Source organism: Malus domestica, chromosome 05, assembly GCF_042453785.1.
Source record: "Malus domestica chromosome 05, GDT2T_hap1".
NCBI classification, from domain to species: domain Eukaryota; kingdom Viridiplantae; phylum Streptophyta; class Magnoliopsida; order Rosales; family Rosaceae; genus Malus; species Malus domestica.
In genome coordinates, this window is record NC_091665.1 from 38920411 (window position 1) to 38992499 (window position 72089).

Sequence of the window (72089 nt, forward strand, 5' to 3'; positions counted from 1 at the left end):
GATTTCCCATTTTATCTTTTTAGTCGATGGAGGTTTTTTTTAGGTGCCAAAATTTATGCCCTTTTTTAAGGGATATATTAACTATTAAATGGATATTAACTATTAAATCATCAAAATTATCTGTCCATTTTAAGGGATTATTAATGGATATTAACTATTAAATCATCAATATTATCTCTTGAATTTTGAATTTTGAACAATTTTTTTATTTTTTATTATTTTTTCTATTGCAGCTCACTTTCGCTTGTATATTATATGTACCTCATGCTGTTTATCTCCAGTAGAGATTTGCAGAACTTGAGGTACGTTTCATGGTTCAACAAGTATACCTAATAATTAGTTATGCTACTTTAAGGAATAGTGTAACCATAAAAATATTGGTTCAAGTAGAGCATTAAGGATTTTTTGATGGAGAAGAATCCATCATTGTTTCATTTTAGTGCTGAAAGAAGAACTCTTACTTTGTATGTTGTGATCTTTACGATTACTATGTCATTTGAACACTACAAACATCTTGATTTCTTTCCCAAATAAGGAGTCTCTCAAAACGGATTCATGAAGAACAAAGAGGAGGTTCCATTAAAGAAGAGGATTGCATATATGGTTAATGTGTGTTTCTCCGTCTATCCATATGCGTAATTTGAATTGTACTCATGTCATGTTGAAACGTAATAATATTGGCTTGAGACATACCAATGCCAAATTGAAACGAACCGATACTGATATAAATGTACATGTGCCAATTTGAAACGTACCAATATTGGCCTAAAACATACCAATGCCAAATTGAAATGTACCGCTACATAAAAATGTACCCATGCTAAATTGACACGTACCAACATATCAGCTAGAAATGTACCAATGCTAAATTAAAACATACCTTTTAACACCTACCACTAGACTCTATTTTCCAAATGTACCATGGTACGGATACTCAAATCAAGAGGTGCATAAAATGAAAATACAAAGGAAATGAATATACCTGACAAGGGAGAATGGAAGAGTGTACAATGACCTGAGCAATGGCACGAAAAGATTGTTGAATGGTTGTGGAACAAAATGACAGAAGTATATATCACATTAGAAGTAGAAATAGATCAAATTTGAATAGTTCTTAGATTTTTAAAACATAGGTCTACTAGATTCTAGGAGATTTGGAATATTAATATAATAATTATTAATTAATTGGTACATTATATATAATGGAAAATTGTGTAATTTTGAATTAACAAAATGCTACTTATAATACATGTGGCACCTAAAATGTAGGAAAATGTTTTATAAAAAATCTAAAAGCTATAGATGTTTAATCTAACAAATATCACAATGAGGCATCTAATTCTAAATGCCCCAAAAATTAAGTGACAAAAATAAGGGAAGATGATCCTTTATGGATCCTCTTTGTGGGGATTCGGAAGATCAATCAATTGTGTCCGTTCATCGTATATCGTACGATCAATTTTTGTTAGGTACTGTCTATATTTAATTTTAAATAAAAAATTTAAAATAATTTTTAACCATCTAATGGACGATGAATAGATCATTTGAAATAAGCAGTGTATACCTTTATTTAATTTTAACCATTGAATTAAATAAATAAAAAAGTCACATCTTTTGAAAATTCTTCATGTATATATATCAACAAGGAAATATATCCGCATCTCAGTTTGCCTATCATATATCAACAAGGAAATATATCCGCGTCTCAGTTTGCCTATCATTGAAAGTCGGAGCGGAGTTATTCGCAGGCCTTAAAAGCCATTTACAAATGAAAAACAAAACATAATTTTGTCCAAAATTATAGTTTTATAAAAAATTATTTTAAAATCAAGTCATACTCATATATCATCTTCATCAAACCGAAGGGGCTAAATATATCCGTTTAATAATTTATTAGTTTTAAGATTGTACTTTAAATTTATTAGTTAATTTAATTCAACTATTGTTATATGTTTTCAAATATAGCCATTGTATTTGAATCAATTATTGCAACATTGATACTTCTTTGGCTAAATAATGACTTAGTGGATTCTATAGAATTATAACCTAGTCATCGGTTAGTGATGAGTTTTTCAATAAATCAGACCAATTTTTTACTTTTAAACCTTTAACCCTCTATTAGAGATTGCCTAAGTGACCTTTGGCTCCCTCCTTTTTTTTTTCTTTTTTTTTTTGAACCCTTTCCATAGATTGAGCCATTAATAATTTTAAGCTTGTGGCCCCAAACCCTTTCCATAGATTGAACCTCAATTATTTGACGCTGAGTTCAATCACATGAACTTGTGACCCAAGTGGGGGCATTAAGGATGGTAGAGGTGGGTCGAACCTCAATTATTTGACTCCCAACTACTTTAATAATTTTAAGCTTGTGGTCCTAAACATTGAGGATATGTACCTCCACGGACTCCTCTCCATGGTGCATGAACAGGGGTTTACTGTTGAAAATTAAAATAGGGCAGATACAACACCAAATCAGATTACTTTCGAAAATATACACAGAAAAATAAAATAAAATAAAATACTGATTAGCAAAGAGTAGTCTCTAAATTGTTTTCGAAATTGAGCATGGACAATGTTTATCCATTAATCAGAGGACTTAGGGGTGGTTTGGGAGTGAGGTGCTTAAACAAAAGCACCCATAAAAAAAAGCTGTGAGGGTTTTATGTCACAGCCCGTCCCGGAATTTTAATTCCGAGGACGTGAAAAGACGAAAATGCCCTTAAACGGGAGTAAGGGGCGAAAATTTAACAATTGGGATTGAGTTGGACACGTGGGATCCCCACATCCCTCAAAACCTTCCCCAATTCCCGTACCTTGTCACTCTCTCTCTCCTCCCTCACGAAACTCTCAGTTTTCTCTCCCTCTCCTTCGAACTCACACGGACAAGCTCCAAAACCACCCTAAACTTCTACCAACGACAGAGTTAAGACCACCATCAAACTCCTGGAACCTCCACGATGGTATCCATTTCAGGTAAGTTTTGCTTCGGAAAACCCTAGTTTCAAAGTTCCCGTGAAATGGTACTGTTCATGATCTTCTAAATGACTACGTTTTAGGCTAAAACAAGATCACAGCGAGCTTAGTGAGGTCCCAAGGAAGCTCGGAGTGCTTCGTTGGAAGTTTTTGGACGTAAGAACACGGAGATCGACAAGTTCAAAGTTTGGCCGGAGCTTTCGAGGCTTTTTCCGGCGAATCCCCGGCGAGTTAGGAGTCAAGGTAGGTATCAATCTCTTCGTCTCGTCAAGTACTACAACTTTCCTTTTTGTTTCACTCAATTTCGTTGAGTATTGAAGAAGTTATACTCATTTGAAAAATACCCAGTTTCCGACGACCTCCGAGGCTTTCGAGGCAGTTTCCGGCCAAACCACGGCGAACTAGGTGTTGTACAAGGTACCATTATCTTTGTCTCTTCAAGGGCTACAACTTTCATTTTTGAATCACTTGATTTCGTTGAGAAATGACAAAGTTATGGCAATTTGAAAAACGGCCGCCGGAAAAACCAGTCCGGCGACCCAAGGAAGAAGAAGGTGCGCGTGGGGGCGCGTGCTACAGTAACAAAATATTTTAAAAATATGTCGACGTCCGTGACGTCGAGTAGATCTCTGTGGTATATTCATATACCCAATTTGAGCACCGTATGAGAAAGTTATTAAGGATTGTTGGTTAGGTGTTCGAATAACGTTTTATAGTTTTGGTGAAAATGTGAATTGATGATCCGACCGTTGGATCGTCACCAAAATTTGATACGTTGTAATACGTAATATTTGAGGATTATAGGAACTTACAGATTGGGAATCCGATTTGCGGATCTTCCGAAATTGGAGTTGTAAGTCCATAATATAGAATGTTAACTGTCACTTAGTTTTGGAAATTGACGGAGATCCAACCGTTGGATGGTAATGAAATTTTAGGATGTTATCCTAGAGATATATTGTGGACCTCTGGAAGTTATGGATTTAAAATCTGAGTGGCAGATCTTCCGGATCGAACTACGTAGTGACGTATTTTATATAAGTTATATATTCTATCGATATGAATTCTGAGGTTGGATTTGATTACTATTCTAGGCGGCGATCGTCGTGACGCCTTGATGTGTGGTGCTAGGGAGTTGTTGGACGAACTCCAGGTGAGTGGGCAGTTTTGTTTTCCGTATACATATATACTTGCCGTTTTCCCAGAAATTGAAAATGCATGAAATTATGCTTTTAATGAAAATGTATAAAAGTATATGAGATATATTAGTTGAAATGCCATGCATGAAAGTATATGAAAAGTAGATAGAAATGTGAATCGAATTGCCATGCATGAAATGATATGGAAAGTATGAATTGATATATGATGCATATGTATGAATTGGTGCGGCGGACGCACAGGTGAGTATCAGGTGAGTATTTAAATATTGTTATGATGATGTTGATATATATTGAGCTTAAATCCTGCACCATGGTTTAGTGCTTATAGTATTCACCGCATCGCACGCTCGCCTTGGATCCAAGTAGATGCTGGTCGCACAGTCCACGCGGAGTGGGTGCGACGGGCCAGTCGAAGAGTGTTAGTGAGATTTCGACTGGTGGGTGACCTTAGATTATGTGCACAGATGATTGATGAGAAAGCACTAGAGCGTAACTTGTGTGCAGAAGGCCGGACGGGTCACAGAGGTGACTCCGGTAGAGTGATAGTGATAGATTTTGAGCTCTAGGTTCAACCGTACAGGGCTATTAGAGGGCCTCCGGTTGATTACTTTCTTGCACCTGATATGATTATTGTTGATGCATCCATACTTAACTGTTGAATTAGACATGGCATGGCATGATTGATAAAGAAAAAATGTTGAGTTAATGAATCGAAGTATTGAGAATATATATGTATATTTATATTTTACATTTCTGGGAAAGTATACAGGTTTTACGGAGAGAGGTTACAACGTTTTGAGAAATGTTTGGATTTGGAAAAGAATTGTTTTACTGACCCACTCAATTTTGGTTTTGCGCCCCTCCAGGTTAAAGAATAGCTGAGGTGTGGTGGCTACGAGGAATTCAACGGGGTTCTGACAGAATGGATCAAATTAGGACTCACCTTCGGGTGTATCAACTTATAAATTGTATAATTAAAGCTTCCGTACTGTGCAAATGGTTACGTCACTCTCACGTGACGGCCAGCATGCCCTCCTTCGGGACGGGGTGTGTCAGTTGGTATCAGAGCATGGTTGCAATCTTGGACATCTTGAGAAGTTCTAGTGAATTCTGTCAGAACTACACCGCCTCGTAGCAAGCCACTTAGTTAGAGGAATTTAGTCTCCCTAATATAGCGGTTTAGGGAAAACTATTATTATGGTGATTCAGTCTATTATAAAAAGGGACATTTTAAGACGGGTTATGAGTTGAATTTGAATCACCTTATGAAATGATGAACCTGAGGGAGCGAAGTAACGGTTTAACCATTTGGAAAAGATGTTTCAGATTATGCAAGTCAAAGGAATCTTCCTTCTGACAGGGGGTCGAGACGATTACCTGGTTTTGGGTATGAATTTGTATCCTGGTGGAAACAGGAGTATGATTTGTTGTCACCGGAGGAACAGCCGATTTAAAATTGTTTAAGGACTTGTTTAAGGAAAAGTTTATCCCTCCGGCATTTATCGATGATAGTAAGCAAGAGTTTGCAAATGTGAATCAAGGAAGTTGACGATAAATGGATATTATAGAAAGTTTTCAGACTTGCCTCGTTCCATCCAGATATTGTTGTTAATTTGGTAGAGGTGTTATGTTGTTTTAAGCTGGGTGGCAAAAGGGAAGTGGTATTTTGGGTGACCATTATCCATTGTAGTTCTTATCAGGAGTATGCGAGATGCTGTTGAGCCTTGAGGACTCTAAGAACATGAGCAACGAGAATAAAGAAGAATAAGAAATGAATGGGAATCAAAAGAAGACGATAAAGTTTATGATTCGTCATATCAAGGATATAGAAAGATTCAGAGCTTCGAAAGAAGTGAAGCTAGAGTTAATTCTTCCAGCTGAGGTTTTAATGTCGCTGGTCAGAATAAAAGTGATGGATATACTGGTAATCCCAGATATTTGAGACAAGGTGTCTCGAGTAAAGGAAATGTACCTTGTGCAGCAGGTACAAAAAATTAACACTTTGGGAAGTGTGAAATTAATGAATGTGTTTATGTGAACAGAGGGGACACAGAATTGTGAATCGTCCCTAGAATCAGTTGTACTCAACAATTTTCCATGATATCATAGTGTCGATTCAGCAGAGTTATGGACTTAGTAGTTTGGTCGGATTGACCGTGAGTACAGAGAGATTTGATGAGTTATATGTTCAGCCGTACAGACCATGAGAAGTGGATTCGATTGACACATGAGAAATTTGTGAGTTATAGGCTCAGCCGTACCGACCACGCGGAGTGGATCCGGCCGACGTATTATTGAGATAAGAGTTGAATCAACCGTATTGGTCATTCTAGTTGACTTCGGCTGATATATTTCTTATTATGTATGATATTACCTAGAGAGTGGTAAATAAATGTAGTTGAGACGAGTGTATGTATTTTGCATTGAGTGACAAAATAGTAATGTTATATCTTTTTTAGTGGTTGCCTACTTATCGAGACAACGATGATTTATCAGTATTGCGGGCTGCAGACCGTAATATTAATAACTCATTCGTGGATTCGTTAAGCAAGCAAACCGGTAGGTTATTTTATGTTAGTGTTGTACTTATTTAGAATGTTCAGTATTAATAAAGTATGTATTGTGTCGGTTAAATTATTTCCATTAGATTGGTTGGTTATAATTGTGACTAAATGGACTGTTATGGGAAACCAGTCACTTTCCATCGATCTGGATGACCAGAGATTACTTTTGTAAGTATGCAAAGTGGATTGAGTCAGGCCGTTATTTATGCTGTGAGAGCAAAGAGATTGTTTTCGAAAGGCTGTCAAAAAAATACTTAGCTCATGTGGTGCTAAATGATGTTGTTTGGAGTAGTGTGAATAATGTCGAAAGAGTTAGACTTTTCTTGATGTCTTCCCTGAAAGTATACCTGGATTGTCTTCAAGCAGAGATATGAGGTTCATTATTGATTTGTTGCCAGGTATAAATTTATATTGGAGATCAGTTCATGATGAGTTAAGAAAATTGGAAATTTAGTTGAAAGAATTGGTTGACAAAAGTTTCATTCAACCTAGTACAACACTTTTGAGGAGCCCCAGTTTGTTGGTGAGGAAGAAAATGGATCTTGAGACTGTTCATTGATTATAGACAATGGAGTCGGGTAACGATTGAGAACCGTTATCCATGGTGATGTATTGATGTTTATTTAACCAGCTCAGAAGTAATGGCGAAGATTCAAAGATTGAATTGAGATCTGGTTACTACCAATTGAATATTATAAGTGACGTTGATCATAAGATGGTTTTCTGGACTCGTTATAGTCTTTATGAAGTTTGGTGATGCTATATGGATACTCATGCTGTTTTATGAGTTGATGGATGAAGTATTCCAATAATGCCTTGATAAATTGATATCATTTTCATTGAAGATATTCTGGCATATTCTGAGCCAGAGCAGAGCATGTAAACGTATTAAGTCGGTGAAACAAAGATTGGAAGAATGTCGATTGTATGCTAAGTTTAGCAAATGCTAAAGTTAGATGAATCAGGTGGCATTCTGAGATTTGTTATATATTCTTAAGGTATTCAAGTGAATCCTTAAAAGATAGCAGAAATTGAGGAATTGGAACAACCACGAACTGTAATTGAGATTCAGAATTTCTTAGCTTACCAGGCTATCTTGGATGGTTGTGAAAGATTTTTCAGTCATTGCTTTGTCATTGACGAGACTGTTGAGAAAAGAGGTTATGTATGAGTGGGAAGGAAATTGTGAGCAAATGATTCAACAACTGAAGTATTTCCTCACTCATGCACGTATTTTAGTAATCCCAGAGAATAGTGGTAATCATAAATTTTTAGTGCTGTTTCTTGAATGGTATTGGATGCATGTTGATGCAAATGTTAGGGTGATTGCATACGTTTCACGACAAATGGAATCTCATGAGATGAATTACCCTACTGGTGATTTGGAAGTCACGATTACCATCCTTGCTGTGAAGTTATGGAGACATTATATTTTAGTGAGAATGCAAGATTTTTTTTACGAATCCAAAAAGTCTTCAATATCCATTACTTGGAAGGATTTTGATATGAGGCAGCGAAAGTGAATTGTATTGCTTAATGAACATGATTGAACGATCAGAGTGATCATAAAGTTTGTTCTAGCTGAAGCATTTGGTGAGAAGACTACAGTAAGATTAATGTCTGGCACGTTTGCCAAGAGTATCATCTTGTGGATTGAAAACCAACGGAAGAAAAATTAAGAATGGAAGATCGAGAAGAAGTTATACTTGTTAAATTTCAAGTTAGGCCTTTTGGTAAGGTCGTACTCGAGACTCAAATGGTATGTGAATACAAGCAAACGAAAAGTATGTGCCTAATGCTGTGGGTTTAAAGCAAACAATTTTGGACGAAGTACACTGTTCAGCTTCTGCAATATTCCGAAGGTAATAAGGTTTATCATACCATTCGACATTTTTATTGGTCAGCAGATTGAGGCAGAAAGAAATAAACCTTTGGATTGAGACAGCTATTTTCTGTTTCGAAACGGAAATGGAAAGAGAATTGGATTACGGAACTGCTGAGTTTCTTAAGTATGTTGGGTGTGCAGTTTCCGAAATAACGCCATAGGGTCCCTGAAGCGTGTCGTGTGAATGAAATGCTTCTGAATAGAGAAAGATTCGATCAAGAAAGAGTTTTAGTAGACCCTGAGACTATGGATGAGTCTCCTCAAAGTATTCAGGTGATTAAGTTTAACCTGAAGGTAGCCAGGAATGGCAAAAGAGACTAACAGATGGATATGCCATTAATCGAGTGTGTAAGGTAAATGGTTTGATATTTTTGGAAATTTCACCATGAACATAAATAGTAAGATTCAGAAAGGGAGACAAGATAAGTCTTGAACACATCAGTCCGTTTTGATCATTAAAGGAATCGACGAAGTTGCATACAAGTTTGTGATGCCTTCAGAATTGGCTAAGGCACATAATGTATTTTGTGTTCGATGCGTTGTCACTAAGTGGCAGAGTCGTTACATGGGACTTTGGTGCAACTATTGAGAATTAAGCCGGATCTGATTGGTGAGGAACCAATGACGACTTTGGATTGGAAAAAGAAGGTCCTGAGAATTAAGACAGAGTAAGTAGTAAAAGCTTTGTGAAGGAATCATTCAGTAGAAAATTATGTGGGAGAAAGAGAATCGGATGAGACAGATTTACCCGTAGCTATTGTTGGAGTATGGTTGATTTAGTTGGTTGCTGGAATTTCGGGGACGAAATTCTATAAGGAGGGAAGATTGTCACAGCCCGTCCCGGAATTTTAATTCTGAGAACGTGAAAAGACGAAAATGCCCTTAAACGGGAGTAAGGGGCGAAAATTTAACAATTGGGATTGAGTTGGACACGTGGGATCCCCACATCCCTCAAAACCTTCCCCAATTCCCGTACCTTGTCACTCTTTCTCTCCTCCCTCACGAAACTCTCAGTTTTCTCTCCCTCTCCTTCGAACTCACACGGACAAGCTCCAAAACCACCCTAAACTTCTACCAACGACAGAGTTAAGACCACCATCAAACTCCTGGAACCTCCACGATCACGATGGTATCCATTTCAGGTAAGTTTTGCTTCGGAAAACCCTAGTTTCAAAGTTCCCGTGAAATGGTACCGTTCATGATCTTCTAAATGACTACGTTTTAGGCTAAAACAAGATCACAGCGAGCTTAGTGAGGTCCCAAGGAAGCTCGGAGTGCTTCGTTGGAAGTTTTTGGACGTAAGAACACGGAGATCGACAAGTTCAAAGTTTGGCCGGAGCTTTCGAGGCTTTTTCCGGCGAATCCCCGGCGAGTTAGGAGTCGAGGTAGGTATCAATTTCTTCGTCTCGTCAAGTACTACAACTTTCCTTTTTGTTTCACTCAATTTCGTTGAGTATTGAAGAAGTTATACTCATTTGAAAAATACCCAGTTTCCGGCGACCTCCGAGGCTTTCGAGGCAGTTTCCGGCCAAACCACGGCGAACTAGGTGTTGTGCAAGGTACCATTTGAAGAAGTTATACTTTTCAAGGGCTACAACTTTCGTTTTTGAATCACTTGATTTCGTTGAGAAATGACAAAGTTATGGCAATTTGAAAAACGGCCGCCGGAAAAACCAGTCCGGCGACCCAAGGAAGAAGAAGGTGCGCGTGGGGGCGCGTAGGTCCGTGCCTTCCTTGGCGCATGGGGGCGCGTGCTACAGTAAAAAAATATTTTAAAAATATGTCGACGTCCGTGACGTCGAGTAGACCTCTGTGGTATATTCATATACCCAATTTGAGCACCGTATGAGAAAGTTATTAAGGATTGTTGGTTAGGTGTTCGAATAACGTTTTATAGTTTTGGTGAAAATGTGAATTGATGATCCGACCGTTGGATCGTCACCAAAATTTGATACGTTGTAATACGTAATATTTGAGGATTATAGGAACTTACAGATTGGGAATCCGATTTGCGGATCTTCCGAAATTGGAGTTGTAAGTCCATAATATAGAATGTTAACTGTCACTTAGTTTTGGAAATTGACGGAGATCCAACCGTTGGATGGTAATGAAATTTTAGGATGTTATCCTAGAGATATATTGTGGACCTCTGGAAGTTATGGATTTAAAATCTGAGTGGCAGATCTTCCGGATCGAACTACGTAGTGACGTATTTTATATAAGTTATATATTCTATCGATATGAATTCTGAGGTTGGATTTGATTACTATTCTAGGCGGCGATCGTCGTGACGCCTTGATGTGTGGTGCTAGGGAGTTGTTGGACGAACTCCAGGTGAGTGGGCAGTTTTGTTTTCCGTATACATATATACTTGCCGTTTTCCCAGAAATTGAAAATGCATGAAATTATGCTTTTAATGAAAATGTATAAAAGTATATGAGATATATTAGTTGAAATGCCATGCATGAAAGTATATGAAAAGTAGATAGAAATGTGAATCGAATTGCCATGCATGAAATGATATGGAAAGTATGAATTGATATATGATGCATATGTATGAATTGGTGCGGCGGACGCACAGGTGAGTATCAGGTGAGTATTTAAATATTGTTATGATGATGTTGATATATATTGAGCTCAAATCCTGCACCATGGTTTAGTGCTTATAGTATTCACCGCATCGCACGCTCGCCTTGGATCCAAGTAGATGCTGGTCGCACAGTCCACGCGGAGTGGGTGCGACGGGCCAGTCGAAGAGTGTTAGTGAGATTTCGACTGGTGGGTGACCTTAGATTATGTGCACAGATGATTGATGAGAAAGCACTAGAGCGTAACTTGTGTGCAGAAGGCCGGACGGGTCACAGAGGTGACTCCGGTAGAGTGATAGTGATAGATTTTGAGCTCTAGGTTCAACCGTACAGGGCTATTAGAGGGCCTCCGGTTGATTACTTTCTTGCACCTGATATGATTATTGTTGATGCATCCATACTTAACTGTTGAATTAGACATGGCATGGCATGATTGATAAAGAAAAAATGTTAAGTTAATGAATCGAAGTATTGAGAATATATATGTATATTTATATTTTACATTTCTGGGAAAGTATACAGGTTTTACGGAGAGGGGTTACAACGTTTTGAGAAATGTTTGGATTTGGAAAAGAATTGTTTTACTGACCCACTCAATTTTGGTTTTGCGCCCCTCCAGGTTAAAGAATAGCTGAGGTGTGGTGGCTACGAGGAATTCAACGGGGTTCTGACAGAATGGATCAAATTAGGACTCACCTTCGGGTGTATCAATTTATAAATTGTATAATTAAAGCTTCCGTACTGTGCAAATGGTTACGTCACTCTCACGTGACGGCCAGCATGCCCTCCTTCGGGACGGGGTGTGTCATTTTAGGTGTTTGGTGAACTAAAAAAAAAAAGCTTATTTTGGAAGCTGTTGTGAGAATAAGCTGAAATCAAAGGAAAAGCTGAAATTGCTATTTGCAGCTTTGGAAAACTGGCTTTTTTTTAAAGCACACGGAGCTACAATGCTCCTTTAATGAAAAGACTCACTATCAGACTGTTTTTTTTTCAAAAGCACTTTTACAAAAAAATTTACCAAACACTCTGTTGATTTATTTTACAGCCGTTTATTCTCACAGCAGTTTTTTTTCAAAGCATAACAATACCAAACTAGCCCTTAATTTTTTAATTCAATGGAATATTGGGATTGAATTATTTACAAATAATTAACATTATATATTGTTTAGAGAATGGTTATTTAGCAATTAAGCATGATTTTATTTGATTTTGCATGATGCGGGCTTTGAGTTTTAAGCAACGTGTTTCACGGGCTTTGAGCTTTAAAGAAAACCTCAGTTAGTTCACTATCTTGAGGACTCTCCCAGACTCAGACTGAATCTTCTCTCCTCAATCCTCCCTCTCGTATCTCGATCTCTCTCTTCCAGAGTCCAGGCTGACTCTCATCCCTTTCGATTCTTGGTTTTTCTGTCGAACTCGAAGGGACGAACGACAAAGTCAATCTCTCTCTCTGTTGAACTTGAGGGGACGAACGATGAAGTCGAACAACTTGAAACGATGAATCAGTCATGTCCTCCATCTGACTCAGACTCATATTTGCAGGGAATCCGAGCTCTGTTGACGGTCATTTTCAGTTTCGAGGTATTATGTTTTAGGGATTTTGTTGGTTTCTTGAATCTTGACCTCTGTTCTGTTTCAATTTCAGATCTTTTGTTGAATTGAATTTGAATCTTCTGTTGGGTATTATTGAGATTATATTTGGTTGATTAGTGGAATGTGTTGGTATATGGTCCAGCCCATGATGAATGTTCTAGATTATTCTAGTAAGCAAGTGAGGTGGCTGGAGCATGCTAGACAATTCTAGCATGTTATTAAGTTGATGGAAGAAGTTAGAGAGTACTAGCTTCCTTAGTTGCAAATGGAAAGATCTAGAAGCTACAATTTTGTTGCTAGTCTATAATTATCTATGCTAGAGGATTGAAGAATACAATAGAAACTAGTAGAATGCCAAACCCTCACCTATAAATATGGGTGTGATGTTGTAGTGAAGTAACCAATTAAGAACCAAGTGTGAGTAGCAAAGGATCAAGTCCAAAGCTAGAGTTCCACTCCAAGAGTGAGAGTAAAAGTGTTCCACTACACATTGTGAGTGAAGTTTAGAGTGATAGAAAGTGTGTGTCATACTTTCTTGTATCCATCAAGCCTTGTCTTTGGCTTGGTAAGACTACTCTTGTTGTACTCATATTTTTCATATAGTGAAGATTGATCATTTGTTTAGTGGACGTAGGCATAAATTGCCGAACCACATAAATTCTTGGTGTCCATTTTCTACTTTACCTTGTGTTGATGCACAAAACCGGAGGTCTTGGAACAACGTAAATCCGACCGTGAATTCTGCACAAACGCTCAAGAACACGAAGAACACAAAGAACACAAGGATTTTATCGTGGTTCACCCCAATGTTTGGGCTACGTCCACACTGTAGTTGATTCTGTTTCTCTGTAATTGTATGGATACAAGTGTTTGGGGGAAGTCCCCCGGAGGAGAAAGAAGAGAAGGGAGAGGAGAGCCTCGGTAGTGTGAGGTCTCTCCTGAATGTAATGATAGCTTCTCTTAGCCTTCTTAGGCTTGGCTCTTTTGCCTCCCTTAGAATGAGGGGAGGAGTCCCCTTTTATAGAATAAGGGGCTCCTCCTCTTTTACAAAGTATGGGCTTTAGTGTGAGGCCCAAATACAAGGCCCAAGGCCCAAATATACGAGGCCCAATATATGGTACCAACAGGAGTCCCCCAAGTCTTCAGTCAAGAGAGTCTTTTGGCTGGAGACTTCAAATTCAGTCCATGTGTGGGCCGAAGTGACTAGATGTTGTCCAGAACCAGTGCTCAACATGAAGCAACGCTTAACATAAAGTAATACTCAGCTAGAGGTAGCACACGTTACGAGGTTGCCCGGCCGGAGGTGATGCCCGTTGCGAGGCTGCTTGGTTAGAGGCTTACGCTCGCGGTGAGAACTTGCTTGGTTAGAGGCTTATGCTCGCAGCGAGAGGTTGCTCGGCTGGAGTCGATGCTCATTGCAAGGTTGCTTGGCTAGAGGCTTATGCTCGCGGCGAAAGGTTGCTCGGCCGGAGTTGATGCCCATTGCCAGGTTGCTCAGTAAGAGGCTACGCTCGCAGCAAGGCGGCTCGACTCGTGGCATTCCTGGTTGCAAGTACGTACTTTATGTCAATGTGCACTCAGTATGAGTTGATTCTCGACCTGACTAGGGTCTGTAAGTTGGGTCTGATTTTGTAAGTGCCCAAAATGAATGGTGTCTGAGCCCATGGGTGTCCAAGCAAATGGATGTCCTGGTTGGGTAAGAGATCAATGTTGATCAGTAGAGCTGGTTGCTCGATAATTCCTGACAATAAATGACAGCATAAGTCTGATTGTATAAATCAATAACGTGGTATTAATCATGTAATATAAAAAATAATAATCATATTATTTAATCATGAGTCATCATGATATAGAAATAATATAATCATTATTTTATAATAATTATAATCATCATGCGTAAAAATAATAAAATATTTAAAGGAAAAGAATATTATCCCTGTTTTCGGTGGAGGCATGGTGGAGACATAGTGATGATAGCGGGACTATCCCACTAAATTTCTGTTCCCCACTTTCTTTTTTATTCTTTTCTTTTTCTTTTTTTTTTCTTTTCTTTTCTTTTTCTTTTTCTTTCTTTTTCTTTTTTCTTTTTTTTTTCTTTTTCTTTTTCTTCTTTCTTTTCCTGGTGCTATGGCCGACACCAGTGGGATTTTTCCCACCAAACCTGTTCCACTTTCTCTTTTTACAGGTTTAGTGGATGATTGCTGCCTTCTAGTGGATGACTCCAATTGAGTTGATTCTTTCTGTTTCCCACTCTCTCTGAGAAAAAAAATCACAGTGCCTCTCTCTCTGACCGTCCCCCTACGGCCCTCCGGTTCGCCGCGCGAGTCACTCTTTAACTCGCTGACCCAGTCACTGAGCTCAGCTTCATCCTCAATCAGACTCTTCGAAGCTCCACCAACTCTTCGTAGGCACGTGGCAACTCGGACCCCGACCTAGTCCTGGAGCCCCGGAACGCCTCGTCGACGTCCTTGCTGTTGAGCAGGTTGATCGCCAGCTTCAGTCCATGCGCCACCAGCGACGAGAACAGGAAGAAGCTGAAGGAAACGGCCTCCCCTCCGCAGCCATCTCCGCCATTTCGGCCACCGCCTCCGCTGATACTATCTTCATTCTAGAACAGTCCTGATCCTCTGTACTCAGCCTCGTCGAGTACGTCACCCCGCCTCCTATCTGAGAGCTCAACCTAGCGCGGTCGGAGCTGGCAGTGGACCTAATGGTGCGGCGAACCTTGCCGTGCGCGTAGCGGCACTCGCTTCCGTGGCCACAGGTTTTGGCCTCACGCCTGAAAAAGGAGCAGAGGCTGGTCTTCCATACTTCATGCAGTTTTGGTGCTCATGGATTGCCCAACATGTTGTGTTTGTGTAGTAGGGAGCCTCTGGATTTGGAACCCATCAGAACAGAAGAATTGGAAAGCTGATTTCCCTGAAAAGAGCCCAGAAAACCCAGTGTCGCAGCCCAGGTCGAAGCTGCTGTGGCGGCTGTGGAGGGTCGAGAGAGAAGAGGGTGGAGGTGGCGAGTTGGGCCTGGAGCTCCGGGAGCTTGGCCTGGTATTAAGGCCCATTTTGGAGCAACGGTACACAATCTGCCCCTTTTTGTTCAGTCAGATTTTGAAGTTTTGGATGAGTGGGTTAGTGATCTGAGCATATCTACGGCAAAGATCTGATGAATTCCGAGGATGAGAGAAAGGTAGAGTGTTTGTGGGTTTTTTTTCTGCGAGTGGTGCAGATTCACGGTGGTGAAAATGAAAAATTGAGGAAGAGAACCGACATAGCTTTTTGTGTCGTTTCCCACAGACGGCGCCAAATGTTGATGCACAAAACCGGAGGTCTTGGAACAACGTAAATCCGACCTTGAATTCTGCACAAACGCTCAAGAACACGAAGAACACAAGGATTTTATCGTGGTTCACCCCAATGTTTGGGCTACGTCCACACTGTAGTTGATTCTGTTTCTCTGTAATTGTATGGATACAAGTGTTTGGGGGAAGTCCCCCGGAGGAGAAAGAAGAGAAGGGAGAGGAGAGCCTCGGTGGTGTGAGGTCTCTCCTGAATGTAATGATAGCTTCTCTTAGCCTTCTTAGGCTTGGCTCTTTTGCCTCCCTTAGAATGAGGGGAGGAGTCCCCTTTTATAGAATAAGGGGCTCCTCCTCTTTTACAAAGTATGGGCTTTAGTGTGAGGCCTAAATACAAGGCCCAAGGCCCAAATATACGAGGCCCAATATATGGTACCAACACCTTGAGTATTCTCTATCTTGTAGTACCGAGATTCCTAACAAGTGGTATCAGAGCCCGGTTGGCTCGTACTACGAGATGGAAGGAAGTGGCATTATAATCAAACTCACCAACTCCAATTGGGTAACATGGAAGCCAAGGATGGAGGACATTCTCTATTGCAAGGATCTGCATGAGCCAATTGAAGGAGATGCCGCTAAGCCCGAGAGCATGTCCGATGCCGAGTGGAAGAAGATGAATCACAAGGCTATTGGCACAATTAGACAATGGGTGGACGATAGTGTTTTTCACCATGTATCTAATGAAACCAATGCCCGCGAGTTTTGGACAAAGCTTGAGTCCTTGTTCGAGAAGAAGACCCCAGCCAAGAAAGCATTCTTGATCAAAGAGCTCATCAATGTGAAGTACAAGGATGGTTTAAGTGTAGCAGAACACTTGAACAAATTCCAAAATGTCATCAACCAGTTGGCTACTATGAAAATGACGATTGAAGACGAGCTACAAGCGCTCTTGTTACTTGGATCCTTGCCAGACAGTTGGGAGACCTTTGTGGTAAGTATAAGTAACTCTGCTTCTAATGGTGTTCTTACTCTTGATAATTTTAAAAATAGCTTGCTCAATGAAGAAACAAGGAGAAAGACTTTAGGCACATATAGCAGCTAAATATTTGTCACAGAGAACCGCGGAAGAAGCAAGAGTAGAGGGCCTAGAGGCCATGGCAGGAGTACTAGCCGATCCAAGTCAAGGTTCAGGGGTGCATGCCACCATTGTGGCAAAGAATGCCATATGAAGAAAAATTGTCGAGTTTGGAAGAGAGAGCAAAGGAAAGGAAACAATCAGAAGAAAGATGATACTGGTAATACCATCGCTGTCATATGTGGTGATGTACCAGAAATATTATCTGTTGGTGAATGTCTGCATACGGGCAACTCTGATAGAGACACTGAATGGATCTTTGACAATGGAGCTTCCTTCCATGCTACGTCCAAACGGGAGTTCTTTAGTACATACAAAGAATGTGACTTTGGCATAGTGAGGATGGGGAATGAAAGTTATTCCAAAATACTTGGAATTGGTGATATTTGCCTAAGAACTAATCTCGGTTGCCAGTTGATGTTGAAATATGTGAGACATATTCCTGATATACGTCTCAATCTGATATCCATCGGTACCCTTGATCGACAAGGTTATTATCATCATATTGGCGAAGGAAAATTGAAGCTTACTAAAGGTTTAATGGTGGTAGCAAGAGCACGACTTTGTTGTACATTGTACCGGTCAAATGCCAAAGTTTTAAAAGGTGAGTTGAATGCTGTGGAGGACTTATTTCTAGACTTGTGGTATAAGAGGCTAGGCCACATGAGTGAGAAAGGCCTACAAGTTTTGGCAAAGAAGTCTCACATTCCATTTACCAAAGGTACGTCATTAAACTCTTGTGAGCATTATTTATTCGGAAAGCAAATAAGAATTATCTAAGTCCTTTGACATGAAGGACTTAGGGCCAGCCAAGCAGATTTTGGGCATGGAGATAATTCGTGACAGAAAATCCAAGAAGTTGTGGCTGTCACAAGAAAAGTATGTTGAACGGGTGCTTGAAAGGTTCAACATGAAAGCAGCCAAATCGATAAGCTCACCTTTAGCCAATCATATCAAGTTGAGCAAAGAGTCGTGTCCAAAAACATATGAAGAAAAGGAGAAAATGGCAGTTGTTCCCTATTCTTCAGTAGTAGGAAGTATCATGTATGCAATGGTGTGCACACGACCAGATATTGCTCATGCAGTAAGTGTGGTGAGCAGGTTTCTCTCTAATCCAGGGAAGGACCACTAGGAAGCTGTTAAATGGATTCTTAGATATTTGAAGGGGACTTCTAAGATGTGCTTGTGCTTTGGCGGTTCCAAACCAATCTTGGAAGGATTTACAGATGCTGACATGGGAGGTGACCTGGATGGTAGAAAATCTACGTCTAGGTACTTGTTTACTTTTGTAGGGGGAGCCGTGTCTTGGCAATCCAAGTTACAAAAGTGTGTTGCTTTGTCCACAACCGAGGCTGAATACATAGCCGCTACAAAAGCATGCAAGGAGTTGTTGTGGCTGAAGCGGTTTCTCCAAAAGTTGGGTTTGAAGCAAAGTGATTATGGCGTTTATTGTGATAGTCAGAGTGCTCTGGATTTGAGCAAGAACACTACATATAATTCACGCACTAAGCATATTGATATTCGTTATCACTGGATTAGAGATGCTATCGAGAACAAGTTACTACAGCTGAAGAATATTCATACCGATAATAATTCTTCAGACATGTTGACAAAGGTAGTCACAAAATCAAAGTTGGAATTCTGCATTAAGGCTGTTGGGATGGACTCCAGGTAACTTGGAGTCATGATTGGAATTCCTCCCTCATGGACTGGAGGGGGAGATTGTTGGTATATGGTCCAGCCCATGATGAATGTTCTAGATTATTTTAGTAAGCAAGTGAGGTGGCTAGAGCATGCTAGACAATTCTAGCATGTTATTAAGTTGATGGAAGAAGTTAAAGAGTACTAGCTTCCTTAGTTGCAAATGGAAAGATTTAGAAGCTACAATTTTGTGGCTAGTCTATAATTATCTATGCTAGAGGTTTGAAGAATACAATAGAAACTAGTAGAATGCCAAACCCTCACCTATAAATATGGGTGTGATGTTGTAGTGAAGTAACCAATTAAGAACCAAGATTGAGTAGCAAAGGATCAAGTCCAAAGCTAGAGTTCCACTCCAAGAGTGAGAGTGAGAGTGTTCCACTACACATTGTGAGTGAAGTTTAGAGTGATAGAAAGTGTGTGTTATACTTTCTTGTATCCATCAAGCCTTGTCTTTGGCTTGGTAAGACTAATCTTGTTGTACTCATATTTTTCATATAGTGAAGATTGATCCTTGTTTAGTGGACGTAGGAATAAATTGCCGAACCACATAAATTTTTGGTGTCCATAGTGAAGATTGATCCTTGTTTAGTGGACGTAGGCATAAATTGCCGAACCACATAAATTCTTGGTGTCCATTTTCTACTTTACCTTGAGCATTCTCTATCTTGTAGTACAGACATTCCTAACAGAATGTTTCATGCAAATTGGATTTGAATCTTCTGTTGGCAATTTATGAAACATGTATTCTCCTCTCTGAGAACTGGGAGAAGGCTGCGATTCCTACAAACGCCTTGTACTGACTTACAGTGGTAATTGGACTTGTGAAAAATAGGCCAAGTTAAGTCCAGTTCCAAATCTCAGAATTCATATACCTGCCCCAGCCTGCCTCGTTGCATTTTAAAACGGGTCCGGTGTGGTCTCTATAAATTCAGGCATGGACCGGTAGGAAAAACCAAGATGGACATTCATCCAAGACAAAGGAAAAGCAACAAGAAAATAAAGACAGTTAAGCTTGGAGTTTCCATCAAAATATGCCAAAGGAAAGCGCGCAAATCTGCACAGCCCTAGCTATTTCCTTACCATGAAATCTAACCCTTCCACATGCCACTTATTTTCCTCCAAAATAACAAAAGCATGTGCAAACATATAATATTTTGCATATATGTAGATGTAGCTGCAAGTTATACCGCCATAGATGTAGATGTACCCATATTATCATAGAAATAAATAAATATTTATTTTTTGCTTTGAATTTTCTACAGGTCAAAAGGGGGAGGTGACTTGTGCATAATTCCTGCCTAATGTATTCTTAATTTGGAAATTGTCTCGCTCAAACCCATATCCTTTATAAAACCCACATTTAGAGATAGATCATATATACATACAAACCAAGAACAATTTCCAATCAAAATATATGCTACAAATGGCAATTCCAAGGCTTCCCCATATCTTACAACTTTCAGTTCTTGTGCTTGATAACATATGTATCTCTAGCTATTCATAGCTATGAAAAGGAAGAAAAGGATTTGGAAGAAGAAAAGAAGAAAAGTATTTGAGAAATAGAAAGTAATCTACTGATTGCATTGAATGAATGAAATGTATATTGTTTACAATGCTTTTATAACCATCCCACACTTTTACTTACGAAACTACCCTTTCTTATCTCTAAGATTCTAACTAACCACAACCAATTACACCCATCTCCAACCATACAATTCTGACATGTCAGCTACCATTGAAATATTGCCATGTGTCACTTATCATCCCCCCTCAATCTTGGCTAGGGTTCTAAGCCTAAGATTGCAACAATGTTTGAAAAACACTGGACTATGTAAACCTTTGGTTAAAATATCAGCTGTCTGCTCCTCAGTGGGTACATACTGAACCAGGATGTTCTTCTGCTGAACTTTTTCCCGAACAAAGTAGAAATCAGTATCAAGGTGTTTGATTCTGGTGTGAAATACAAGATTGGAACAGAGAGCAATGGCAAACAAGTTATCATAGTGTATAAAAGGAGGGTCAGGCAAAAACTTATGCAAATCCTTCAATAGATTCCGAATCCATGTAATATCAGCAGCACAATGAGCAAGAGACTTATACTCGGCTTCAATTGAACTTCAGGAAACAGAAGCTTGCTTCTTAGACTGCCATGAGATTGGATTAGAACCAAGATAAACAACAAAACCAGTAACGGATCTCTTGGTATTAGGATCAGCTGCCCAATCAGAATCTGAGAAGGCAACAAGAGACGGATCACTGGATGATGAATAAGTGAGTCCATATTCAAGCGAACTTTGCACATAGCGTAAAATCCTTTTGACCAGATCATAGTGCACTTCAGTGGGAGTATGCATATATTAACACGCAATATTAACAGCATATGCCAAATCGGGTCGTGTGAATGTAAGATATTGTAAGGCTCCGACTATACTGTGATAGAGTGTTGGATCAGGTAAGGGAATGCCCTCTGAATCAAGAAACTGAGAATGAGGTCGACATGGTGTATTCACAGATTTGCAATTATCCATGCTGGCCTTGTGAAGTAAATCTTTGGCATATTTAGTTTGACTGAGAAAAATATCTCCATTTGATTTATATGTAATCTGCAGTCCCAAAAAATACGATAATCTGCCCATATCTTTGAGATCAAACACATCCCCCAATTCTATAACAACTGCTTGAATCTTTGTTGTATTAGAACCGGTTAGAATGATATCATCAACATAAAGTAATAAAGCAATAACATCCACACCATCATATTTCACAAATAGACTAGTATTAGATTGTGACATGGTGAACCCCATAGCAGGTAGATAGCCAATGAACTCGGCATTCCATGCTCGAGGTGCCTGTTTAAGGCCATAGAGAGACTTAACCAACTTGCAAACGTGATTAGGATACTGAGGATCAATAAATCCTTATGGTTGGTGCATATAGACCTCTTCTTCCAAGTCACCATGCAAAAATGCATTTTTAATATCAAGTTGTCTCAATTCCCACTTGTGTTGGGCTGCAAAAGAAAGAATGAGTCTCACCGTAGTATGGTGAACTACAGGACTAAAAGTTTCAAAATAATCCAAACCATGTTCCTGAGAATACCTATGAGCCACCAAACGCGCCTTATATCTTGAAATCGAACCATCTGGATTCTTCTTTAGTTTGTACACCCACTTACTTCCAATAACTGCCCTGTGAATAGGTGGAGGCACTAAATGCCAAGTTCCTTGACTTTGAAGGGCATCATACTCCTCTTGCATTGCATTTTGCAGGTGTGTGTTTGTTCCAGCAGTTCGAAAGGATGTTGGTTCAGCACTATCAGTAATATGAGCCATAAGAGAAAAACCATTGTGACATGTATCCATATCATCCAGTCTCAAAGTGGACAATTCAGGCAAAGATGCAATATAACTAGAGTAGTCTTTTCTAGAAATGGCACCAGTTTGCAACTTGGTTTGCATCCTGTGAGGAGGAGGATCACAGTGTGAGATATTATCAAGAGTAGATGGATCAAAGGGAAGAATTACCTCCAATTGTGCAGGATGAATGACAGGTAACACAGAGGCTGTTTGTGGAGCTAGGAGAGTTGTTTCAGATTGTGTAGATGATGTAGAGCTATCAAATGTAGTGCTGGAACCCTGAAAGTGTGACGGTACCACTGGAACAGGAAACTCAGAACCAGACAATTGCACCTCAGTACTAGGAGACATAGGCACAATATCAGATATGGTGATAGCAGGTGAAGAAAGTACTGGAAGAACAAATGGGGCAGATGATCTACGACTATGAGCTTCCTGAGTAAAAGACAAACCCTGAGATTGATATGTGAACATTGCAAAATTGATCTTGCAAGGAAACACATCCTCATTGTGAATAACATGTCTAGAAATAATCAACTTTCTAGACTGTGGATGATAGCATATAACCCCTTTGTATCCATGTGTGTAGCCAAGAAAAACACATAACACTGCTCTTGGTTGTAACTTGTTTTCATTGTATGGTTTAATATATGGATAGACTGCACTGCCAAAGACTTTCAACTCTTGCAGCCTAGGAGCATCACCAAATAATATCTGATATGGAGAATTCAAATGTAAAATCTTACATGGCATCCTGTTGATTAAAAAAACAGAATGAGCACATGCATGAAACCACAACTCTTGAGACAAACCAGCAACTGTCATGAGTGTTATGGCTGTTTCTACAATATATCTATGTTTCCTCTCAGCAACTCCATTTTGCTGAGGGGTATATGGACAAGAAACTTGATGAATAATACCCTTTTGAGACAAAAAAATTCTGAAATCTCTTACTTATATACTCTTCTCCTTCATCAGTTTGAATGCACTTAATACCAACATTAAACTGAGTATACAACACTATAAAACTTGAGAAAGACATCAAAGACTTCTGATTTATTAACTAATGGGAATATCCAAACATATCTAGAAAAGTCATGTACAAAACTGACATAATATCGGAAACCTTCAATGGATTTTGTAGGTGAAGGCCCCCAAAGGTCATAATGAATCTTTTGAAAGGGAAATACAGATTTTTTTTCTTATCTACAAAAGGTAATCGAGTCATCTTTCCTGAAATACAAAAAGAACACATATGTTATGTATCATCTACACTACTAGTTATCTGAGAGAGCTTCAACATTGTAGACAACACTTCATTGCTCGGATGTCCACACCGTTGATGCCAACTCACATGCTTGACTTTCTGACCAAGTAATCCAGTGAGCTTATTCTGAGACTCCACTATAGCATCTGTAATCAACCTGGTAAGAATCTTAAACAACTTTCCATCATTGCTCCTTCCTTGGTACAGCACAGCCTTGGTTACCTTGTCATGCACAAAGAAATCATTTTCATCACATATGAACCAACAGGAATTATCTTTACAAAGTTGTTTAACTGATAACAGATTTACTTCAATAGTAGGCACATGTAACACATTTCGCAGAATTAAAGATTGAGGTAATGTGTGCAATTTTGTAGATCCAATGTGACGAATAGGCAAACCCCCTATTGCCAATTGTAATTCGATCAGTACCCTCGTATGCATTGACTTGCTGAAGAGCATTCACATCTGCAGTCATGTGATGTGATGCACCTGTGTCCACAATCCAAGAATCACTGGGCAAGTAAGTTGGTTGGACTTATGCTTGCATGGCAGTGAGTGACTCTGATGGTACACTGCCTTGATAAGAAAAATTGTTCCGATGATAGCAGTCCAAAGCATTGTGACCCTTCTTCCCACAGATCTGACATTCAACTACTGTACCACTCGAGTTAGGAGTTGTAGACCTTTTCCAGCAATTTGGAGTGGTATGACCTCTTTTGAAGAAAATCTGACACTCGGGGACAATATGTGACCTTGTTTCAGTGTTACCTGACCAAGAATTCCAGTTGCCATTATTCTGCCTGTTACCAAAAGATTGGCATCTGCCATGACTTGTATGATTCCCACCTTGTGAGGATCAAAAATTACCATTCCCATTACCATTATTATTAGGCCTGAAAGACCGCGGACCACCATTGGTATTAGAAAACTGCCTTGGTGCAGCAACATTTCCCACAAAACCATATGCATTCGGAAACTCAGAATAGCTCGAGAAAGAAGCTGATGAGGAAGGAAACTGATGGCCAGGAACTTGAGGATACAGTAGTGGCATAGTAGAAGAAGCCGGTATTGAAACCGGTGTAAATGGCAAAGAACCACTATTTGAAACAGTTCCTTGGGAAAAACCAGAAGCTTGCATTCCAAATGATGAAGACCCACTTGGCATTTGAGTTAAAACACCGCCAGTTGTACATGGAATCCCACCAGAGTTACTAGAAGACCCCTGAGATGAACCTTGTGATGATCCTTGCATATACAAACCCGTGAAATTATGAGGCATAGTAGTCAAAAGAGACTCAGCTTCTCTTTCAGCACATAACAACTGCTCACGAAATTCTCTTAGTGTGATAGAAGTATCCCAAGTAAGAATCATTGTCCTGATGGTAAAGTATTCTCTAGGCAACCCAGATAAAGCAGCCAAGACAAAGTCATTATCCGAAACAATCTCTCCAGCATTAAGTAATTGTTCTTTAATGACCTTAAGCTTTGACAAGAATTGATCTATGGAATCACCTCCTTTCTGCACAGTGTGAAACTCAGTCTTAAGAGTATTAACTCTAGCCTTGGAAACTGATGCATACCTATCTTGTAAGTTAAACCAAGCATCATGTGCAGTTCTGCATCCAATAACATGCTCAATTGCTTCATCAGACAAGGTAGCAAGAAGTAAACTTAACAATGCCATATCAACAGATTCCCACTCCAAGAAAGCTTCATTAATTGTTGTAGTAACCCCATTTTCCGGATGAACAACATATTTTGAATGACACACAGCAGAACCGTCAAAGTGATCAAACAACTTATACCCTTTCAAAACGGATTTAAACTGAAAAGCCCATTTAGAAAAATTTCGATCATTCAATTTAATCATCAACATCCCCAAAAATCCCTCAATTTTCACACCAGGAACAGTCATGATTTACAGATCAAAGGATTGCACAGAGATAACACCAATTGAAAACCTAAGAATTGCAGAACACCAGAGAATGGCTTCGTATTCAAGAACAACCAAAAATAGCTTCGTGCCTCAAAACAAATTTAACAAGATTCACGACTTCAGCAAGAAAAATGGCTTTGTGCCCTAACAATCCAACAAGAAAAATGGCTTTGTGCCTCAACAATTCATCAATTCAACAAGAAAATGGCTTCGTGCCCCAACAATCCATCAATTCAACAAGAAAATGTCTTCGTGCCCTAAAACTTCAACCAGAAATTCACCAAATGAAACATATCACCTGAGATTGACATGTATTCAGATCCAAAACTACAGAATCTTCAGCTTTTCATGCCCACAGCAGATCGACGACTCTGATACATATGTATCTCCAGCTATTCATAGCTATGAAAAGGAAGAAAAGGATTCGGAAGAAGAAAAGAAGAAAAGTATTTGAGAAATAGAGAGTAATCTACTGATTGTATTGAATGAATGAAATGTATATTGTTTACAATGCTTTTATAACCATCCCACACTTTTACTTACGAAACTATCCTTTCTTATCTCTAAGATTCTAACTAACCACAACCAATTACACCCATCTCCAACCATATAATTCTGACATGTCAGCTACCATTGAAATACTGCCATGTGTCACTTATCAGTGCTCCTATCTATTTCATGGGCAGTTTCAGCTGATCATGAGACCTTTGTTCATTGCCTTCTAAACCATTCCCAACCCTCTCACCCAATTGCCCCAGCAATTCACACTTCCAACAATGCTTCCTACTCATCCGTTTTGGAATCTTACATCTGAAACCTCCGATTCAACACATCTACAACCCAAAAACCCTTCCTCATCCTCACTGCATTGCATGAGTCCCACGTGTAAATATCCGTTGTTTGTGCCCAAATCCATAACTTTCAAATGAAGATTAGAAGTGGAGGCCATGATTTTGAGGGTTTATCATACGTGGCTGAATTTCCATTCTTCATCCTTTACATGTTTAATCTTCGATCCATCCACGTAGACATCAAATCCGAGACTGCATGGGTCCAGGCTGGGGCTACTCTTGGTGAACTTTACTACAGAATTGCTGAGAAAAGCAAAATCCATGGCTTTCCTGCTGGTGTTTGCCCTACAGTTGGTGTTGGAGGCCACTTCAGTGGCGGTGGATATGGTAATATGATGGGAAAGTACGGCTTGTCAGTTGACAACATAGTTGATGCACAACTTGTAAATGTGAATGGTGAACTTCTCGACCGAAAATCAATGGGAGAAGACCTTTTTTGGGCCATTACAGGAGGCGGAGGAGCCAGCTTTGGAGTTGTGATCGCGTACAAACTTAATCATGTACGTGTTCCAGAAACAGTTACTGTTTTAAAGGTTCCGAGAACCCTAGAACAAAATGCAACGGACATTGTCTATCGTTGGCAATATATCGCGGATAAGCTTGACAATGACTTGTTCATCAGGCTTATCATGGATATTGTAAATGGTACTACTTCAAATAGTAGTGGAGAAAACAATAAGACTCTTAGGGCTTCATTTATTGCCATGTTTCTCGGAGACTCTGAGAGGCTCCTCTCAATCATGGACAAGAGCTTCCCTGAATTGGGTATGAAGCAATCTGATTGCAATGAAATGAGCTGGGCTCAATCTGTGCTTTTCTGGACGAGCTTCCCAACCGGGACAGCAACTGAAGCTTTGCTTTCAAGAACACCTCAAGTGCTTACACACTTCAAGAGAAAGTCAGACTATGTCAAAAAACCAATTCCAAAAACTGGTTTGAAGTGGATTTTTTAGAAAATGATTGAGCTTGAGACACCATTGTTGACCTTCAACCCCCCACGAAGGAAAAATGAGTGAGATATCGGCGTCGGCAACTCCATATCCTCATAGAGCTGGGAATCTCTGGATGGTTCAGTATGCAACAAACTGGAACATACAAGGGCCTGAGGCATCAGATCATTATATTGATCTGACAAGAAAACTCTACATGTACTTGACTCCTTTTGTTTCCAAGAATCCAAGGAAATCCTTTTACAGCTACAAGGATCTTGACATTGGGATCAACCATAATGCTAATGGCATTGCAAGCTATTTGGAGGGGAGAGTTTTTGGCATTAAGTACTTCAAGCATAACTTTGATAGGTTGGTGAATGTGAAGACCAAGGTCGATCCTGGTAATTTCTTTAGAGCAATTCCACCCATGGAGCCCTTCCCCCTGGCAATCCACTATTCAATCCACCCTATTAAACAGTAACTGCCTTAAATGAATAGTAACTACTATTAATGAACAGTAATTGCCATTTACATCTCCACCCTTGCAACCCTCCCCCTGGCAATAAGCAATTAAAATAATAGTTTTTTTTGTTTGTTTAAATAATAAAAAACCCCTCTCTCTCTCTGACACAAAAAAAAAAAACAATTACAAAGCCCTCGGGCCACAGGCCCGTCGACTTCCCCCCCCCCTTCGCTCGGCCTCCCACCCTCACTCGGGCCCTTCCCCGCTGGAGCTGCTCCCACCGGCCCTCAGGCCCTTTCTCCTCCCCTATCGCCCGAGCAACCAACATCCGCTGGAGTTGCTCTTAGGAATGAACAAAGTATCCCACCACTTCCATACAGTCATTATTTAGCTTCTTGTTGTGCATGTTTTTTTTCTATTGCTTTGGGGTTAGTTATGTACATCTTTAATCAGCCAAAGAAATAAAAAAAGAAGAAAGATATTGCTTACAAGATTGCAATTTGTTAGTACTTAATTATTACAAGTTTCAAGAAAAATCTCTCCAAAAATTGACAAATTAGTAGGCTTTCTGGGATTTCACTTTTCTAACTCTTGTTAAAAAATTTACTTGTTTATTTAAAGACATTCCGTCATTGAAAATTTAGTAGGGACTAATTGGCTTTTTCTACTTGCTTTGATCAACATGTTGTAGCATGTCTCACATTGGTATCTTGATTAATTATACATACAACTTATATTGAACGATTCTATTACTAATTACATCATGCCCCTTTGCATAAAATTTCACACATAGTGAATGACACATGTGGTTAAGTTTGAGACAATAGAGTTATCTTCGTGTGCGTGGCCCACTAAAGAGGACATGTTAAAGCATGTCTAACATCGTAAACATGAGGGGGGGGGCACAATGTCGTTGCATGGGGATGCGATTCGCCAAGCTGAGCCAAACAAAACAGTCTGCCCACCCCCCCCCCCCCAAAAAAAAAACCACCGGATTAGGAATGCGAAGGCCTCCCCTTTTCTATCACTTTGTTTGAGAATTACATACAACTGATATTGATTAAATTACATACAATTTATATTGAATGATTCCACTATTAATTATATTGACCTTTTTTATGAGACTCATACCTTTTAAATTGCACATTTTGTTAAGAAGACAATATTAATATATGGATCATTTCTATTTTCTTCTGTCTCTTGATCTTGGGATAAATAGTATACATAGAGTAGTTTGGTTCAACTGAAGTGACACCGTGATCAATATCGATATCTAATCTACAAGGAAATATATACGCATCTAAATTGGATTCCTTTTTTTTTTTTTTTTTTTTTTAGTTTGGTTCAACTGAAGTGACACCGTGATCAATATCGATATCTAATCTACAAGGAAATATATACGCATCTAAATTGGATCCTTTTTTTTTTTTTTTTTTTGGGGGGGTGAAAAAGAAAAATCCCAGTTGGTTGGTATGGCCTATGGTCTTTTACTCCTAAAATTTTGAATTCTCCTTGTGCCAAAAAATTTAAAAGTTGTCAGCGATGCGGGAACTGTGGCCACTTACTTATTCCCCATCCATCTCAACCCTTGCCATAGATTGAACCTCAATTATTTAACTCCCAACTCCTTTAATAATTTCGAGCCTGTGGCCCCAAACATTTACCTCTACCTGGTGAACGGGTTCACCGTTCACGTGCTAAGCCACTAATACAATGTATATGCATATTTGTTTGAAAATAATTTGTATTAGTGGTTTAAGACGTCATGACGATGATAAACTTGTTTTATGAAAGTTTCTCTCATCAATTATCTCATGTGAACCTCATTTTTTTATCAGATTTTGTCAGTGGAGACCTTGCAATTCACGTGTGTTGCTTTTATTTGTATATATTTATATGTAAATTATACAAAACTACTTCAAATATGTGTCGAACCACAATCTCATACTTAATGTTTTAAACATTACAATGTCATACCTTATCTTACGAATTCATTGCCATATCATACTTCCGTAAAATTTTATGTTAACTTTGATTGTTAAATGATGAGATGACACGTGCGGGACCTACATACTCACCCAATTGAATTAAAAAATTGATTAAATATTAATAACCATTTAAAAAAAAGAAAATTAATTAAAATAGTTTGAAAACTTTAATTTTAACGATAAAAACAAAATAAATGGTAAAATGAATAGTATCAAGATTGACTTTTTACTGTAAAAATATAATTTTTCGTTAAAATAAACTGTACTGAGAACTTTAGGTTAAAGTTTATTTAAAAAAATTATTAAACAAATTGCGGGACCCACCTCCACCACCTACTTTATCCCCACTCCATACGTCCCCCTCCCTTTTTCCCTCTTTCTGTTCCAGAAACCCTCCCCCACCATTTTTCCTCTGCAATTCTCCCCCGCAGCCCCAACAACAAAACCCACCGCCATTGTCTCTTCCTTGTCCTCGGGGAAACTCTCTTCCTCACTCACTCACTCATTTCTTCTCTTCCACTCCTGCAACTCCCAATTCACTCATTACCATTCCCGTCTTCGCCACTCTCTCTTCCCCTTTAGAAAACCCGCCTCTGGCCCAAGATGGGCCCAACGGTTCTACTCGGAAGCCTATTAGCCTTTCTTCGGGAATGTACCAGTCGCCGGTGACAATTGCGTTGTGGGAAGCGAGGTTGAAGATCTTCGAGAGGTTCTTTCTGGACCCGCCCAAAGACGCGCCGTCACATAACAGGACGAAGATTCTCTACAGTGCATTTGTTGGTGTTTCAAAAACGTCGTTGATGGTGAGGAGGGAGCCTCAGCAAACTCCGGTTGGTGTTGCGAGAAATTCCTCTGATTCGGGCCGGGTTAGGTCGTTTGTTGTACCTTCTGCATGCTCAGGTCTGCAAACTCCAGTTGGTGTTGCAGATTCGGCAGATCAGACCTGAAATCGAACCGAAAAAATGGTTCGCCTCGAGCCAGGTGCACGGGTCAATGGAGGTGGAGTTCCAGGTGGTGATCTTGTTGGATGGTTAGATGGCTTTGTTTCTCTGCAAGTGAGAAACAAAGCTAGGAGGTGTGCTGAGCAATGGCGTGGTCAGAAATTATTCGACTGGTGGGCTAACCTAATATTATTAGTCCGAAATCAAAATTTAATCCTATTTTTTCTACATAAAGTTATATAATAGTAAAAACTTGAATGTAGTAATTTGAAGCAAGAAATTTATGCTATGTTTTATAGGTTTCTAGCCTTCAAACTTTCCATTGAATAAAATAAGGAACTATTTGTGGTATGAAAGTTTTAATTTATTACTATTAAATATAATATTAGTTAAAGTGATGAGTTTATTTAACATTTATTAGTTCTTATTATTCTTAAAAACAACCTTATTAATAATAAAATTTCATTTCCTAAATGAAATATGACAAATAAAAATTATAAACTAACTCAAAAATTAATATTTTTAAGCTTGAAGAACCAATTGTACTTGACTCCGCCCTTGGTGCTGAGGTTCGGCCATGGCTGCCTTTTTTCAAGTGAGAGCAGAGAGAGAGTGAGGGAGACAAGTGAGAGGGGAGAGAATAATTGAGGAACAGAGTTCTTTTATTTAATTGTTAAATAAAAATAATAATTTATTATTAATTAATTGTTTTTTTTTTCTAGTTGGAAAAGGATGGGTCCGTTCCTACTACATCATCATTTAACAGTCAATTGATAGAAAATTTAACAGAAGTTTGACATTGTAACAAATTTATAAGTTGAGGTATGACATTGCAATGTTTAAAACATGAAGTATGAAATTGTGTAGTTCGACTCATAATTGATGTAGTTTTGTGTAATTTACCTTATATTTATTTATTTATTAATTTTACCATTATTGATCCAACAGTTGTGATTTAAACCATAGAACATGAAGTACAATTCCAACTGTGATTAGCACCTAATTAAAATATCGTATAAAAAATTTAAAATATATATATAAATTGAAGGAAAAAAAGAAAAAAACCCAAAAGTCCCCTTCGTCCCCATCCCTTCTTCGCACCTGAACCCATCCCCCATCAGCCATCAGCCATCCCCTTCTCCCATCCCCCATCCCCCTCTCTCTTCCTATACCCTCTCTTCCTGTACCCTCTCTTCTTACTCCCGTATTCTCTCCCCCTTTCTCCTTTTCAATTCACGATGCAACAGCAGCCAATTCTTTCTCTCTTCCTCTTTTCCTCTCTTCCTCTCTTTATACCCAGTTGTGAAGGTGCTTGTAATTTAAAGGATGTTAAGTTGCTGACTCTTTTTTTGTAGAAGCTGCTGCTTTGAGATTTGGCCTTTTCCAAGCCAAGCGTGCATGTTACTCAGGGTTGGAGCCGCAGCTAATCCACAACAATGTGAAGTCGAGTAATGTGCTGCTGGACCGCGGAGGCTAACTGAAATCAAAGAATCAGGTAGTAGTGATTGTGATTGATGACGTGCCCAAGTAGGAGGAGCCGGAGAGCTACGGATTTGCCTCTTTTGCTATCGACCTCGATGGTCACGACGGCTCCGATGGCCTCTTCGATTCGTCCCCAACGTTGGCGTCGTGGTCAACGACTACCTCTCGTTCTTTAATTTGTTCAAACATTAGAAACCACAATTTCAGGGACATCTGCAACACTATCTTCAGTTAACAAACCCCTCGGGTGGAGAAGAAAACTTGGGATGGGGTGGGTTTTTGGATGGGAGGGGAGATGAAGAGAGTGGAGGAGATGGACGTGGGTCAGGGGAATGGATTTATGGGTTCCATTTTTTTTTTTTTTAATTTTAAATAGGATAAATTATTGTAATTTTTAAATGCATAAAAAAATTCTTTTTTTACCACGTGACACACATTTAGCAATCACGTCAGCTCTTAACGGGCCAATGGATGGAAAATGTAACGGTAACGGTTGTATTATATTGAAATAAAATAGTATTTGAGGTACGAAAGTGAAATTTTTAAAGATGTTGTATAAGGTTGCAATAGATTTAAAACCGAAGGTGGTAAAGTGTAATTTACCCTTTTTTTTCCAGTTCCTTTTCACTTCATTTTCTCTGTCCGTTCAACACTATCTCGCTTGCCGCCGTCAATACAATGGCGTCCTAAGTGGGAACCTACGTCGGGTGCCTTATCGACAACCTGAGGTGGTAATATGATTTCCGGAGCACAGTTGCCGTGTTAGCCTTCTATTTGGATCGCGAGAATTTGGTATCCATTTTCTGGGAATCTAAGAGAAGGCTTCAGTGGTGAGACTTTCAAACATGAATATCTCAGTACGCTGATACTGATGGACCAATCATTTAATTGAAAAGTCGAACAAGTGGTGTGATAATGTCGGCTCATCAGGCGGTGGGTCGTCGTCGATTTTTGTCAGTAAAACAGCTAATAGAATGTCCTCTCTCTCTTTCTCAGTCTCTCTAGCTATTTCTCATTCTCTCCGTCTAAGCTTCAACTTTCTAGATTCGACGGGCGACATATTGTTGAAGGGTAGTAGCAAACCTTCCATAAATGCAGCAGCATACCCGGTTTCGCAAGTTCGAAAGATTTGAGGGGCATAATCCGGACTTTCAGTGGCGATTTCAGACGAATGAAGGGGCGGTCCCTCTGTAGCTTCGCCAATGGGTGATAGGTCTTGGCAGTCTGGAAGGTGGTGTGGTGGTTTGCGTTGGTTAAGGGTGGGGATGGGTGTGTGCTTTGGATGGTTGAATCATGGGAGGCAGATGGGAAAAGCAGGGCAATTTCGGTAGAGAAGTTTGATTCCAGATGTTGGCTTTCTTTCAGAATTCAATTACCACCTTCAAGTCAGTATTTGGATTCTGGGGATATTAGGAATCCGATTATTGATTTTGGATGGAGCCTACTAATTTTTTCATTCCCAAAATTTGGTCAATGCCAGAATCACTTGGAGAAAAATTTCATTCCCTTTCTTCTACCTCCATTCCGATTTGATAAACGCGTGGTGAAGACCATGTCATCCATTGGAGATGCCCTAACAAAATTATTTTGTTAGATGGACTATGAAACTCATGTTAAAAAAAAAAGGAAAAGAAAAAGACCAATGCTAAACAATCATGGAATCCATTTTATTTTTTCTTGAGACAAAACGAGGTCTCCAAGTCAAAGTAGACCATGCCCCAATAGGCTACAGAATTTAGATAAATTAAGCAAATCCACTCCTAGCTAATTGTACACCAGGGGCTTCCTTTACAATACATCAAATCAATAATATTACAAACATCAATGTAATTATCGAGCATGACGTGATAGACCATACTGCATGTAATTCATTGTCAAACCTTCCGTTCTCTCTCGTAGCTAAACAGGTGGGATACTTTGTTCATGCTTGAAAAAATTATGAGGATCAACCATGGTTTTCACACGTACCAGTCTATCAAAATTACCTTTAAAATACTTGCTCCCATAAATCTTCGCAATCTGAAAGTTAGTCTGATTATCCAGATTAGCCCCAATTTCTAGATCCCGGTAGTTTTGGAAGGCCTCTCTTGGGTTCTTGGAGACATATGGAGTCATCAGGTCAAACAACTTTCTTGATAATTGAAGGTACTTGCTGGCTGCCTCAACACCTTCCTCTACCCATACCGCATAGTATTGAATCAAAAATAGGTTTCCAGCTCTGTGAGGGGACGGAGTTGCCGACTCAGGAATCTCGCCCATTCTTCCACCGTAAGGGTTCCAGTCCATCCAAAAATTGTCTATCTTAATCATCTCCTTCCATAAGGATTCTATAACTCGTTTCGGAATCGGTTTCGTCACATAGTCAGACTTGGCTTTGAAGAAGCTTGGTTGTCCATTTGTCCTGTTGAGAAGAGTAGTTATCGGAGTTCCAAATGGGAAATCAGCAAAGAACACTATGTTTTCAATCCAGCTCATTTCGAAACAATCTCTTCGTTGCAAACCTAATTCGGGCAAGCGCTCCTTTACCAACGGAAGAAGCTTGTTAGTTCGTCCCAAAAAAAGACCAATGAATGATACTTTCACAGTCTTCTTTCTCCCGGTGCTGTTCACTTGTAGTGGCCTTACTCTGAGGAAGAGGTCTTTAGGCAGCAGGGGTGCTGCGTATTGCCATTTATAAACGACATCTGTAGCCCCTTGCTCTAAGGTTATTGAGACGTTGAACACAGTCACTTTAGCTGGAACCGAAACCAACTTGAGCTTCCACGAGAGAATGACCCCGAAACTAGCTCCACCGCCTCCTCTAATAGCCCAGAAAAGATCTTCTCCCATTGATTTTCTATCAAGGACTCTACCATCTGCAACAACTATCTTAGCATCAATAATATTATCGATGCTAAGGCCATATTTACGCATCAAAGAGCCATACCCGCCGCCACTAAAGTGACCACCAGCACCAACAGTTGGACCAACCCCAGCAGGAAACCCTAGAACGTTGCTTTTCTCAGCAATTTTGTAATAAACTTGGCCAAGGGTAGCTCCGGACTGAACCCAAGCGGTCTTCTCCGCAACATTAACATTAATGGATTGGAGTTGAAACATGTCAAGAATGATAAAGGGTACATGGGACACGTACGATAGACCCTCGTAATCATGGCCACCACTTCGGATTCTGATTTGCAATCCTTGCTGTTTTGCACATAGAACAGTTGCTTGAACATGGTACTCGTGCTTGGCTGCTACAATGGCCAAAGGTTTTGGAGTTGTGGATGTAGAAAATCTGCGGTTTTTAATACGGTCCGACAGAACAGATTGAAACGAGGTGTTTTGAGGGGTGTAAATGCCTGCATGGATTGAGCTGGTAGACTGAGATTGTTTAGAAAGGCATTGCAGAAAGTCATCAATATTGACAAGTGGATCTGAAGTTGCCCATGAAACTGTGACGACTGAAAGGATTGAGAGAATGGCGAGTTGAAATGGAGAGCTTGGGAACTTCATTATTGTTGATTTCTGGCAGTGTGACAAAACAAACGACTTCGGAGTATTTATAAAGAAGCCAAAGCACCAAACTTTGACTCCGTTTGTGCATGGTAATTAAAATATGGGTGCTTTAGATTTAGCCCCTTACAACTGTTGAACTCTAGACATAAACCCACCTGTATTAAAACATCTAAATCAAAATCAAAATTTGAATTTGATGTCATGTAAGATAAAAGATGTCCATACATTTAAATTTATTTACAACACCATGCCACCTAGGGGTGGGTTCAAAAAACCGAAAACCAAACCGAACCGAAACCGAAAAAACCGAACCGAACGAAAAAATCGAACCGAATTGAAAAAACCGAACCGAAACGAATTCTTTTGGTTCGGTTAGGTTTTAGTGATCTAGAAACCGAACCGAACCGAATTAATTAAATTAATTTTTTTATTTAATTATTTGTTTTGGGTATTATTTTCTAAACCCAATTTGTAAGTTAAAATGTGCTAAACCCAATGTATTGCCAAACTTTAAGCTCAAAATATTTAAAAAAATGCCTATAAAAACTCTAAACCCTAACCTATTATTTCTCCCCTATATAAGGTTCCGGAACTAAACCTCCTCCTGAAGTATCTACATCCATCTCCATAGCACTGTCTACTTCTGCCCCGGCTTTCTTTTCCAAATCTACTCTCATATAACATGTAACAAAATCCATAAACATTTATTTCGGGTAGATTACTTGGGTAATTTGTGATGGAAAAGAATCCAACACACACTAAATAAATCTACACACGCATTACTTTTACTAATTAAGTTGTCAACATGCAGTTACAAGCAAACAACCCTGATCTTTGAACAACATCATACAATTTAACTTTTCTAAGTCATTTGTACGATTTTTGTGCTGTGAGGTTGTTAGTTTGGACTTTGGAATACTTGATTGATGATTTTAGTTCAACTTTAAATGTTTATTTTCATTGTCTTTGATTTTAGTAAGAATGCTTATGTTATGATTGTGTTGCATATGTTAAAATTTAAAATTTGAATGTTTTTCATTTTTTGAAAAAAACAAAACAAAAACAGAAACCGAACCGAAACCAAACAGGAAAAAACCGAACCGGAAAAAAACCGAACAAAAAAAATGAACCGAACCGAAATTTCAGTTTCGTTTCAATTTTGGCAAAAAACCAAACCGATTTAAACCGAACCCACCCCTAATGCCACCAACATTAATATGACTATTACGGTTTTTTTTTTGTAGACTTTTAATTTATTGTCTTTTGTTTGTCAACAACATTCAATTAGTTCAAGTTTTTTTTGCTTTTAATTTAAAAAAATAAGGAAGTTCTTTTCTTCTTTTATGTGAAATCGCCTAATCCAAATCTAATTAGTTCAATATACATTCTATTGAAAAAGTAGATACATTAACTTGTGAATTTTTTTTTAAAAAAAAAAGGTAAAAATAAACTAGTAGATACATTGTTTTTTTGCATATATGGGTTTGTTATTATGTAGGTAAATTATTTTTCATGTATTTTACATACACTGGGTATATTATTTTTCTTTTTTTAAGCAATCTAACATTTAAAATTTTTAATAGTGGGTGCACTGTTTGAATCAAATGTTTTTTTTTTTGTAGGGAAATTATTTTGCATGAATTTTACATATATCAGGCATTTATATATGTGTGTGTGTGAGAGAGAGAGAGAGAGAGAGAGGGAAATAATTTACCTACATTAATATGTAAAATATAATTTTATTGACTTAATTAAGCATGTATAATAACATATATTAGACCTGTTTTATGTTATTATATATTAGGCAATGAATTTATAACATTATTGTTTTTTTTTTGGTAAAATCATTAATTCTCTCTTATCATCCATCTGCATGGCATTAATTATATATCAAACATTCAAATAGGGTTTATAAAAAAATAAAAATATTCAAATAGGGGTATTTTAGGCATCCGAATTTTTTTAATTTGTGAAGTCAAACATAATTAATGAATTTGCTGATATGAAATCTAGTCAATGGTTTTATTCAAGAAAAAAACTTATCTCAGGTTTTATGTAGAGAAAATTAAAATTTTAGAGCTAAAGTCATATTTTCAGTTAAAATATCAATCAAATTTCATTGAGCGAAGGAGTTGATGTGTGGCGGAGAATTCAGGTTTATCTGTTACTCGTTTGTTGAGGGAATCTAACTTTTAATCGAATAATACCAGAGGGTACGGGCAATTTCGGTTTCGCCATAAATTATTTGTCTTCTACACAAACACAAAGAGCATGAATGAATGTTATGGAAGGAGACGCAAGTGTCAGTATTTAGGCCCAGTATTTAAGTCGTGGGTCAACGCGGATTTGAAAAATGGTGCACGTTTTTGATGCGATGATGCGAATCAAGCATACATACAAGTATATCCCACCCAAAAAATAAAAGCGTATGGTCCCGGCCAAAATAACCTTCTCTCTTTTTTTTAATCTATATGTACCTTGAGAGTTGGATCATATATAGTTAATAAGATTATAAACTAGTACAAGATTTTAATGAAACTTCGTTTTTTATTTTTTATTTTTATTTTTTTATCTGAGTGTCGTAACAGAGGGCCGTGAAATTATTATTCGTTTCATTTTAGTTTCATAGTTTGGTAAAATATGGGATTCAATTATGTTTTATGAAGAGAAGAATCATAAATAGAAAAGCGTCTATGGCAATCAGTAAAGGATAAGTTGGGCACGAGAGATTTTTCAGTGTGACCGGTACACGGAGTGGTATACCACGTGTTACTACACAAATGATTGGATATGTGTGATAAAAAGTTAACTTAAAAAATAAAATTTCCCACCACATATATAAAAACACGTGATGTACCATCTGTGTTCCGATCACAATGAAAAAATTCTCGTTGGGCACAAGTAGGGGTGGGCACTTGGAACCGAAAACTGAAACCGAAACACGAATTGAATCGAAGAGCACCAAACGGTTTGGTTTTGTGGTTTTGAAAAGGTTTCGGTTTCGAAACCAAACCGCGGCAAAGAAAACAGTTTGGTTTCAATTTTTGGTTTTCGAAATCGAAACCGAAATTGAAACCGCATGTTATGTTTTCAACTAGGTTACTGGACTATCATCCAATTTTTCACTTCGAGTCCTGAAGGCTGAAACTCATCTTCATCTCTCTCAAAAGTCAAAACCCATCTCCATCACTTTCACAGTCGACATTAGTGCCCTAAACTCATTATGTGCGACATGGCTGCTTGCATCTCTGCGACCTCACCGCTTGCATCCTCAGATCCCATTCATTTGGGAGCCCTGTATTCTGCAAATCAAAAGCTTTGCAAAACAAACTTGACAAATCATTCACCTGCTCTTTGTCACATCCCGGCCCGGGATAGATCACTTCCCGGGCCCGCTCCACCACCGTAGCATGATATTGTCCGATTTGGGCTCCGACCACGCCCTCACGGTTTTGTTTCTGGGAACTCACGAGCAACTTCCCAGTGGGTCACACATCATGGGAGTGCTCTAGCCCCCTTCTCGCTTAACTTCAGAGTTCCTACGGAACCCGAAGCCAGTGAGCTCCCAAAAAGCCTCGTGCTAGGTAGGAATGGGAATATACATTTAAGGATCGCTCCCCTGGGCGATGTGGGATGTCACACTCTTCGTTCCAGCTAATATGGTAAGAACTTGGAACTTGTATTAGTAAGTTTAGTTAATAATTTGTAATTAAATTAATTTTATAGTTAGGGTTCGTTTGAATCAAAGATTCAAAAAGGGAACTGGGAGCACTTTCTTCGAGTATTCTGCATACCACATTATATATTGATAGCAAAATCAAGAATTTTCATTAATGCAGTTTTTCTTACTCATAGGACAATGAAAACTCTGAAGTTAAGCAACTTATTCAACTCAAGAACTTTTTCCTCTCTTTCTTTCTTGTTTTGTAAATCGTCTATTATTGATTTTCTATTTTCATTGTTCTTTTGTTCTTTCTTGTTTTGGAGCATTGTTGCGTATGAGTTCTTTTGTTATGTTTTCATTGATTTTTTGTTTTGTTGTTCTCTAGTCAGTAGTCAGGTGTAGTTCTAAGTTGTAGCAGAAAACTGGTGGATTAAATTTAAAGTCATTTTATGCAAGAGGCTTGAAAGTCGTCTTTCAATTAATGGTTAAATTCCACATGCCAATCTAACAAAACAAACTCATTAATATCATGGCATTGAAATTCAAAGTTAGGACATTACTTTATTAATTACTATTAATATTAGGGTACCAAATTGACAGGTTAAAGTTGAACTGAACTGCCCCAACTAGGGTTGAAATAAAATGGCATAATTACATATGGTCAGAGAGGTTTTCTTTAATGCTTGTGTTGTGTGTTGTAGATTATGTGCATTCCATTCCTTTAAGATAATGAGCATTTCGTATTTTATTTCAATCAAGATATGAAGAATTGCAGCAAGCATAGTGGGATTAGTCACTCTTCTACGGGGGACTCCCCTGAGAAGCCAGAGGACGAGGCAATAGAAATTGACTTGAAAAATGAAATAGATGTTGAAGGTGACCCTGAAAATGACGGCGAAGAATTTGAGGGCGAAGATGAAAAAGTAAGTAACTTTGATTCAAGAAAACGTAGTTGGGTTTGGGATCATTTTACAACATATTGTGTGACGAAAAAACAGTCGAAAATTAATGAAAAGGGGGAGAAATATTTGGCCGAAGTAAAACGTAGGAGAGCTAAATGTAATTATTGCCCAAAACAGAGCAGTGTGGGTGACTATGCAGCTGAAGCGAGAGTTAATGGCACCACAAGCATGAGATACCACATTGAAAGATATTGTAAATTTTACCAAGGGAATAGAAGTAAAAAGCAAAATATATTGCGTGCCCTTTATGATGAATATGCTCCCAATGTTGAAGGTGGAAAATATATGAAGAAATCGGAAAATTTACAATCACAACCTTCTTCTACCTCATCTAATGTGGCTATGACGGAAGATGATCTAATTGATGAATTGATGCATTTTGTTGAAGATAGTGATGATAAAGTGGTGGGAGATGAGGTGGATTCTTTGTTTGATCCTTTGGTACAAATTACAAAAGAGGAGTCCACAAAGCATTTTAACATTCTCCTATGGTGGAAGGTGAATGGTAACAAGTATCCTATCTTGGCCGCAATTGCAAAAGATATTTTTGCAATTCAAGTTTTGATCGTGGCATCGGAGAGTGCTTTTAGCATTGGTGGTCAAGTGATTTCGGATTTTAGGAGTTCTTTAACTCCTAAATTGGTGGAAGCCTTGATATGCATGCAAAATTGGTTGAAGGGCGATAATATTATTACTTTGGAGGATGATGCACTTTCAATTGACCATATTGAGTTCTATGAAAGTATTGAATCAGGTAAGTATATCATTTGAAGTAAAAGAACTTTCTCGTTTTCTTTTTTCAACTAAACATTAATTATATTTTTTATGTTTTGTATTGTGTAGAGTTGGCCAAATCAGCTTCAAGCATTGCCTCTCTTGATCCACAACCACAACAAGCTCCAAAGCAATCTCAATGTTCTAATTCACAAAAGCCTCCCATTTTGCGTTTACAAGGTGCAAGGCCTTCACAAGCTCAAAGGCCTCCTAAACCTTCAAAGAATAAGTGTCCAAAAGGAAAAGGAAAGACAAAGGTTTGAAACTTGAACGATGCAATGTAAGTTGAAAACCAAGACCTTGTTGAATTCCATGAACCATTTATTTATTTTTTGTTGTATTAATGCCATAAGGCATTTTGACATTGAACTTTGTTTGAAACATTGAAGTTTGAACTTTAGTTGTATTATGGCAAACTTAACTTTTCAATTGGGTTGTAGTAAAGTATTGTGATTGGTGATCAAGTTGAATTTTAGTAGATGTGATGCGTAAGGATTTAAAGTTTAAACCCATTGATGCATTGGATGTTGTCTCAATTTTAGTAGTTGTCATTTGTTGCAGTTTTGGTACAAGTTTGGTACATGTTAGTTGCTTTTTTTGCTGCAGTTTTGCTACAGTATTAGACGATATGGGGTGACTGATGCTACATATGACTGATGCCGACTAATGTTGCTTACTGATGCTGCATATGACGGTGCATATGGATATTACACGATATAAGGTGACTGATGCTGCAGTATTAGACGATATGGGATGATTGATGCTGCATACAACTGATGCTACATAATGATGTTGCATACGACTGATGCTGCATATAGATATTAGACGATATGGAGTGACTGATGCTGCCAAATTTTATGTTTCTTTCCTCTTTCCATGGGATTCTCAATTAAGTCTAATCCCTTAATTTGAAGAAGATTGACATCTAGATGTTGCCAAAGTTTATGTTTCCTCTTTTTTTTTTTTTTTTTTGCAGTTTTGCCACTATTTGTTGCTGCATTGTTGTTGCTGTTTTTGCTGCATATTCATTAATTAATATATGAGGAAAATAAGACCGCCTTTAAATTGTACATTTTTTTCTCAAAAACCAAACCGAAACCGTTTGAAACCGCACCGAATTGAACCAAACGGTTTAATTTCATTTCGATTTTAGCTTCAAAACCGCACCGAACCACACCGTAAAAAGTTTCGATTTTGGTTGCGGTTTCACTTGAAACTACACCGAACCGCACCGTGCCCATCCCTAGGCACAAGCAGGAAAAGAGTCGAGCCAAGTACAATTCGATTATTTGTGATGACCTAAATTAGCTAAAGGCATCAGCGGAAATTTTGGTTTCTCTAAATGCTTGGACATTTAGGTTGACTTGCCCTCAATTTAACAAATTCATCTCCACCAGTAAAGAAAAGGGCAATTGTATAAAGGGCAGCAGCCTGTCGGACTGCCCTTGCAATAATTGCTGTGCCTTGAGCCAGCCATGATGCCATCATACTGCAGAAAGTGGGCCCCACGTGGACGCCACCGAGCCATTGGGCTGAATTTCCAGTCTGGCAACTGTTGGAAATTCCAACTGTCTTCTCGTTTGGATCCGGAGAGATCCTTTTCCGTTTGTTATTTACCAATCAAAGATGATCTTGTTTGCTTTCCCGTCACGTCTTGTAGTGCTAATTAGGGTATCTTGTATGCTTTTGCTTTTCTTTTGTTTTTTCGCAACTTTGGAAATGAGTACAAAAACATTCAACTTCGGATAATATGTTTTTAAAGATTTTAGATTTGTACGTTTTGTGGGGTTTGTGATACTTCCAGAAACTTTGTATGACTTTGCTGTGTTCTACAGTGATCTCTCTATAGGAGAGTATTCTTAAGTGTGATTTTGGTATAGATATGTCGTGTTACACCTATTTTTGAAGAATTTATCATTACCCAAAATTTACTAGCATTCTTAAATGTGATTTTGGTATAGATATGTCGTGTTACACCTATTTTTTGCAAATTTGGCATTACACAAAATTTTCTCTTAGGCATCATCTTTTAGACAATGCCTATCTCACTTCACAATGGAGACTTTTGTTTTTCACTCTTAGATTTCAGAATTTACAAATTTGAGTAAGTGCCGCCGATGCCTTCTCATTTTTAGACTTCAGTATTTATAAATTTGACACCTAAACTATTAACACCATCAAATTTTGTTTTTTTCCGACGGTGACAATGCAATTTGGTGGCCGAATTAGGCTTTTATCTATTTGTTGGTTGTGTATGCGTAATTATGTTTAGGTCATGTTAAAGTGTTGGAATTCGTTTAAAGGGTTATGTTGAAACTGGCCATGGAAAAGTTATACTCATTTTTTTAACATGTTTGTTCTTCGTTGCAATGTTTATTAATTGTCATTTGGTGGAGTGGATATACGTTTTGTTTTTTCAATTTATGTTGCTTAGTCGTTACCTAATCTTGTCACTTATTGAAGACAAAATCTTTAGATGGTTTTTTCTTTGTCAAGCAAATCTTTTGGAAAGTTGCACTTTTCGTGTTAGCTAATTAATCAAAGATATAAATTTTGTTCGACGACAGTACCTCTAAAAGAAAGTAACATAAAAATTTAGTTTCGTAGAGATAACATTGATTACATCATATTTCATTTTGTTATATAAAAATCCATGTATACTGTTATTATCCGTGACACCATTATTTTCACACAACTTTTGACACATGGTTTTTATAGGATCTACTTCGTAATGTATTTCAATGATCTGAGTCATCTATCTTTTAGGTCTTCCTTCAAGATCATGTCTACCAAAAATACCCAAATCTGAAACCATGACCATTGGATTAAGGGTTTATGTTTCTTTGTAGAACTATATTTGTCTATTTTCTTCACTATAAAGGAATGTTTTAATGATTTTAAATTTGTATAATTGTTTACAAAAATGATCTATAAATGACTTTCTAAAAGATAAACGATTCATATATGAAAACAAAATAATGTCACAAATCTGTATATAATATTACAAGGTTGACTGACTCTTTTCAAAAACTGGTAAACCAGTAGGTTAGCTGGGACTTAATAATTGGTGTTATATTTATATATTATTGCTCAATTAATGGTCCATACATTTGGTTGCGTACACTCCATATGTATTCTCGTTGGATCCTTTTTGTGATGATCTTAGGAATCTGTGAATTATGTTCATTTATTATATATCGTGCGGTCATAAATTATTTTAAATATTTTTATTTAAAATTAAATATAAACAATACTTAATAAAAATTGATTGCATAATGTACGATAATAGACACCATTCATGGATCTATAGGATCTTCATCAAAAGGATCCGGAGAGGATCTGTTGGGCGTACACTGCCATGGCCATTATTGAGTTTGAATTCAGATATAAAGGCTTGGACATAAAACTCACATATATCATCACACATGAATTATATTAGTGGATATAATTATGTGAGAACAAGCATGTGGTGTATACATGGATGACCATACGTATTCCAAACCATCTAAAATAAGTAACTCGAATCCTTGCAAATCAAGAAAAACCCAAATGGGAAACCAATAATGTGTCAAAACCAAAAGCAACTAGGAATACAATAATTTCTCGAGGATAATGTTAGGAAGATAATTTTTAAGCTGAATTTACAAAGCAAATAATGTGTCGTCAATAAAAAAAATAAGCACGTTAATCAATATTAAGTAATAATCCAATTATCAACATCCATATCATTTGGTTTACAAAATTTAGTTTAAAATTTTAATCTCTCAAGCATTACCTTTTTCTCAAACTTTCATGAATTGAGTCTGTAACATCCCGGTCCGGGCCCCCACCACATCCCGGGCTCGACTCCGACGTAGCACGATATTGTCCGCTTTGGGCCCCGATCACGCTCCCACATTCTCAGTGGGTCACCTATCATGGGATTGCTCTCGTGCGAACTTGCTTAACTTCGGACTTCTGATGGAACTCGAAGTCAGTAAGCTCCCAAAAAGGCCTCGTGCTAGGTAGAGATGAGAATATACATATAAGGCTTATAGGATCCACTCCTATGGGCAATGTGGGATGTTACAATCCACCCTCCTTAGGGGTCTAACGTCCTCATCAAGGGATTGGTTCGGACACCAAATTGTCACATCCCGACCTGGGCCCCCACCACATCCCGGGCTCGACTCTGCCGTAGCACGATATTGTCTGCTTTGAGCCCCGACCACGCCCTCACGGTTTTTTTTTTTAGAACTCACGAGCAACTTCCCAGTGGGTCACCCATCATGGGATTGCTCTCGCGAACTCGCTTAACTTCGGAGTTTCGATAGAACTCAAAGCCAGTGAGCCCCAAAAGGTCTTGTGCTAGGTAGAGATAGGAATATACATATAAGGCTTACATGATCCACTCCTCTATATGATGTGGGATGTTACAGAGTCAGACTCAACTAGACCTGGATATACACACACATGTATATATGCATAACTTGGTCTCATTACGTGTGTGGAATATGTCTTTTGAATACAATGATATTCAAAGTTATTTTGACAATGTTACGTAAATGACTAGATTTGAGAACGAGAATGACCGGACGTCCTGACTCCACAAAGATAAGTAACTCAAATCCTTGCACATCAAGAAAAACCTAGATTGGAAAGAAATAATGTGTCCAGAACGAAAAGAAACAAGGAAGCATAATATTTCTCAAAATATTGATCAACTGAGCCGGACTCAGCCTAACATGTTTCTTGAATGTATAGTGGATTGCTATTTGGCTAGGAAAAGATTGAAAGGGAGTTGCTACAAGACACGTTTGTGTACATTATTTGCTACAAGACACGTTTGTGTACATTATACACATCACATTGTTTATAAATTTGATCTAAAAAGTTGGTTTACCTAGTATTACTCTTTGATAATATTTGTTCTCATTACTTGTGTGTAAAGGGAACTGCTAATTTGTTTTTTGGATACAATGAAACCGAATTAATTCTATTCTCTAACAATATTATGCACTACCAAAGTTGAACTAAACAGAGTTATAGAGACACGGTACTCATGAAGGTAGAAGAGAATGAATTAAAGTAGTATTCTTCCTTATATATAGAGGATTAAGTGTTATTTTCCTTCATTATTAGAGGTAGTTTTATTTGTATATGTTAGTTATTATTAGATGCATTTATTGTTAATTTTCGCCTTTAAATTCCAGGAGGAGCGAATAAGATATTTGTCCCTAAAACTATTGTGGCTATTACTATATCTGAACCTAATAATAGCAATTTTCGCCCCTATTGCTGTTCCTGCCATGCTGACAGTTAAAACAATATAGTCATACAATTAAGCCCCTATTGTAGTTAACTATTATAATCATTTAAATTTAATTCCCTTGTAAATTAGATTAAGGAACAATTACACATACATCCAAATTATAAGACTATATTTTGGAGAAGGACAAATTTTTTTATTGATCTTAAAGAGGGACAAAACTTATCCATGTCGCATAATGTCACGACTGATTGGTTTTTTAATTGTTTTTACATTTATAATTTTACCCTTGTATAATTGAGAGATGAGTCTATCTCTTCGTTAGCACTAGTTCTCTCTCTCTCTCTCCTTCCTTTTCTTTGTGATTTTCTCTCTATGTTCCTTCTCTTCTTACCCGTCTCTCTCTTTCTTTCTCCACGTTCTTCCTACCTTTCTCTCTCTTTTTCTCACTCTCCTTGTCCGTCCTTATTCTTCTCTCTTATTTCTTCTTCCCTCCTCTCCTTCTTCTTGTTCCTATTTTTCCTTAGACTCATAAGTGGTTTCTTTTCTAAGAACGATTAGGATTTTTTTTTATTCTCTTTTTTTTTTTTAAAAAAAATTGATTTTTAAGCTTTGATTGATTTGGATGCATGAATTTTGAAACTGATATTGCAGAAATGCAAGAATTTTTTAAACTAATCTTGCAGAAATGTTGAAAATTTGAAACTGATCTTGCAGGAGTACTAAAAAAATTGAAACTAATCTTGTGAAAGTGCTGAAATTTTGAAACTAATGTTGTGAAGTGCTAAAATTTTTGAAAGTAATATTGCAGAAATACTGAAAATTTATAACTATCTTACAGAAGTGCTGGAATTTTGAAACAATAAGTGCTAAAAACTTTGAAACTAATATTGCAGAAGTATTGAAATTTTGAAACTGATCTTGTAAAAGTGCAGAAAATTTTGAAACTGATTTTACAAAAATGAAGAAAATTTTGCAACTGATGGTGCAGAAGTGTTGGACTTTAAAAATGATCATGCATAAGTAATAAAAATTTTGAAACATTTTTTTTTATCAAGGTAAAATTTTTGAAACTAATGCACATAGTACAAAGCTTGGAAGAAAAAGAACACAGCCATACTACTAAAAAATGTATGAGAAATTCAATGTCAAATTGTAGTCTGACCTATCTATACTCTAAAACTATTAAGATTTCACAAATCACAAAAGGAGCACTAAACACCTGCATAACCTGGCAAGTATTCAGTTTGATCACGAATCATAATGATATTTTCACAAACTTAACCACTTGTACAACTCGACATGTGTTGGATTTTATTACAAAAAGTATCGTGCAATTAAGAGTGAAACCATTCAATATGATTGCAATTTATTCTATCAAGTTTTGAATGTGGAATTACAGTCTTCAACAAAAACCGGTATATTTGTGACATGTCGTTCCCTTTATTTTGAAAAAGTTTAAAATACTTTTTATTTTATTTTAAGAAAAACACAATATTTCATTCATTGATAAAGGCCTTTACAAATATTTATCATGAAGACCTCGGTCCCAAAAGAGTCCTTGCAAACTAGATATAAAAATACTACAATAAAGCATCACTAATCGCAAAGTAATGAGTATACTTCAAGCACTTGTCCAAACTCATCGAAAACTGCACGATTACACAAATCAATAAAACCGTTAATTTTCGTGTTACACGAAGATTATGTGAGAACAAAATCTCAAACCATAAATTGGAACATGGACTACGATGCCAATGGGTCAATCACATCATCTAACCACCCCCACAATCCCTGAACACCATATGAAGTAAATCCAGCAAATCAAACATCTCCATCCTTTACACTTAGATCCAAAAGAGGTAGCACACCCAAAAAAAAAAATTTAAATGAAGCAACTCTCCTATAGAGAGAAATCAAACTAGCAAACTCAAATCAAACCAAAGTCCAAGACAATTCTTGAAAATTATTAAATATAAACAAAATAAAAGGATAAAATCATGTCGCCGCACCGCATCCTCTAGACATCCGAAAGTCATATCACTACACCGGCTAAACCCAAGTGTCGTAGTGACTAAACTTGATCCCTATGCAATTAGGCATCTTCCATGGTGACTAAAGTGTTTCACAGTGACAATTCAACATCAAAATAGAATAAACGGAAATTGAGAAGGAAGAGACCAAGAATGATTTTCAAGCCGATTGCCCCAACCCCCAAAGCCAAGGGCAGGTCTCGATGGCAGATGAATTTTCCTGGGTTTTCCGGCTACGGTTTTTCGTCAGATTTGTTAACAATGTTATACAATGAATTATTTAATATCATCCTAAACAAAACTTTACGGTACAAATAAGTTTAAAATACTTAAATCCGTTTTCTTTCTGCATTCTTCAACGTTGAATTAATAATGACATCGCAAGTCTCAAGCAATTAATTTTTGCAAGCTCACGACTAATTAATCTGATTTTGTTCTTTTAAGTAAAGGTTAATTAATAGGACCAATTAATTGATTTTCAATGCGAAAAAAAGAAGAAAAATAGCTAGATGTTGCAACTGATCGCAAATCGTTAAACAATAAATTTGACATCAAGACAACTTAACCAAATGACTTTCGTTAGGAGGATTGCTGAAGTTCTCTTTTGACTGCAGAGCTTTTGCTGTTGTACAACATTGAGGGACACAAATGTCTCTGGCTGTTGTACAACATTGAGGAACACAAATGTCTCTGCGACTAATTAGCCACATTGCTATATTTATATCATCTTTGCCACACAAAAATTACACTATTGCTAACTCACTTCTCTTATCTTGTACATAATTACAAATGAGTCCAAGGTATATTTCCACGACTCACTTGTATTAAAAAGTGTGTCAACAATAATATCAATTTAGTGTGCCTAAATATAATTACCGATACCATATCGACTTGCAACATTTCAATTTACAAATTAATTTAAACAGAGTAACAACATGTATTATTTTTTTCTTCTAGAGCAACAACTAGTGTCTATTTAAGAACTTGCAACGTTCTAAATTAATTGTTTTGAGAAAAAGAAACAGTTTTTAGGCAGGAATATTATTTGTTATTATTACTTCTTTGCAACATACTCTGTAATTAATTGGTCATAAACATTACGTTTTCTCATCATAAGGAAAAAAAAACATTATGCTTTCAAGAACTCAAGAAGAAAATACCGCAGTAGAAAAAATTGCAAGATAATGAAGGGACAAAGCTCTGCAACAATACCCTTCATTTTCCCATTCCTTTTGCTCTTTAGTAGCACTGTTTATTGTCTCACTCCTTTCTGTGCATCTATTGATCCACCAATAAAGGATATCCCTGATCTCAAATACACCCCCATACCGCTTCCGAAACATTCTCAACAAATTCTCAATGACTTCCTCGAATGCCTTGCGGTAAAATTTCAGTCCACCAACCACCCTATCATGGAAGCCATTTACACCCCACAAAATACCTCATTTCACCAAGTTTTGCTGGCACACACTAAAAACCGCAGATACACAACGCTTGATACTCCAAAACCTTTGGCTATTGTAGCAGCCAAGCACGAACGCCATGTGCAAGCAACCGTAATTTGCGCAAAACAACATGGGTTGCAGATTAGAATCCGAAGTGGTGGCCATGATTATGAAGGTCTATCATACGTATCGGATGTACCCTTTGTCATTCTTGACATGTTCAATCTTCGATCCATTGATGTTAATGTGACGGAAGGGAGGGTTTGGGTTCAGTCAGGGGCTACAATTGGTGAACTTTATTATGAAGTTGGAAAGAAAAGTAGGGTTCATGGGTTTGCAGCTGGATCTTGTCCAAGTGTCGGTATTGGTGGTCACTTTAGTGGTGGTGGGTATGGTCCTTTGTTGAGAAAATATGGGCTTACAGTGGATAATATTGAAGATGCTAGACTAGTTAATGTGAATGGTGAAATCCTTGATCGAATGTCAATGGGAGAAGATCTATTTTGGGCCATTAGAGGAGGTGGTGGAGCAAGCTTTGGAGTCATTCTTTCGTGGAAGATCAAATTGCTTCCAGTTCCAGCCCAAGTGACTGTGTTTCAGGTAGAAAGGACGCTGGAACAAGGCGCTAAGGATGTGGTTCATCGATGGCAATACGTTGCACCTAAGCTCCCTGAAGACCTCTTCATTAGAACAGCAATAAAAACCAAGAATGGCTCCCAAGAGGGCACGAAGGCTGCGGTAGCAATATTCTCTTGTCAATTTCTGGGACGAGCAGACAAGCTTCTTCAATTGATGAATGAAAGTTTCCCTGAGTTGGGTTTACAGCAAAAAGACTGCTTTGAAATGAGTTGGGAAGAATCCATGATATTCTTGGCTGGTTGCCCAGTTGGAACTCCCCTAGAAGTTCTACTTTCTAGGCCAAAATTGCCAGTAATTTTCTTCAAAAGTAAGTCCGACTACGTGAAAAAACCAATTCCAAAACATGGTTGGAAATCTTTATGGAAAAATCTGATTACGATAGATCACTTGTTAGTGCAATTGAACCCTTACGGCGGAAGAATGAGTGAGATTTCTGAATCAGGAACTCCATTCCCTCACAGAGCTGGAAATCTGTTTTCAGTTCAGTACTTTATTTCTTGGAAGGAAGAACAGATTGAGACCATCAAGCGGAATATTCATAGGTCAAGAAAGTTGTACAAAAGTATGGCTCCATATGTCTCCCAGAACCCAAGAGAGGCTTTGCAAAACTATAGGGATCTTGACATAGGTGCCAATCTGCACAACCGGACTAACTTTCGAACAGCCAGACGTTATGGTAGCAAATATTTCAAGGGTAACTTTGATAGATTGGTACGTGTGAAAACTATGGTAGATCCCCATAATTTTTTCCACCATGAACAAAGTATTCCTCCCCTTTAAAAATTACAGAGAATCATAAAGTCAATTGCATTGGTAATGTACCAACAAACTTGTAGGTAAGGATACAACAGGGTAAAGTGGGCAAAAAACATACAAGCAATTGGAGTTATGAAATTAAAATTTCTTATTAGTATGGCGTTTCCTATGACACAATTGATTAGTTCTGAGAGTTTTGATCTCTGACATGATCTTGATAGTACTAGATTCATTGGCTTCAATGGATCCTTCATCAGTTTCAGTTTCTTGCAATATTTAGGATTAGTTGTTAATTAACTTTTGTTGATGCACAAAACCGGAGGTCTTGGAACAACGTAATTCCGACCGTGAATCTGCTAGAAAGTAAAGAACACAAGGTGTATCGTGGTTCATCCCAATGTTTGGGCTACGTCCACACTGATGTTGATATTGTTTTACTCTGAATGGTGAATATACAAGAAGGCTAGAGGCAGTGTGCTCTCTAGCCTATTTTCTGTGTTTGCCCTCTCTGAGATGTTTTCTCTCTTCCCATGGCCTAAACCTTGACCTATCCTAATGAGGAGAGTGATGAGTCCTTTTATAGAATAAGGGCTCCTCACTTATTATATATTTGCCCATTCATTTATTACATAATTACATTTGAGTCCCCTGAGTATTTATACGAGGTCTAAATACGGAGGCCCTAAATATGGTACAAATAGTAGTCCCCTAAGTCTTCAGTCAAGAGAGTCTTTTGGCTTAAGACTTGAAATTCAGTCCATGTGTGGGCCGAAGTAACTAGATGTTGTCTAGAACTGATACTCGATATGAAGTGGTGCTCAATGTGAAATGATGCTCAACTAGAAGTAGGACATGTTGCAAGGCTGCTCGGCTTGTGGCTTATGTTGCATTGGTTGGCTCTGCTTGTGGCGTTGAAGGTGAGAGAGTCCCTTTTATAGAATAAGGCATCGCTCCTCAATACATAAATGATGGGCTAGAGTTGATGCTCGCGGCAAGACGGTTGCTCAGCAGGCGGCGATGCTCTCTAATGATGGTGAGGGGGTCCTTTTTATAGAATAAGGGCTCGCTCCTCAATACATAAATGATGGGTTAGGAGTGATGCTCGCTGCGATGCCGTTGTTCAGCTGGCGGCGATGCTCTATAATGAAGGTGAGGAAGTCTCTTTTATAGAATAAATGTTCGCTTCTCAATACATAAGTGGTGGGTTATGAGTGATGCAGGCGGCGAGGCTGTTGCTCAACTAGTGGCGAGGTTGTTGCTCAGCTGGCGGCGATGCTCTCTAATGAAGGTGAGGGAGTCATTTTTATAAAATAAGGGTTCGCTCCTCAATACATAAGTGATGGGCTAAGAGTCTTTCTTTAATGAAGGTGAGGGAGTCCCTTTTATAAAATAAGGGTTCGCTCCTCAATACATGAATAATGGGTGCTCTCTAATGAAAGTGAGGGAGTTCCTTTTATAGAATAAAGGTTCACTCCTCAGTATATAAATAATGGGCTAAGTCCCCCAAGTATTTTTCATGAGGCCCAGTTGCGGAAGCCCAATATATGGTACATAGTGTAGTCCCCCAAGTCTTCAGTCAATATAGTATGTTGGCTGGAGACTTCAAATTCAATCTATGTATGGGCTGAAGTAGCGGTTGTTCAGATGCGGTCTTTGTATACTATGCACTGAAGCTTTGTAGGTGAGGCTTTGAAAGTAAAGCTTTGAAGCTAGAGCTTTGTAAATGAAGCTTTTGAAGCTGAAGCTTTTGTAAATGAAGCTTTTGAATGTTGCTTGACATGAGTGATGCTCATAGATGTTGACATGAGTGATGCTCATGAATGTTTATGTATGATTGACATGAGTGATGCTCATGTATGATGATGATTGTCATGAGTGATGCTCATGTATGATTTTTTTGGAGTACTGGACGTACTTTTGATCACTTAGTTGGTGATAATAGAGGGTGAACCTTAAGTGGAGGGATGGAGGTTGGAGTTTGAAGTCATAGGGCCTGACTCTTTTTGGCATATGGGCATTCGCCCTCCACATAACATTTCATCCCACTAGTTTGGGCTTGTCGACAGTTTGCCTTTATTTTTATTTTTGGCATGCTGCCTTCTTTACACATCAGTATAACTATTCAATAATTGCTCCAATTTGCAGAAGACAACTTAATAAAATATTCATCAATGACAGTGGGTATGGGCTGTAAAGATAAGAGTCTTATCTTTGTGGTTGTTTTCTCTGAGTGCGAATGGATGATTGAGTGTGGCAGAGGAGAGACATGTGCATGGTGGGAATGATGCTCAATGTCTTATCTTTGAAGATTTGCAGGCATGCCTTAAAACAAACACATCCATAGCTTTTCCATACCGTCCACCTTCAAATTATGCAGCAAATTAGTCTCTTTAAATACACCCACTTGCTCATTTTCTTGTAGCTTTTTCAGAATATTCAGAGCATGCTCCTTTGCAAATTTGCATGCTTGCTTTACAGCAAACACATCCATAACTTTTCCAGGCTGTCGACAAAAGCCATTTTGCATAATAAAGTTCTTATCTCTATTTTCCCCCAGACAGTGAAGATGGCAGCATGTGACCAGCCGTAATCATGCCCTCCGCCATCTGTAGATGACAACAGATCATCAATGCCAGTCCTTCCCACCTTGGCCGATAAGATTTGCATCGACACCAACAACTTGGTATAAATGCCTTCACTTAGTTCAATAATCCCAGTTGTTTACGTTGGATCACCACCAAGAGTACTAAGAGCGTGGTTTGCAACAAAACAAGCATATAATCCTTCATCAGATCCTAACTTTTGCTATTGCTGCTGCTTTCAGATTCATCGTCTTCGAGTTTTCGTCGTAGAGCTTCAGTCTTGATCTCATCCAGAAGGTCGTCTGCAGCATACAGAGCATCTTTGAGTTCGTCGAGCCACTCCCTCATAGCTGGGTTTTTGAACTGCTTCTCATCTGCATCATCAAGAACCGAATTAACTAAGCAGCTTAATCTTCAACTTCTTGAGCAGTCCGCTGATGATCTTTTGTCTGCGGATGAAGTCGACGATGGGACGGGAGGCCAGCCTATCAAATAAGACAGAGAGAAAGGAAGAGAGAAGAACACCGCCCATAACTTCTATCGCCATGGATTTCAATCTTCTGATGGATGGGAAGTTAAAAGAAATTGGATCGGGTGAGGGCGCGGTACCAGAACTTGCAAACCAATAAGGCCCTACTGCGGTCGCGGCGGGAGGTGAGGAAGCAGATGACGTTTTGCAGAACGTTCTCGAGGACTTGGTCCGAGTAGGGGACAATATACTCGACAGAGGTACCTACGCCAGAGCCGAATACTCGAGAGAACTTGGCCGAGAAAGCTGAGTGTTTTTTGGTGACAAAATTTTCTTCTTTTTTTTTGTGCACTTTCGCTTCTGTGTGTGTACAAGAAACTAGAGAGAACACAGAAGACTAGAGGGGAGAGAGATAGAGGTGGTGAGGTTTTGGGTTTTGCAATGACTGTGCACGTGTTTGGTTCTTGGGTTTCTGCAGATTCACGGTGGATATTGTGGTGAGGTTTCACGGTGGTGAGATGAAAAAATGAAAAAGAACCGACATAGTTTTTCGTGTCGTTTCCCACAGATGGCGCCAAATGTCACTACTACAATATTAGCTTTAGGTGTCGAACGATTCTGGCGGTTAATAAGTCATTCTGATGGATAAAAGATATCCGACACATAATTTATTTACTGTCGGATTAAAGTTAATTTTTGTCGGATATATCCGACATAAATTACTAGCGGATTTAACCGCCATAAAATTATTATAACTCTCAGTATTTTTGAATTCTTTTTTTTTTTAAATATTTTTAACATATTCTGGCGATTATAACCGACATAAATTGACTATTTTATTATTTTAAAATGTTACATTGATTAAAATAAATAAACAAATGGTTTAATTTTTTTTTTCACTCACAGTCCCGTTACCTAATCTCTGAATGTTTTTTTTTTTTGCAATTTTTTACACATGCTATCTCGGAGTATATACAAACATATTTGACTGTTGGATCGTTGAAACTAGTTTCGTAGAATGCATATCCTATCAAATTGATAGATTTAACAAACACTTAAGAGTTAATGTTATACTTCCATTAAGTATAAAAAATTATCCACTGGTATAAATATTTTAAATTGAAGATCGAATTCGTTCAATGCATTATTATAGGGTCGAGGAGTGTAGCTATAAAAAATCATCAAAATCAGAGCTAAAATAACTGTTAAATTATGATTTTTTGTTTATAACCATTGAACATTTTTGTTTCGTTACCTAATCTCTGAATGTTTGTTTTTTACGATTTTTTACGTATGCAATCTCAGAGTGTGTACAAATAAGTTTGATGGTTGGATCGTTGAAAAACGTTTCGTAGAATGCATATTGCATCAAAACTATAGATTAAACAAACACTTAGAGTTAATATTATACTTCTATTAACTATAAAATAAGATTTTGTGGTATCCACTAATGTAAATATTTTAAATTGAAGATCAAATTTATTCATTGCATTCTTATAGGGTTGAGGAGTGTAGCTGTAAAAAATCATCAAAATCGGAGTTAAAATAATAGTTAAATTGTGATTTTTCTTTTATAACCGTCGAAAACTTTTGTTCCGTTACCTAATCTCCGAATGTTTGTTTTTTATGATTTTTACGTATGCAATCTCGGAGTGTGTGCAAATAAGTTTGACGGTTGGATCGTTGAAAAAAGTTTCGTAGAATGCATATTGCATCAAAACTGTAGATTAAACAAACACTTAGAGTTAATATTATAAAATAAGATTTTGTGGTATCCACTAGTGCAAATATTTTAAATTAAGGATTGAATTTATTCATTACATTCTTATAGGGTCGATGAGTGTATATGTAAAAAATTATCAAAATCGGAGCTAAAATAACCATTAAATTGTGATTTTTCGTTTATAACTGTCGAAAACTTTTGCTCCGCTACGTAATCTATGAATCTTTGTTTTTACAATTTTTTACGTATGCAATCTTGGACTGTGTACAAATAAGTTTGACGGTTGGATCGTTGAAAAACGTTTCGTAAAATGCATATTGCATCAAAACGGTAGATTAAACAAACACTTAGAGTTAATATTATAAAATAAGATTTTGTGGTATCCACTAGTGCAAATATTTTAAATTAAGGATTGAATTTATTCATTACATTCTTATAGGGTCGATGAGTGTATCTGTAAAAAATTATCAAAATCGGAGCTAAAATAACAATTAAATTGTGATTTTTCGTTTATAACTGTCGAAAACTTTTGCTCCGCTACGTAATCTATGAATCTTTGTTTTTACAATTTTTTACGTATGCAATCTTGGAATGTGTACAAATATGTTTGACGGTTGGATCGTTGAAAAACGTTTCGTAGAATGTATATTGCGTCAAAACGGTAGATTAAACAAACACTTAGAGTTAATATTATACTATTATTAAGTATAAAATAAGATTTTGTGGTATCCACTAGTGCAAATATTTTAAATTAAAGATCGAATTTATTCATTACATTCTTATAGGCTCGAGGAGTGTATCTGTAAAAAATCATCAAAATCGGACCTAAAATAGCCGTTAAATTGTGATTTTTCATTTATAACTGTCGAAAATATTTGCTCCGTTACATAATCTTTGAATCTTTGTTTTTTACGATTTTTTACGTATGCAATCTCGGGCTGTGTACAAATAAGTTTGACGGTTGGATCGTTGAAAAAAGTTTCGTAGAATGCATATTGCGTCAAACGGTAGATTAAACAAATACTTAGAATTAATATTTTACTATTATTAAGTATAAAACAAGATTTTGTGGTATCCTCTAGTACAAATAGTTTAAATTAAAGATCGAATTTATTCATTACATTCTTATAGGGTTGAGGAGTGTAGCTGTAAAAAATCATCAAAATCGGAGCTAAAATAACCGTTAAATTGTGATTTTTCGTTTGACCGTCGAAAACTTTTGCTCCGTTACGTAATCTCTGAATTTTTTTTTTACGATTTTTTACGTATGCAATCTCGGACTGTGTACAAATAAGTTTGATGGTTGGATCGTTGAAAAAAGTTTCGTATAATGCATATTGCGTCAAAACGATAGATTAAACAAAAACTTAGAGTTAATATTATACTTCTATTAAGTATAAAATAAGATTTTGTGGTATCTACTAGTGTAAATATTTTAAATTAAAGATCGAATTTATTCATTACATTCTTTTAGGGTCGAGGAGTGTATCTGTAAAAAATCATCAAAATCGAAGCTAAAATAACCGTTAAATTGTGATTTTTCGTTTATAACTGTCGAAAACTTTTGCTCCGTTACATAATCTCTGAATCTTTTTTTTTTTATGATTTTTTACGTATACAATCTCGGATTATGTACAAATAAATTTGACGGTTGGATCGTTGAAAAAAGTTTCGTAGAATGCATATTGCGTCAAAACGGTAGATTAAACAAACACTTAAAGTTAATATTATACTATTATTAAGTATAAAATAAGATTTTATGGTATCCACTAGTGCAAATATTTTAAATTAAAGATCGAATTTATTCATTACATTCTTATAGGGTCGCGGAGTGTAACTGTAAAAAATCATCAAAATCAGAGCTAAAATAACCGTTAAATTGTGATTTTTCGTTTATAACTGTCGAAAACTTTTGTTCCGTTTCGAAATCTCTGGATGTTTGTTTTTTACGATTTTTTACATATGCTATCTTGTAGTATCTACAAACAAGTTTGACGGTTAGATCATGAAAACTAGTTTCGTAAAATGCATAAGTTTGCCAAAATTTTGAAGTGGGAAAAGTAATTTGTGCTAAATTTTTATTTATGTTTTTCTAGTATTGATTAGACAATATTTAGTTTGTGTGAAGACATTTTCATTGTACAATTCTCTTTTTGTTTTTTTATCGCATATTTTACATAGATTATTATCTATTAAACCAAAAATGTAAAAATTATCTATTAAACCAAACAATTATTTATTTAAATTTAAAAAACATATTATATTTAAATACATATTATTTATTTATTTATTAAACCAAACAACTATTGACACACTCCGATCCTAGAATCAAGGCGTGTTCTAAATTTTGGGTCGCTTTTCTGGAAGCTCTGATACCAAACTGACACACCCCGATCCTAGAATCAAGGCGTGTTGGCTACGTCACGCTCACGTGACGGCCAGTACGCCTTGATTCTAGGATCGGGGTGTGTCAACTATTATTTTATTTTTTTAAATCGTAACAAAATTTGGGGGGGGGGGATTTTGGGGGGAATGTTGACGCCATTTTTTTGCTATCGGTTAAAACCGACATTAATGAGAATTTTCTATCGGGTTTTTATTTTTAAAAAACATTTCTGTCGATTTTAACCGATAGTAATGAACATTTCCACATTATAACCCCTTCATCTCTTCCTTGCACCCGTGCTTCTCCCTTCCCCATTTTCTCCTCTTCTCATTTCCTTCTCCTTCTCTTCTCTCCTCTCCTCATTTACTTCCACTTCGAACACTTGCAACCAAAGTTCATTAGCTATCTCGAATATGGCGAAGAAGAAGGTAACACTCTCGCTCTCGCTCTTTCTCTTTCTCTCCATCTGTGTCTCTCTCTCTGTGTCTCTCATATGGCGAATAATTTTGTGTCGTTTGTTTCAGTGGGTTGCAAAGCTATTCGTTTCCTTCTGTTCCCAACAATAAAGATGAGATTTTTCAGCTGCTTTTGTAAATTACACAGCTACCCAAGACTTGCCCAGTTTGCTATTTTTGTATTTTATCATGTTTTTGTGATTTTTTAGTGGATCTGTCACTCCCAAATGATTATCCAATGATTGTAGCTACACCCATTTTGTCCATTTCTCCAAATGGATCTTGTATGATTTCACCTGATTGTGTTAGAAATCATTAGTTTTTTGGTGAAAGATTATGTTGGAAATTAGTGTGATCATTTTTACCTTGAGGGAGTTGACCAAATGTGAAACTAGCTGTTGTGGTTAAATATTTGGTGAATTTAGATTGAACTTGAAGATCATGTAACTCAAGGCAGCACTTGGCCCTCTGTTTGGACGCAATTTGAAGTACTGCACCGATGGATGCCTTCGGAGATATTTGGAAGCTCGGAGCTGGAATCTTGAGAAGGCGAAGAAAATGGTTGAAGAGACACTGAAGTGGAGGGCAACTTATAAGCCTGAAGAAACCCGTTAGGTAAGTTGGATGAACTTTTATGATATTCACAAACTAGAAATAGATATATTTGTAGGATGTTTGTTTCTCTTGATACGTTGGCAATTCTGCTTGAGCATAAACTAATCAACGTTTGAGTTTTGTATATTTTGTTTTCATCAAATATATGGCAGAATCAAAACTTAATATGGACTCAGATGGTGTTCTCCAACCACATTGCGTGTGAATTGCGTTCGTTTAATTCATTTGCATCATCTGCAGCTTACTTCTATGCATTGCACAAGCTATCGCCCGTCATACTTCTTGCCTAGAACTTTAAGGGCCCTGAAGTTTTCGAGATCGAGCTCCGGCGAGGTTTTGGATGATGAATGCAGAAATATTTTTTTATTATTAATATATTTTCTGTCGGTTTTATGCGACAAGAATGATTTTATTCGTTTTTATAATAAATTATCTGTCGGATATAACCGACAGAAATACTGTCGGTTTTAGTATTTTTTGTTGGTTTTATCCGACAGATATTATAATAAATAAATATATATCCTGTCGGTTTTAAAGTATTTTTTGTCGGAAAATTCATTTTCTGACGCAGGCAATTATGTCGCTTATTATATCCGTCACTGTATCCATTTTCTGTCGGATTTTGCTTAAAATCCAACAGTAATATAAATTTTTTGTCGGTTTTTGAACCGCCAGTTATAGTTAATTTTGTAGTAGTGTGTTGATGCACAAAACCGGAGGTCTTGAAACAACGTAAATCTGACCGTGAATCTGCTAGAAAGTAAAGAACACAAGATATCGTAGTTCACCCCAATGTTTGGGCTACGTCCACACTGATGTTGATATTGTTTCACTCTGAATGGTGAATATACAAGAAGGCTAGAGGCAATGTGCTCTCTGACCTATTTTTTGTGTTTGCCCTATCTGAGATTCTTTCTCTCTTCCCATGGCCTAAACCTTGACCTCTCCTAATGAGGAGAGTGAGGAGTCCTTTTATAGAATAAGGACTCCCCACTTATTACATATTTGCCCATTCATTTATTACATAATTACATTTGAGTCTCCCGAGTATTTATACGAGGTCTAAATACGGAGGCCCTAAATATGGTACAAACAACTTTCATTTTTGTTTTTTGTTTTTGTGTAAGGACCCTCTGACCGGGAGTCATGTTCTTCACTTTGTTTTAAATCTTAAATCATCTCCTTTCATGAATAAAATGTCTCTCGTTAATAAAAAAATTATGACATTCAAACAAATTGAAAATTAATACAGTTAATTGTTGAAAGTAGTGGACTGCTCTGGTGTTATTCTTTTGACCCCTTTAATGAAGTTATTTTCTAAGCAAAAATAAAAATAAAATTAAAACCAACACGCAATGTACTGCCACATCGTCACTTGCACAAGCTTTCACTCATAACATGCTCAATTCCCTTATCTTTCTCTCCATCTATTTCGTAATTTTTTGTTCTTTTTTTATTTTCCTCCTTTCTCTCTACTCTCACCCCTAACCACTCTCTCTATCCCGTCTCCTCTCACCCGTCCTCACTCACCTCTTCCTTTATGTGTCATGTCACTCGGTTTGTACTAGGGGTGGGTATGGTTCCAATCGGTTCGGTATTTTGCTAAAATAAAAACCAAACCGAATTTTTTATTCGGTTCCGGTCGGTTCAAATTTTTTCGATTTTTATTCGATTCGGTTTTTTCGGTTTTTTTCTGTCTGGTTTCAGTTCAGTTCTTTTTTTTTGTTTTTTGGGTCGTAAACAACTGAAAATCAACCCATTGTGTAGAGGTTTTAATTTGAAATGAAAAATCATGCTAGAGCTTAAATGTTTTAGACTCAAACAAATTTTTGAAGATTTCTAACTGTGTTCTGGTGATAAAATTCGCTTTGGTTAAGGGGAATAACTAACAAAGAAGAATAAAATTACGAGGTTCCTCAATGAACGTAAATATTCATCATCAATTGAAAGTGGCTACACCAAAAGAAAATGGCCAAAGAAGAATATGTGTCAAGTTAATTTCCCATCACCAAAATTTACGTTCATTGAGGTTCCTACTAAACCGACCAAACTGCACCGACGGTTTCGTTTGTTTTTTTTTTTGTTTTTTTTTTCGGTATGTAAACCAAACCTTCCCGTGTGCTTGCTTTTATTTGTTTTAATCATAATAGACATACCATGTACCCACCACAACAAAACAAACACTACAAAAAATATGGGCATTGCACACAATAAATTATTTGTGTCCATTGAGCCAAAGAGCACCAACATATGTGCCCATAAACCAATAGCAATAGTGCGGCAACTATAATATTGTTTGTGCCCTCTATAGGCATGTCCTTTGGTAATAAGGCACAATATTGCTTTTGTGCTCCCAAGAGAAAGCATAAATGACAACCTATTTGTGTATTAATTATGACAAGCATGTCAAATGATCTACAATCATGCGCACAGTTTTCAAATCATGCCCGATAGGGTCTATTTAAAAAATAAATAAAAATTTGAAACAAAACAAAAAATTCTAAATTTTCATAAAATCAACAAATCCCACAATATACATGTATTTCAGTTATTTACAACAAATCCCACATATTTACAACCAAGCCCTCCTGCATAATCCTATCCTCCCCTACTGCAGTCGTTGGACCCAAGTTCTTCATGCAATGTAACTTAACCACATTCCCTTCTTGCCTATAAGGAATCTTAGTAAGAAGCCTAGAGTAAGAAATATTTATAAGCATTCATTTCATTAAGATTATCGCATGCAAACCGTTCTCGTCTCCCAAGGAATTAAGGACATAATGACATTAGCAATTATTGAAAAACCAACCTAATTTGTGCACTCATATATATTTCCTTTACCATGAGCCATTTGATCATTCTCCTCATCAACAAATAGATCCCTAACATTGTTATCAGTTATACCAACGAACTTGCCCAAAACTTCAGGGCCATTAACAATCTAGCACAGTTCACAAGAACAGAAATCTCATCAATCACCAATGCAAACAACTAACTTATACAAGGATAAGTTGCATATCAAATAGCTTTGGAACCTTAAAATAATGTACTAGCATCAAAATTATGTGTTAAATCGGCATGGTTCAATGTTTACAGCTGGCAGAACTTAATCGATTCATTACCTAAGCCTATTGTGAAAAATAAGAATACAAGATTGTGACAATGAAATACCTAGTTCTTAATTTCATCTCAGATTCATGTGTCATCAATTGGTTAAGTCTTATTTGAAATTAAGGCTGAAACATAGAAAAGTAATCATTCAAACGAACACAACAAATTCTTAGTCCTAAGAGAATTGCAACTCTCAGAGATTTGATTATTAAAGAAAAGGTGGATCAAACTCCAAACCTTTAGTCCTTTCCCGTTCAACATCTTTCTGATTTGACACGCCATAAGAGAAAACAAAAAGAGGCCATAATTCAAATAACACACTAGTTTGAGAAAAAAAGAAAGCATCAAATGTTGCGTAATGGATATGATCCAAAGTCCAAACGCATCCAAATTCATACGTGCATAATGTTCGTTCTTTTTCTTTCTTTTGAAAATTAGACTCTGAAACTTCCCAAAATATTAACACTTTTAATGATTTCATTAATTGTGTTTATTAAGCACTATTAGTATACTAATACAAAACATAGAAAACTAAATATCATGAGTAAAACCTACTTATATTTCATGTAAGGCTCCAAATACCTTATGTAGGACTTTTGTATCTCAAGTATAAACATTAGCAAGCTGTAAGAACTTCACTCCATTTATCTCATTCCATAGAGTACCTATAACTTTCAACATCATAGATGCACATTTGTACCTGAGAACTATTCAGGGGAGCTTCCATTGTGGGTCGAGTGCCCTATACCTTTTTTTCATAGTTCACCAACGAGTTATCTAAAGAATTTAACAGCCAATATATAACTTTATGAATAATGAGAATCACAAATTTGATTATGTAATGAGCGGTATAAATGATAAATATCACATTATCATTCAAGACAAAAAATATGAGCCATTTTTCAATCTCTTTCTGAAAACTCAAAAGGACTCAATTTCAGAACGGTTTTTTTTTTTTCCACCCATATGCACATTTTGGGTTTCATTACTCTCCTCGCATCAATTTAAAAGGTACATAATTTCCAGTTTCATATATAAATAAGATAATTATCACAAATGTTGTCAATCTAATCAAATAATAAATGTAAAGACAAATACCAAAGCATCTGTAAACATACGCAGATAAAAAAATCCAATAACAAGACATACCGCTATAGGGAATGCCACACTACAAGGAAAATTTACGCACGGCCTTGACATCATCGGAACAAGCCCAATGGTAGTGCACACATTGTAACCTGCAATTACCGCTTGATTCACTTTAGAAATTAAATGCAGTCTTCCAATGTAGAACAATTTTCAATCCAAATTAAATGAGAAACGCTTCACCCTCTCCTGCAGAGTTCCATCAATTAGACCCCAACAAAATTAGCATATTTATGTTTATATTACTGAAAATATGATTTTAGCCCTTCCAACTCAATTTTCTTCATATAAAACCCTACATAACTTTTTTACTCAAAGAAAACCCAATGACTAGGATCCACATAAGCAAATTCATTAATTTCATATTAATTCACACATTTTACATTTTTCACATTCCTAAAATACCCCTATTACATATTTGATGTAGACAATTAATTGTGAGGAGAGAGTAAATGATTTTGCAACAAGAAAAAAAAAGACATTAATGTTAAAAATTTATTGCATATTAATTTTTTAGAAAGACTTTGAATTTTCATAAAACTATTCGATTCGGTTTTTTTCACCCTACTCTTGAATACTTTTGAATTTATCCTTTTTTTATTAATATATTAGAACATTGTATTTCATTATCTACATGCACATTAATTTACCTACAACAATTATACCATGGGTGTAATATAATATCTCTTTTTTACAATGATGCAAAATAATGTTTATACCAACAACAAAACGTGCCTAACATATGTACTAATACATGAAAAATAATTTACCTATATTAAGAAGAAATGTAGTTCGATGCATAGTATTAAAAATACTATGTTACACCCATGTTTATACAACAATAAAATGTGCCTAACATATCTAACAATACATGGAAAATAATTTACCTACAAGTTAGATAAATGTTATTTGGTTGGGTGTAGTATAATTTTTTTAATAATTGGAAAAATTAAATATAACTAGGTGCAGTGTAATTTTTTATATATAATTAGAACAAATTAATTTACCTACCTACTATTTGAAATGTTCATTTCTAATGATGCAAAATGTCACAGCCCGTCCCAAAGTTTTACACTCGTGATTGTAAATTGACGGAATTGCCCTTAAACGTGATTAAGATATGTGAATTATATATTGGTGAAATATATGTTCCTAAGTTATTTGGATATGGAATTTTGTGATTTGGGGTTAGGTAGGACCACACACCTCAAATCCCTCCCTATTTCCCGTACCCTGTCTCTCTCTCTCCTCCCTCACAATCTCTCATTCTCTGTCTCTCTCCTTCGAACTCAAACGGACGAGACCCAAAGACCGTCGAAACTTCCACCAACGACGGAGTTAAGACCACCATCAAACTCCTGGAACCTCCACGATCATGATGGTATCCATTTCAAGTAAGTTTTGCTTCGGAAAACCCTAGTTTCAAAGTTCCCGTGAAATGGTACTGTTCATGATCTTCTAAATGACTACGTTTTAGGCTAAAACAAGATCACAGCGAGCTTAGTGAGGTCCCAAGGAAGCTCGGAGTGCTTCGTTGGAAGTTTTTGGACGTAAGAACACGGAGATCGACAAGTTCAAAGTTTGGCCGGAGCTTTCGAGGAATTTTCCGGCGAATCCCCGGTGAGTTAGGAGTCGAGGTAGGTATCCATCTCTTCGTCTCGTCAAGTACTACAACTTTCCTTTTTGTTTCACTCAATTTCGTTGAGTATTGAAGAAGTTATACTCATTTGAAAAATACCCAGTTTCCGGCGACCTCCGAGGCTTTCGAGGCAGTTTCCGGCCAAACCACGGCGAACTAGGTGTTGTGCAAGGTACCATTCTCTTTGTCTCTTCAAGGGCTACAACTTTCGTTTTTGAATCACTTGATTTCGTTGAGAAATGACAAAGTTATGGCAATTTGAAAAACTGCCCAGAAAACGGCCGCCGGAAAAACCAGTCCGGCGACCCAAGGAAGAAGAAGGTGCGCGTGGGGGCGCGTGGACCCGTGCCTTCCTTGGCGCGTGGGGGCGCGTGCTACAGTAAAAAATTATTTTAAAAATATGGCGACGTCCGTGACGTCGAGTAGATTGGGACTCCGATTTGCGGATCTTCCGAAATTGGAGTTGTAAGTCCATAATATAGAATGTTAACCGTCACCTAGTTTTGTTAATTGACGGAGATCCGACCGTTGGATGGTAATGAAATTTTAGGAGGTTATCCTAGAGATATATTGTGGACCTCTGGAAGTTATGGATTTAAAATCCGAGTGGTGGATCTTCCGGATCGATCTACGTAGTGACGTATTTTATATAAGTTATATATTCTATCACTATGAATTCTGAGGTTGGAATTGATTATTGTTTTAGGCGCCGATCGTCATGACGCCTTGGCGTATTGTGCTAGGGAGTTGTAGGGCGAACTCCAGGTGAGTGGGCAGTTTTGTTTTCCGTATATATATATACTTGACGTTTTCCCAGAAATTGAAATTTAATGAAAGTATGCTTTAAATGCAATGTATAAAATTATATGAAAAGTATATAGAAATGTGAATCGAAATGCCATGCATGAAATGATATGAAAAGTATGAATTGAGATATGATGCATATGTATGAATTGGTGCTGTGGACGCACAGGTGAGTATAAGGTGAGTATATTACTGCTATGATGATGTTGAGATATATTGAGCTCATAACCTGCACCTTGGTATTAGTGCTTATTATTATTCACCGCATCGCATGCTCACCTTGGATCCAAGTAGATGCTAGTCGTACAGACCACCGGGGGTGGTTCCGACATGCCAGTCGTATAGACCATTAGAGGGGTTCCGACTGGTAGGTGACCTTAGATTATGTGCACAGATGATTGATGAGAGAAGCACTAGAGCATATTATTCTACCATTAAGTCGTACAGATTACATTAGGTAATTCCGACTTATGTGCAGTATAGTGCCGTACAGGTCATACTAGGTGACTCCGGCATGGCCGTATAGGTCACAGTTGGTATCTCCGGCTAGATGATATTTTGAGCTCTAGGTTCAACCGTACAGGGCCATTAGAGGGCCTCCGGTTGATTACTTTCTTGCACCTGATATGATTATTGTTGATGCATCCATACTTAACTGTTGAATTAGACATGGCATGGCATGATTGATAAAGAAAAATGTTGAGATAGTAAAAATGAAGTTTTGAGAATATATATGTATATTTATATTTTACATTTCTGGGAAAGTATACAAGTTTTACGGAGAGGGGTTACAACGTTTTGAGAAATGTTTGGATTTGGAAAAGAATTGTTTTACTGACCCACTCAATTTTGGTTTTGCGCCCCTCCAGGTTCAGGAATCACAAAGATGTGGTGACTACGAGGAATTCGACGGTGTTCTGACAGATTGGACAAAATTAGGACTCACCTTCGGGTGTATCAACTTATAAATTGTATAATTAAAGCTTCCGTACTGTGCAAATGGTTACGTCACTCTCACGTGATGGCCATCATGCCCTCATTCGGGACGGGGTGTGTCACAAAATGTTCATTACCTAACTACAAATTAATTTCCAATAATTTACCTACAACAATTATACCATGGGTGTAATGTAATATCTTTCTTTACAATGGTACAAAATATTGTATGTACCAACAACAAAACATGCCTAACATAAGTACTTGTACATGGAAAATAATTTAACTATAACAAAAGAAATGCAGTGTGATGTATAAAATCAACAATATTATGTTCCACTCATGTTTATATAATAACAAAACTTGTCTAATATATATAACAATACATATAAAATAGTTTACCTACATGTTAGAGGAATGTTATTTGATTCAAAATATATAATATAGGTGTATTATTTTTTTTCTAAATAATTGGAACAAACTAATTTACCTACCAATTAATATAGGTAAAATTGCTACAAAATATATCACGAAAAAAAAACTACTTTTCTAGTTTGACATGGATACGGTTAATGCAAACACTTTTTACATTTTATTTCACTTTTTCTACTACTTTTAATTTGGCATAAATTTAGGAATTTGGAAAATGGACCATAAAGTATGAGTGGCATGAGTGTAAATAAATTGTATTAATAGGTCAATAGTGTTCCCATATGTTTGCAAATTTTAAATTTGGGCTTAAAATGAATCTTTAAAGATAGATGAGTTTTTATCTAGAAATATTGAGTTGTAAGGGCCAAAATCTAAAGGACCCTTTATATTACATCTAAAGCCTAAAAACAACTATCAAACTCACATTTCTTTTGATTTCTATATAAAACAAACTTGTACACAAATCAAACGAATTTAAGCACAATCTCAAATTCAAGCTCCAAATAATTAGTGAGGAAAAAGTGAATCACTTACCAGGTTCCCTGAGGAGACCTTGAGTTTCCTGTGGGATACCCAAAAATCATAGAAAAATAACAAAGGAAAAGTCCACATCCGAGAGGAGTCCATGATGCAGTGGTTGTCCAGTTGACAGACGATATCCATCGACGGAGTCTGAGAGAGGCAAAAATGGGTTTGTTTGAATCTGAACCAGATCAAATCCCCTTTTGATTATAACCCAAAAGAGAAAAAAGCTCAGTTCCCTTTTTGTTTCAAATGAACCCTAACCCTAACATTAATCACAAATTTATTAACTAAATTAACCAATACAAGTTCTAAGTTCTTACCATTTTACCTGGAACGAAGTGGAGAGGAAGAAATCGCATTATGTAGGCACTGAACTGAAGGGGAACTGGGGATGATATGAGAGTTGAGGCCGATTGATTTGTAGATTATGTGTGAAGAAGAAGGATTTGCAGAGTATGTGAGAATGTGTGAACTCGACTTGAGACTTGAGTTGAGAGTGTGTGTAATTTGATGGGGAAGGATTTGCACATTCTATTTCTGCATGAGATGTGAACTCGACTTGAGAATTGGGATGAGAGAGAGAGAGAGAGAGAGAGAGAGAGAGAGAGGCGTGAAGATTGAGGAAAGTGTTTTTTTTTTAATTTTGTTTAAAACATTATTTTAAACAAAGGGCAGAAAAAATCTACCTTTACTTTAAATATATTAAATTATAAGGCACGATGACATTTATGGTGTCATTGCAAATTAATAAAAAATCTCTATCACTGACCTTAAAGGCACAAAAGTCATGGTCTCTATCACGGAATGAGCATTGTTCCACCCTCTTGGTGTTTAAACAGACACAAACACCTCATTTGTGTCCCTAATTTTGTGCCCAAAAACGTGGTAGTGTTGCAAACTCTTGTGCAAAGCTTATGCTTCTGTGTTACATAATTATTACATGGGTAGATTGTTGGAGTGTAGGAAGTGTTAGGAAAGTTACTAAAGGCTTGGAAGTATGGAACTTTTTCATCTTTTGAAACTTTTGGGATTTCAATTATTAATTATCTACATGTAATGCTTTCTCTAGTAGAACATTTGACATTTGAACTTTAAGAATGTCTGAATGTGATATTTAAGTATCTATATGTACTGCCTTCTCCGTTAGATCTTTTGAACTTTGGAACTTTTAATCTTTTGGAACTTTTGGATTGTAATATTTTGAAAATTTGAAGCTTTGATGAATTTCTTTTTTTATAACTTTAAGAATGTTTGAATGTTAAACTTTGAATTTAACTAGTGTTCACACAAACCGAAAACCGACCCAAACCAACCCGTCATTGTTGGTTAACCGACGTTATCGATTTTAGACCCAACTTCATCGGTTTCGGTTTGCAATTTTGACTTAACCAACTAGGTCGGTTTGGTTTCGATTTTGGCCCAAAACCGATCCAACCCAACCCGCGTCCACCCCTATTTTGTACCACATAATTCTAAAGAATAAACAATCATGAAAACAAAACAAAACTCAATGAGATTGAAAAAATTTGATACTGAACTGCTGAAGACAAACTAAACAACCACAAAATTCTGCCTATGGTGACTTATGGGAGAGACAAGAATGTTTCTACTTTAGTAAGTAGATGACCGAGAGAGAGAGAGAGAGAGAGAGAGAGAGCAAAAAAAAATCCGTTGCTTTTTCTGGCAACAAATATTCGAAAGCTTCACATGGAACACTTGTCCTCAATTTGTACCAATTTAGAATTAAGAGGATTTTTTAATTCAGAAATTTTATTTGAATTTATATAACTTTACTTTACACCAAACTTAAATTTATTTGTAAATTATTTTTCTTACTTTATTATGTAATTACAATCAGGTACGAGATAAAATTAACAATTAAACTAAAAATTATCAAAAAAAGCCACACCCGATGATCAAATCATTACAATCACGCAATCTTTATCTCGTACCTGATTGTAATTACATAATAAAGTAAGAAAAATAATTTACAAATAAATTTAAGTTTGGTGTAATTTAGTGCTAGCATATGCAGTTGCAGCTGGTTTGAGTTTTCCATATTCTTTTTGTCATAGAAGTTGGGGAGGAATAAACTAAAAGAAATTCTGAAAATGTTCTGTGAAAAAATTCCTAGTCCTAGCAGTGATGCTCTGTCCATAGCTTTTGCTTTGCTGTGCTATGAACTTGCAAAGATTCTAGAGGAAATGAGATTTATCGAGAGCAACGCTCGAGAAGAAAACGTATGCTTCGATTTTGGGTTTTTAATTTTAAGTGGGTGTAAAAATACGTTTATGTATTGAAATGAGTTTGTGAAGGTAATTTATATAGTAAATTTGGGTTTAAAAATACATTGATAGTTTAATTAAAAATAATTTAGGTGTAGAATAAAATTGTAGAGTAAATTGTAGCAATGGTCCCTGAACTTTACTCAAATTGGACCAATGGTCCCTCAACTAAAAATCCATTACCATTGGTCCCTCAACTTATCAAAATGTGTAGCTATAGTCATTTTCATTAATTTCTTCAAAATTTTGTCAAAATATGTTATGTTAGAATAACCATTTATTTAATTAGGGTCCCTCAACTCATCAAAGTGTGTAATTATGGTCATTTTTGTCAACTACGTAAAAAATTTTGTCAAAACGAGTTATGTTTGAAGGACCATAGCTACAATTGGGACAAAGTTAAGGGACAATTTCTCCAGTTGAATTAAAATTGAAGGACCAAAGGTAATGGATTTTTAGTTGAGGGACCATAGCTGCACGTTTTAATGAGTTGAAGGACCAATGTTAATGAATTTTTAGTTGAATGACCATTGCTCCAATTTGAGTAAAGTTTAAGGACCATAGCTACAATTTACTCAAAATTGTATGGGTTCAAATAAAATTTCTCTTTTCAATTTCATATAGTTGAGGGAAGAGATAATCAGGGAGATGTAAAAAGATGCTGAAATTAAAATAGATAATAGATTAAGGATTGGTTTGAGATTGTGGTGCTTTAAAAAAACATTTTATTACAAAATCTGGAACATCAAATATTTTTGGTAAAACAAAAATAAAAAGTTTTTTTTAATTGCAATAACAGTATAAAAAAAAGCATAAGTAGGGTCTACCATATTTTTTTTTTAACAACGATATTATTTACACTAAGGGGGATGAGGTGGGCTTAGCCTCACAATGTGCTAGTAATAATGTAATTCAGATTCACCTTTGACGAGAGTTGAACTTAAGATCTCTCACTTACAAATGAAGAGAAATATTATTAGACAGTAGTACTAAGTGGCAGGTCTACCATGCTTCTAAAAAAATGTTTTTTCTCCAAAGCATAGTAATCAGTGCCCCTTTAATGAAAATTTTAAATGGCAAATATACCCCTAAATATTTTGCAAAATTACAATCTTTGCCTCTATTATTTTCTGTGCCAGTTATATATCACATTAAATATTATATCATTTTTAGTCATTTAACATATTCATAACAATTTATATAAAAGTTTACCAAATACTTAGACACTGTTTTTTTTTGTTAAAAGCACTTCTACAAAAAAAAAAAAAAAAAAAACCCCAAACACTCAACAACTTTATCTTACGGTAGTTAATTCTTATAGTACAGCAAAAGCAGTTTTATTTTATTTTATTTTTTATTTCTATAAAAAAAAAACACAGCAATACCCTTAAGGGTTCGTTTATAAGTGCTTTTAAAATGATTAAAAGCGCTTTTAGAGAAAAATGTTTTTTAAGTTCCAAAAGCATTTGAAATGCTTCTAAAAAAACTTCAATTTATGTGCTTCTTCTATAAAGCACTTCAAGTGTTTTTCCAAGATTTACTTGCGTTTTTACTAAGGATTGATTCTAAAAATATTTTCATCAAAACTGCTTTAGAGAGGCCTTCCAAAACTACAGGGACCTTGAAATTGGCGCCAATCTAGATAATCGGATAAACTTTGAAACTGCTAAAGTTTATGGAAGCAAGTATTTCAAGGGTAATTTTGAAAGATTGGTACGTGTCAAAACTGCGGTTCATACCCTAAATTTCTTCAAGCATGAGCAAAGCATCCCACCACTTTAGAGAGGGAGAGACAAGACTGAAAGAATAAAGGATATGAAACTAATTGTATGCCACAATTTTCTTGTTTCGA

General features: G+C 37.1%; 2 protein-coding genes, 6 long non-coding RNA genes and 1 pseudogene across 8 annotated transcripts; 8 read left to right on the forward strand and 1 right to left on the reverse strand.

Moving 5' to 3' along the window:
- Positions 1 to 2818: 2818 nt before the first annotated feature.
- Positions 2819 to 5255, forward strand: LOC139196547 (uncharacterized). Its single transcript, XR_011581589.1, has 5 exons — positions 2819 to 2973; positions 3057 to 3216; positions 3322 to 3390; positions 4068 to 4126; positions 5000 to 5255. It is a non-coding gene; the product is annotated as an uncharacterized lncRNA (long non-coding RNA).
- A 4263-nt stretch (positions 5256 to 9518) lies between these two features.
- On the forward strand, positions 9519 to 12147 carry LOC139196546 (uncharacterized). Its single transcript, XR_011581588.1, has 5 exons — positions 9519 to 9724; positions 9808 to 9967; positions 10073 to 10141; positions 10858 to 10916; positions 11790 to 12147. It is a non-coding gene; the product is annotated as an uncharacterized lncRNA (long non-coding RNA).
- Positions 12148 to 12635: 488 nt separating this feature from the next.
- Positions 12636 to 20321, forward strand: LOC139196549 (uncharacterized). The gene is made up of 2 exons (XR_011581591.1): positions 12636 to 12751; positions 20154 to 20321. It is a non-coding gene; the product is annotated as an uncharacterized lncRNA (long non-coding RNA).
- A 5707-nt stretch (positions 20322 to 26028) lies between these two features.
- On the forward strand, positions 26029 to 27842 carry LOC114825164 (berberine bridge enzyme-like 8; annotated as a pseudogene).
- A 2209-nt stretch (positions 27843 to 30051) lies between these two features.
- Positions 30052 to 32649, forward strand: LOC114824982 (uncharacterized). The gene is made up of 2 exons (XR_003773662.2): positions 30052 to 30801; positions 31984 to 32649. It is a non-coding gene; the product is annotated as an uncharacterized lncRNA (long non-coding RNA).
- A 1107-nt stretch (positions 32650 to 33756) lies between these two features.
- LOC114824981 (berberine bridge enzyme-like 17) lies at positions 33757 to 35680 on the reverse strand. The gene has a single exon (XM_070822740.1). It carries the CDS (start codon positions 35603 to 35605, stop codon positions 34010 to 34012), a length of 1596 nt encoding a protein of 531 aa, XP_070678841.1. The 5' UTR covers positions 35606 to 35680; the 3' UTR covers positions 33757 to 34009.
- A 13793-nt stretch (positions 35681 to 49473) lies between these two features.
- On the forward strand, positions 49474 to 51153 carry LOC114825165 (berberine bridge enzyme-like 7). The gene has a single exon (XM_029103560.1). The coding sequence runs from the start codon at positions 49474 to 49476 to the stop codon at positions 51151 to 51153; it is 1680 nt and encodes a 559-aa protein (XP_028959393.1).
- A 7447-nt stretch (positions 51154 to 58600) lies between these two features.
- LOC139195976 (uncharacterized) lies at positions 58601 to 59006 on the forward strand. The gene is made up of 2 exons (XR_011581065.1): positions 58601 to 58717; positions 58814 to 59006. It is a non-coding gene; the product is annotated as an uncharacterized lncRNA (long non-coding RNA).
- Positions 59007 to 64775: 5769 nt separating this feature from the next.
- Positions 64776 to 67179, forward strand: LOC139196548 (uncharacterized). Its single transcript, XR_011581590.1, has 5 exons — positions 64776 to 65010; positions 65094 to 65253; positions 65359 to 65427; positions 65962 to 66020; positions 66929 to 67179. It is a non-coding gene; the product is annotated as an uncharacterized lncRNA (long non-coding RNA).
- The last annotated feature ends 4910 nt before the right edge of the window (positions 67180 to 72089 follow it).

What these genes read in the sequence shown, in the direction of transcription:
- LOC114824981 (XM_070822740.1), bottom strand. Translation starts at nt 35,605, where the DNA reads ATGAAGTTCCCAAGCTCTCCATTTCAACTCGCCATTCTCTCAATCCTT.
- LOC114825165 (XM_029103560.1), top strand. Translation starts at nt 49,474, where the DNA reads ATGAAGGGACAAAGCTCTGCAACAATACCCTTCATTTTCCCATTCCTT.